Here is a 72,089-nt window from a genome sequence, read left to right on the forward strand (position 1 = left end):
GCCACTATTAGCAAATCACCAGTTACTCTGCACACTGACCATAGCCTTCAAATCCAGTCACGAAAGTACATCTGGAAAACTATGAGATTTTGAAATGGAAAAGGCATAGGAACCCTACAATAATAATAATAAAAATGCCAAAAAGTTGAAGGATTTATTGAAAAGATGATAGTGATTTAGCAGCCTGAGCTGCTCAGGCAGGTTGAGCCAAAGTCTTGGAGCTTTGATGGCAAAGACCTGATTGCCTCATGTTTTTAATCTACATCCTGGAACAGCCAAAATACACAGATGCTGATAATCTTAATGATCATAACCAGGGAGGGACTCTTTTGAACTCTTGTGCATCAGCCAGAGAAATCCAACATGAACCAGCAATATTCAGTTCTGTTTTCAAATAGAAAAGAACCTCCAAATGGCTCGCTTCCCTGCTATAGTGGCTGGTAAAGCATGATCTTATATAGTTTCACTCTAGTTTCTCTATCAATTCACCAGTTCACTGTTTCACCACTAAAATGCCAAATATTGTAATTTCCTGCCGCACCAAACAATGCTAGGGATTACAGCAGCGAGTAGGTGGCAGGATAACCACATCAAGGCTGTACTGAGTCTCTGTCTGGATAAAAAAAAAAAAAAAAAAAATGCTGTTGGCAGGTTTCAATCCTGTAATCGCTTTCCAACACTGATCTGACTGCAGCGGCATGGTGGAATGTCTCTGCAGCACATACTCTGCTTGGAGAAAGCAGGGAGGAAATTGCTGCTCTATGTAGCAGCATATTAAGCTGGAATTTCTGGCTGTTGGTGCTTTCCAGTAGTGTTTGGCCCAGAGGAAACCGGGGCCGGTTTCAAAGCAAAAAAAAAAAAAAAAAAAGCTGCGTTCTCTTCTTTCCGGCTCTGTCTTATTGTCACCGGTCTGAGGCGAGCGACGGGGCCGGTGGAAAGCAGCCGGTCGGATTTCTGCTGTGTTGTTTTGATCCGCAAGGGCTGAGGCAGTGCTGTGAGGAGCGAGTGGGCCTGAGCAGGAGGAAAAGGAAGGGGGGGAGGCTAGTGGAAATGAAATGCGGCCGCCTGGCTGTAATGTAATAAGAGTAGCTGACAACAATTGTTCCCAGAGGTTACTGTAGGTCAGAGCGCTGCACAGGCTTTAAAGAGGGGCAGCACTCCCTTTTTAAAAAGTGATAGATTCACTGTAATCAGTAAGTGTGAGTGTGAGTAACTTCCTTATACAGCCAAAAGACCTGAGAGGGAAGGTTCTAATTGTGCCATTCCACATTCTACATTTGAATGCGTTTGATTTTATAGCAGTGATGTCAGCGCTGATCTACAATATGCATATTCTCCGAAAATCACCCTCAGCCATTTTCCTCTCTCCCAAATCACTCTCTGTGCAGATAGACAGATCGGTGTTGCATTATAAATGAGAGACAGAAGCAAATATGCACCAGCACAACAGGCTGAAGTGTCTCAGGGATCAGGAATAACACGTTTTAATGTTGGCGTTCATGTTGGTAGCATCCCAGGAATTTAAGGTGGCTTCTAATGCAGTAGAGAACACTACACACTGAAAACAAAAGGTTACTAAACAGAAGCCGAAACTTGCTCTTTGGTTCATAATCATAGGGGAGCCGCTTTCAGTGCTTTATGGCACCCATACCTAAAGGTTCTTAATAGCACCGCTGTCAAACTGATTGCTCAAATGATTCAAAACTCCAACTGTATGCCTACTAAGAATGACAAAACCTTCAAAACTCTACAAACAAGACTAGACAAGAAAACATTCATGCATCCCATTTCACAATGTATAACTGCAAAGGCGTGCAATGAAGAATATACACAGTCGCTGTAAAATCTATTTTAAAATGAATATTGCAATTCAAACATGGCAATAAATGTTTCCCTTAAGACACTATTCGAGTCAAAGAATTCAGATGGGCATATAGCAAATGAATACAATTAACATTTATAATAGAACATATATGTAAATGAGCTTATTTTTTACAGTCTACGGGTCTGAGCAGAGGGGCAAACGCCTAGATTCAGATTGATCAGTAAGAAAATCTATTCTCAAGTCTGCAGCCAGTAAACAGCTGGCTTCAAACAAATACATCTACATATGAAAATGTCATTTTTCCTGCAAACTGATTATTATTGTCAGACCATAAAGGTGCAACAGATACGGATAGGGGAAATCCATATAGGTGTCTCCCTCCACTGTGATGAGTCACTCAACCGGCAACTCAATCCAGCACGACTACTCTATAAATAATCAGCCTGTCTTCTCCAACTGCATTACATTATGCTCCGAGGACTGAATCTCTCTCCCTCTTTGGACTAATACTGAACACTTACTGTGCCTGTGCAGTGTTTGTATCTAAATTTTGCATGAATTTATGATGAGGTAATGCGTAAATGAGTAAAAAAAAAATCCTCATATCGTCCTCTGCTTGACTGGTAGTTCTCCAGTCCAGCTGGGGTTTTTTTTTTTTACCTGTTTCCAAGTCTACAGATCCACTCGACCCTCAATGAGGATCCCAGCACCTACATATCCCACATATATATTCATATTTGCATGTTGGCAGCCCCAAATGACAGGTAACTGCTTGAATTTTGCAGATTTCATATATCTCGATATATAAAAAGTGCAGCTGTGAGGACAGTCACATAGTGATGAATTATACAATGGGGCAAAATTTGAATTCTAGTTGGTAAAGACCATCAAACGGTGATGAAAGAAAATCAAAATAGACTAATTCTAATAAACTCAAAGCAGCTACACCCTCCCACTCACACTATGTGGATTAAAGAGATTATGCAAAACTGAAATTCACATTACGGGAATCTGCTTAGATATTTCAAAGGATTTGGCGGTTCTTTCTAGACGATGTAGAGGTTTTCAGCTTCTCTTCCAACACTTCAACACATACCTGTGTGGCTGTGCCCATTACACTTCTTCCTGTAAATCAAGGCATGACAAATCATCTTACAGAAGAGGATTAGGGCCACATGTGAAAACTTGATTTGAGTTCTGAGTTTAAAGTCAGAACTCAGAATTCTGACTTTTTTCCCTCATAATTCTGACTTGAATCATCTCAGAATTCAGACTTTAATCTCAGATTTCTGACTTTAAATTCCCAACTCAAATAAATTCAAAGCAGACAAGAACAAACTAGTATGAAGGTAAATCAGGCTACAAACTGCAGAGGGCTGGAGTGTCTGCTGGAGGAAGGTGGTGTGTGTGACTGCTGTGAGGCATTAGACTGCCACTTGCTGGTCATCTTGAGTATCTCCCTTGAGGGACATTCAATCTGAAAACATCATTTAGGCTTATAAAAAATCCCAACATTCTGTTTTACAGCTGTTATGCAACAATTAAACACAAGTAACCATCAATTAACATTAGACAATTCACTCATGCAAACACCCTTGTACAATTTAAATATATACTGTATATAAAAAAAACCTGTGCTCATTTCTGTAATAGGAGAAAGGGAGAAGATAGACAGGGTACAGGGTTTATTATTGATTATGCATTTATATTAACCTTTATGAAAATCCCAACATTCTGTATAGAGGATACATCAATATCATTCTCCTCAATTTGATGATGCTGACGCACAATCCACCGTAATGCAAAAGCACTATAATGCTCCTAGAGGGACATACAGTGTGTCTGTGGCACTCAATAGAAAGTTTATAGTGACCTTATTGTACTTAATGATATTTTTCATCTGCTGAGGTGTTACAATAATATTCCTATAATATTAATATAGGGACGTATACTGCGTCTGTGGTACTCAATAGCAAGTTTATAGTGACCTTTTCCTACTTTAAGGTATTTTATTCCCATTGGTATTACTGTGATATTGCTCTAGGGGATTTATGGAGTTTTGCTGTGATTTCTGTATGACATCTTTCTAAAAAATAAATAAATAAATAAAATTTAAAAAAAATGCTGCTATAGTTATTGTGCAAGGGGAATAAATGCATATTAAATCCTACTTCTTGCTCAGTTTACCGCAAAGACTTGTATTACATTTGTTTCATTTATTTATATTTTTCCGTACAATTGTACACTTGAGATGGCAAGCTGCTCGGAGACGTTGTAACACCATTAGCCTCGATTAGCCTTTACTTGACAGAGGAGTAAACTGTATGTGGGTTAATGTGTATGTTTATTATTATTTTTATATAGAGAAAATCTATCGCCTGAAGTTACAGCGACAACAACAACAAAACAAACACAACAAAAAACAAACAACTCCAAAAACAAGAGAGGAAGTGATCTCAGCATGGGTTTAATGACACTTTCAAACGCTGTCGCAAACATCGGAATTTTGAGTGACACGCATGAACGACCCAACAAAGTGGTAAATACGAGAGGGAAAGTGGAATTTTCACCACACACGAGTTGCTGAGATGTGACGTTAAGGGAGTGGAGAACATGGAAGCTGCATCAACAAGTGAAATGGTAAATGGTGATTATTATTACTGTGTTTTTCTATTTTCCCTCTTTGTTTAACGTATATTTGCCATATAATTTGTTTTTAATATATGGCTAATGTGCATTTACTCCCTTTCACACTGCAGCACAAGTAGATCTGTGCCACTTTATTTCTCATATAATCCACCATCAACCAAAATACTACTCTTTACATGAACAAAAGCACCTACATGCGAGACAAGTTGCATTTACGACTTTAGCGCTCGTAAGTAGGAGCTTGCGAGGAGCACTTGAAGGCAGCATAATTTCCTGTTCAAACGTTGTATCGTCAGAACAAGCCAAAGACATTTTAATGTATTTTCTGCTCAGATATCAGCTTGACAGTTTGTTTGGAACTTGTTTACTGAGCTATGGCTGACTAGGAAGCTTTACAGCAATGTTTTGGAAATATTTCGACGCGGTTGGACGACTCGAAAATCCAGCGGGCTCTGCGAGCGAGGTAATGTTAGCAGGCAAGCTAACGTTAAGCTAGCTAACTTCTACCTAGCAAAGTGACGTTAGCGGCTTGACTTCTTTGAGTTAACGAGCGTTTGCACACATGCCTAAATCGAAAGTAAGATTTGAGGTCCATCCTGCGAAACACACTTTTAACAGTGTGGGAATGACATCTAGCCGGTGCTGGCGTTATTTGTCACTCATCCAACAAGTGGTCTTTTATGTTGTTATGGGCACCGTGTGGGTGCTTGGGTATCTGACTGTGTAAACCAGCCACTCAAATCAGAGTCATAATATTGCCTAACTATGTCCAATAATTTAACCTACCTAACCGTTATCGCAGTGTTTGCTGTTTGTTCCTGTGTGTCAAATTCTATCCAACCCCCTTTGCCTTACAGTAGATAGTTGTTAATGTCAGACGTTACATAACGCTCATTTGGTAATCTTATTCCTTGGCAGCAGATATCACACTGTCCTATTTTTGCCCCGATTTCGCCCGTTTTTACGGTGACAGATTAGGACAGATTGTGTGTGGGGGTGTGTCTCCAACCCAGCAGGTCTGGATGAGTCAGAGCAGATTTACTCTTCCCCATAAGAAGCTTACATACACACACACATACGCGCGCACACACAGAGAGAGTACACAAATCAGATATTGGACCTGCAGCATGAGGTTGATCACAGTGCACTGCTCAACCTAACATGTATCTGTTAGTCTATGCAGGCTACTAGCAACCATTACAGTTTCTGGATGTACTTGTATAAATACAGGGGGAGGGCAAAATAACAGAAACACCATAAGAAAAAAAGGACTTTTAACTTTGAGGTAATGAAATAACATCTACAATGGCACCTACACAGGCAAGTCATGTAGTTCATATTATTCAGCTGAATCCGAAGCAGTTTTGTCAGCTTCAAACCAGGTGAGACAGTCCTTATAATAATATGTGAGTTTTCAACAGAGTTACAAAGAGGCCAAATAATCGCTGCCTGAATTGAGGGTGTACTAGTCACTGAATCTGCAAAATAATTTTTACATAGTAAGTTGAACAATCTTGAACACTCATGGTATGGGTGGTCATCTAGGTCTGATGATTGTTCCCTCATGATATTCCCATATTCTACGACGATTCTGCCCCCATACACACTGCTAAACAAAGAGTGGTTTCATGAACCCCAGGATGAAGTGAAACCCCTTCCTTTGCCCCAATCAGCAGATCTAGACACTAAACACCACTGCACCTTTATGGGAAGTAGATTTCCACCTCCTCCATCCCTCAAACAACTGGAGGCTTTCCTTCTAGAAGAAAAGGTCCAATATCCATTACAGTTCCACAGTTCAGGATGCAGTATGACAGCAGGACAAGGAGGACTGTAGCTGCTCTAAAGCCAAAGTTTCTACTCCTTATTGCCTACCTGATATGCATATATTGTTAGGTGTTTCTATTTTGTCCCACCCCACTAAGTACGTAAATATTCTTGCCCGTGTCCTCACTTTTGTCCCCACTCTCATTGTCACTCACTGCAGGAGCCCTCCCATCTGTCTCTTGTCTGTGCATAGACAAACCACTTCAGCTGTCTGCAGGAAGCCTTTCCCTGTATTAAAGGAGGAACCTGTCACTTTTCTCTGGAGAACTTATAATTATGCTGCCCCTCATGCAGACATGCACCCAGATGGGGTGACAGGCAAGAAGGCTGGAAATTCGTACAGACATTTAGGTCGAATTGTTTGTGAGACTCAAATAGAAATGCACCAATTACCCGTGCTGGTATTGGGTTTTGGGTGAGTTCCAGGCACAAATAGGGTGTTTGTGTCAGAGAATGTCTGTTTCCATGGGCCACATGTAACATGCCAGAAATCAAAGCAAAGTGACTTAATTTGCTCTTTTTCACACATACAATGATGTTAGGTCCCTCTAATGGGTTTATGAATGCTTTTTATTCCTAATGGACAGATGTTTTCTAATGACCACAAACTAATGGTCTAAGGTCTATATTGGTCAGGAGAGATAATGGATTATGTTGTTGTTTGGTATCAGCCAGTAGCCTACTTAAAGTTTAGCACTCAGAATTAGCACTGACAGTGGAAAGTGTTATTGGTGCATCCCAAGTTTATGCTACATGGTGTGAGACTCAACCACTGAGTGATACCACTTAACAAAGGACCATTTGTGGTTCTCAGATCTCAAATCAGGGGGAAATAGCAAATTAGGGTTTGTGCCCAGGCTTTTAATAGGTGTGTGCATAAGGATATAAATAGTATAGGCTAGTTCAGTTTGTAAAATCCCACTCACAAATGTTTGGGTAAGAACCAAAGAGGCTGAGATGGAGGGGGAAAAGAACAACTTCTCTTTAATGTGTCAGCATCATTGAACAAAAAGTGCCAAAAAACAAAAAAGGTGCAAGGTGAGAAGAAACACAAATAATAGGCTACTGGGTATTTTGACAATTTGTCATTCTGTGGTGTATAGAGGAATTGATAGGGCCTTCAGTTTGCACTATGTGTCGTCCATAGATTTAATGGGACATCTGGCGGTTCACTATGGGGAAATTGCCAGTTTAAGAATGAAAATAATTTATATTTAATTGGCAGCTTTTAACTTTAGGTCCACTGGTCATAATGGCTTCTACAACCTGCAATTCACTAGCAACTTAGACTGTTTTACCATCCAACAAAGTTTTTAGAAGAGAATTGGACCAGCAAATGATGGCTCGTTAAAACAAACTTGCAGGCATAATTTAGCATCATTTGGTCGGTGGAGCTTCCCACCCTGGCTTAAGACAAAGGGACGACAGGCACTGTACACCTGGAGACATGTCTTATAGAGATCCTGGTAGTGCTAGGTGTTAAAACAATATCCATAATTATCTTGATTAGCCTAAATTTTCCTCGATTTCTAAATAAATCTGGCAAAATAACTTTTGGGGGGGTTATCTGGCACTTGACCGCCATGAAAACTAGAATATAAACTAATCACCAAAATTGGATGCAGCTGGACAAGTTTGTATCCCTCCGCTATGTTCTCATCTATCAATAAAAATGCTATTTGGCAACATTATGTTTTGTAAATGCCTATCCTCCCTCCCTGGACTGAATCCTCTACGTCACTCAATGAAGGCCATTTTATTTTCTCATGGCCCCAGTGTTATGCACAAGATGTTTGGCCTTGAGTAGGACTAGTCAGCAGCTACATCTCTGTATATTTTATAGGTGTCTTTACAGGAAAACTCCCTCACCCTAAAACGCTGTTAGAAAACAGATCTTAGCAATGTACTTTACATTTCATGACATGTCGAAATATTTGCAGCTCAGGTACAATGGAGTTTGATTGCAGCAATCTAAAACATCAAAGGTTAATGTCAGGTTTTGGTGTCAGTCCCTCAGAATTAAAGAGCAAGGACTTCTTTCTAGAACTGCCATTTTGTACCGAAGTTCAAAAATTGGGCTATACAGAGAAAAATCCATCATAGAAGATGCAGAGATACAAATTTCTCCAATGACCGTAGCTGGAATAGACCAGAATGCAATGCAGCCACAAGACATGTTGCATTTGGAGTAAGGCCTCTCTGCTGGCAACAACAGCTAGTGCTCCCGATATTGCTTTCTCCACCTACACATAAAAAAACAGAGTGAAGTTAGCTTGATATTGGGTATTCAGTGGATAGTTGTTTTTCCGTCTTCAATAACTTGTATCCAAGGGTGGAATTTTCATTTAAGTTTAGGGTATCCCACATTATTATGCTGTAAACACCATTTTTTATGGCCCACCTAGTCTAATTGATTTCTCTCCTGTCACTTCCACTTTGTTTCGTTCCTCCAGTGAGAGACATGGACAACTCTGTCACCCTGTGGCAGTTCCTCCTCCAGCTCCTATTGGATCCCAGTAACGAGCAGCTGATCTGCTGGACCAATGAGGAAGGGGAGTTCAAACTGCTGCAGGCGGAGGAGGTGGCCAGGCTGTGGGGGGCCCGCAAGAACAAGCCCAACATGAACTACGACAAACTCAGCAGGGCGCTCAGATATTACTACGACAAGGTAACCGCATCATAACTCGCCTCTCCTGCAGGCTAGCAGTGGATTTAATGAGTAGATTGAAACCGACACACTGTGTACTTGATGTCAAAGCTCAATCTTTTGGTGCATAGGTTTCACTTGATACAGGTAGAGTAACAGCTAGGAATCTCACACCCTATCAGAACATAAGGATGGGAGGTTTCTCATGTGAGATACAAGTCCATTTTACTCCAAAGTGCGAAAAAAATGCAAAGTGCAGTGCAAACATTTCAGTTCTGTGACCATCTTCTGTGCATCCAGTGGATTTAATGCCAGAAAGTAGTTCCCAGGATCCTACCCTCTCCATCCCTAGAACCTTAACAGCTATCAATAATAAAGATAATAATAATGATAACAACAATAATAATAATAAAATCTTGATTTTAACTCTTGTAAGTTCCAAATCATTGGGGATTCCATTTTTTTCATTTGATGGAAAGCTGCAAAATGTATTCTGGTGTTGAGCAGTATCCACAGCCAACAAATTAAGTTTCATGTTAGAACATATTTTGTTGTATTCAAACTGAACAAATCAGAATTTAGCATTCCACCCCACACTTTGTTTTCGTGGAGATTATTTTTTCCAAGTCATCCTCTAAAGATTTGTATCTCTGAACACAAGAGTGCAATAAGGATCAGACTTCACCAGTTGCAGCCCCTTTTGCAGCTTTTAACCACCCAGTTTCTTCCTTACAATTTACAGGCATTGAGCATATAGCTGCCTCCTTCAGGAGAGGAGACCGGGATAAAAAGTTGCTACAAAGGGAATCCTTCTTCGATCATTTCTTGTTTACCATACAGATTTATATGGGCCTATGGACTTATGACAGCCAGGTCTGCCATGGGTTTCTATTCTTCAGCATTTAATAGGGGTCCTGTGAGGTTGATATATGTGGATCAAAGTCTACTAAATAGAGTTTGTAAATTGACATTCTGTTGGTGTAAAATATTGAAAATTTGTCGATGAATCCTATACAGATAGATTATTGGATTGGATATTTGTAATGAGAATGGCTTTTACTCCCTGGTTACCATGTGGTGTGTTTGAGTTTCCGTCATTATATCTTGTAAGTCTTGGAAAAAGGTCTGTAGACTGAATAGTTGACCGATACAGATACAATCATCTTCAATTTAAGCCTCCAATCTCTTATTCATGGATTTTTGGGCCCCATGAGGCATGCAGAACTGCCTGTGAAGCGCTGTAACACTTTCATAAGTGCTGAAAAATAAATGTCTGTACATGTATCACAGTTCTTAAAACAGTAGCAAAATGCAGCAGAAAAAGACATATTACTCAATTACCCCCAAGCACAGATCTAATAGCAGATTACTATCAGTTATTCTGTTGTTGTTTGCTACTACCTAGGCCCTCGGAAGGCAAGCCAAAGCATGACGGCTGTGTCTCAGAGCTCTGCCTGTCTCCCACTCTGCTTGTGGTTTGGCCTAAACACAGCCTGACCCTGTGGGCGTTCTGGGCCGGGCTGCTCTGGTATGTTTGGCTGCAGCATGATTGGCTGCTAGTTTGGTATAGACAGGAAGGATGGAGCTGTCCCACGCAGAGGGCTTTTCTGTGGTCTTGTTCTTCTATTTTTTACCCTCTCTGTCACTCTGGCCCCTCATACATGAGTTGCAGTCTTATTTGTGCTCTTACTGTGTTTACTACCTGCTTCGACTGGATGAGGTGAAGATGATAATGATGGATTTGTTTTCTTCTCACTTTATGCACCAAGAAGGTAATCCTGTATCTTGTTTTATAATCCTTTTGGTTTCTCTCTCTTCTCTATAGAACATCATAAAGAAGGTGAACGGCCAGAAGTTTGTCTATCGCTTTGTGTCCTACCCTGATATCCTGAAAGGAGACGCTGCTACACGGACAGAGGGCGGGGATGTGGGTGCAGGGGGTGTCCTGCTGTTGTCAGAGAGGGGGGACAGCACCCTACAAGAGGGCGAGTCTGGGGACCGGGGCAAGGTAGGAGGTAGCGCAGGGCCTCCAGGCTCCAGCATCAAGCAGTCGAACCGCAATGACTACATCCACTCTGGCCTGTACACCTCCTTTACCCTCACATCGCTGCAAAACGGACGCCAGCTCTTCAAGTCCATCAAGATGGAGAACCCAGCAGAGAAGATGGCTGACAGGAGGGGTGCCAGCACTGCAGCCCAGAGCCAGGAGGCGTCGCCTCAACCGCCGCAGCCCACCGCCTCGCCGTCCGTCATCAAGTTCGGTAACACCCCTCCGAAGCCAACGCCACCGCCGCCCCAGGTTGCCATAGAGCTGGCCCTGATGTCCAACCAAACGTTGTATCCTCTCCAAGGTCTGCCCCCGAGGGCCGAAGACATCACCACACACTCCTCGCTGCCGTCCCAGTCCCTCTATTCATTTGAACACATCCGCCCGTCAGAACCACAGTTCAGCCTATCAGAGCTGACCTCGCCGAGCCCCTCCCCCAGCATAGTGCCTGATTCCTCCCAGGAGCTGGTGATCGACAGCGACATCGAGTCCATATCCTCTCAACCCACAGATGCTCAGGCTCAGGACATCAAGGCTAGTAAACATAAAAACTCTCACACATGGGTAGTTGAAGTATGGCCACACCAGAAGTGGAAACCTAACTTCTCAACACTTAATTTTCAAAAAAATCCAAGGTTTTGTTAAGTCTAAACAATTTATGTGGCCCTGTTCAACTTTAATTTGTTTTTTCACATTTATTGAACTTTTTGTCACCTTGTGTGACATTATGGGTTTAGTTAAAAGTTAAAAGTTAAAAGTTAAATAATCTAAAACAGGAAAATTATGTTTTTTCATAAATGTTTAAATATGCAGTGTCTCCTCTGCATTCATTCAGCAGTTGTGTGGCACCACAACCTGAATACTACCAGCACTGCTGGCAAAAACGGGCGATAAAAAAAATCACAATTTAGCTCTATTTAGTGTGTCTAGAAGTGGTGCTTCACTGCAATACTGTGGTGATAGTGAGGATGGCCATGTTATTTTTTGAAGTTCAGAAATATTACATTGGAGTGTGAAACCAGTGGGCAATTATCATATTACAAAAAATGTACCAGATGAAATTAATACGTTTTTGGGGGGAAAAACACACTTTTGATAGCCTGAACGCACAAAATGAGTGGCACATGTACTATCTAAAGTGCACACATACTTTCCTTATTTAATGACACAGCCATATATGACAAGTGTAAAGTGAATGTGAGACACTCTTCACAGTTGTCAATGCATTTGATTGTAATGTTGTTGATAGAGACACCCTTTCAAAATCATCCGTCTCTCTGTCTGTCTGCTAGGTGGAACGTGGCAATGGTTTGTCTGGAGGCGAGGCAGCTGTAGTGGAGGCCGACACCAGTTCATCCTCAGTGAGCAGCAGCACCACAGGCAGCACTCAGAGTTCAGCAAAGACGCGCAAGCCGCCCAAAGTCTTGCAACTCAGCCCGCCAACTCTGCTGGTCACCGCCTCTGACTTCCCAAACATGAACCTCTGCAGCCCCTCGCTGCCTACTGCCTCTCTCACACCAGCAATGCTACAGGTCAGAGCTTAGCCTCATCTTAATTTGGTAGTAAAGTGAATTTTCTTTGAGGTCGCAACGCACGAAAGAAGCCACAGAGGGCAAACAAAAATAAAAGCAAAGGAAAATACAAAGTACAAGACACCAGCAGTCAGCAAGACTTGAAATGCGTATAAAAACAAGGTAGGAACCCAGTAAAAGTACAGCATGAGTAATAAGACAGTTGTAGATAGAAACCAAATTAAATTAATTAAAACTCAGGTTTGGTAGGGTGGAACGACAGCAGTTGGTTCAAAGCAATGGAAAAATAAATTAAAAGAGAGAGAGAGACACACATGCAATACACTGAAGATGAAAGGGTCCATATGGACAGCATCTCTTCAGCAAATCACCAGCACCAGATACTACATTACCACAAACTGTACTGCAAAACGTGTTGGCGATGTACTACGTGTGGCATACTGTGATGCATTGAAATGTACTACTATGTTTTCAGCAAAAAAACTGAGACAATTCTAAAAGGTAACACAATGTCAAAACAATAATAACATATGAATGTTGATCCAGTTACTAGACCAAACTCAAGAATCTTCAGATTTAAGGATTTTTATAGGATTCTTTTCTATTATATTTTGGTCTGCCAGTTAGATAAATTAGGGTTAGAGTGCATAAAATCATCCCCTCTTAGTTTCAGATAGTTTCTGAATACGGATGGATACTACTTACTATTGCTGACCAGCAGGTGGTAGCAGTGACACGTGGCTCCCTGGCCTTGGGTTTTCATGATGTTGAACTGTCATTGGCAGCGTTGTTTGCAGACCACATGCCTGCGTGCACAACTGTCTGTTTAGGACTCTATTAGATCTGCTGCTTCAGACAATGCTGTTATTATTCTGTCCCTCCCCAGCAGGTCAGCTCTGGTCATGAGATCCAGCTTCAGACCACCAGTTGAATCACACACTTGGCTTTTGTCCAGGGCTACTGGATTGTCTTGGTTGAAATCTATTCTTCCTTTCTGGTTTTTCAAGCATTGCTTCTTCTTAAGATAGTAGGGTTCAGCTTATGGGGGTTCTTGATGGTCGATACCAATATTTTTGAATTAAAGTCGTCGATAGCTGAAATTTTGCACTGGTATTTAATATCTTTATATTTGACCATTTTCATGCCAGAAGTATCCAGGGTTTCCCCCAGAATGTTATTCTTTTCAGAGTGGAAAAGCCTCTGAAACAGCAGACCATGAGCTGCTAAAACCCCCCCCCCCCCCCCTCACCATTTGTTTTGGTCTGCCTTCTTCTACAGACTCCCACTCTGTTGCTAACTCCCAGTCCTCTGCTGTCCAACATCCACTTCTGGAGCACGCTCAGTCCGGTCGCTCCGCTCAGCCCGGCCACACGGCGCCAAGGAGCCCACCTATTCCAAGTCAGTACATCTATATCATCTATATCATACCTTCTTCCACCTCCTCCTCATGTCGTGCTTTTTGTAATCTCTTTCAGTCGGTGTATTCCGAGCCTGTCCTAACACACTCTGCTCTGCTCTGTTCCAGTTTCCATCGGTCCTCACCCCCCAGTTCCAGATCCCAGTGCACAGTCTGGACGGGACCAACACGCCCGGCCCGATCTCTCCAGACCCCCAGAAGACATAGGAGTAGCCCCCTATCCCCCCACCACATCACCGCACTTGGGCCCAGACAGCCAGGCCCCTCCCCCGCCTCCGACTTCTGCTCCCAGATATATGACACTGATTTGGGAGTATAGCCATTGCCATTCCCCGCCACTCTGGTGCTTCTAGTTTTGGATGAAATTAATAGTTCTCTGCCATAGAATTCACACTACAATCAGACATGCGGAGGGAGGGTCTGGAGAGATGCTGGCAGTCCAGGTTAACGGATGGGGGTAACGCATTGAGTTTGTTTCATACCATTCTGAGCAAGTGTTCGCGCCCTGAGGATGCTATTCTAAACACACACATATATACACTGATGCCATAATTCCTTACATACTTTTGTATTCATTTTGTCTGGCTCCATGGGCTCCTCAGTCACAGCTATTGGAAAGGGGGAGGAATTTCCATGGCAACTGTCGCTGCATGTGGATTGGACACTGAGCAGCCAGAAATGTGCTTCATATTTGAACAGACACACCAGTGGGATTGCAGATATCTGAATCTGCCCTTTTTGTAGAATTTCCTTCTCATCTTGTGTAACTGTGTTACCGCCAAAAAACAACAAATATTTTATGTTATCAATTCCTACCCTTTTTTTCTGCTCTGCTGATTATGTTGTTGCTTTGTGCGCTTTTAAATGTTTTAACCAGCTGTCCTTAACTTCTCCTTCTGCTCGTGTTGAAGGGCAGTACCTGATACCTTGCATGTTTACCTGAAACTCTTATCTTTTACCCAGCTCTCAACCTGAAGTTAAATGTCAAGCCTTGTCTGTACTGCCTGAGCGCACAGTGCTAGATACTCTGGAAACGAATGAGTTGGCTCACTATAGCCATAGCCATATCCAATAGGACCCTTACCGTAACTGTCTTACCGTGACATGCGGCCATATCAGAACTGAACCTTGAACCATACCTCCTCTATAGGTCGCTGTATGTAAATGTCCCCAGCACCTACTGTATGTACAGTAGAAAAGTCCTGAAAGCCAGTGTGGCCTGGTCTGTCTCCAGCCAGTAGGTTCTCAGGTATGAACGAGAGACAGTGAAGCCATAACCCTTATCGTGCGTTCACACTGGGAGCAACTTGGTTGATGGGTGGCTTTATTCTGATAGACTGTGGGTGGGGCCAGAGGCTCTGATTGCATCTATGTAGTGGTCTGCAGCTACAAAGTCCTGAACAGGCAAATCATGTATTTTTAACGTTACATCGTTTTGATGACTGTGGATTGGGCCGGTTTCCAGTTTAACCGGCTGGTTGATCATGTCGCTCGCAGTGTGAACGCACCGTTACCTTAACCCAAACCATACCTCCACCCTCCAGTGGCTAGATCTTAAAACAGTCTAGCTTTAACCTTGACCTAGCCTTAGCCATCTGTAATACATGAACCTTTAACCCTAACTGAGGACTGTAGACAAAGGTTCTGGAGCGTTTCAGCACCTTCCTCGCCATATAAACCCCTTTGGTGAGGTTTCAGCCATGAAAGATTTACACCCATTCTTTTCTAAATGACTCTGAAGCCATAAGTCTGAGACACAGACTCAAGTGCAAGATCCCACATCTCTATGCTATCGAACGCGTGGAAGTAGTAAATCAAACTTGTTTACATGTGATACTTGGATTGACGACACCACAGTGTTTGTTTTACCTAAGTGTCGCGCTCTAACCCAGGGATGTACAACCAGCGAATCTTCTAGGGGAAAAGCTATGCTCATTTTTACTCAACTAACACTCGCCCCCTTAGCCTACAATCAGTCATATTGATATGGTGCCTTACCACAGCCGAGCCCAAGTTTATCTCACAAGTGGATAAAGTTCTAGAATTTGATAGGTAATATAGGTTAAACAATATATAGCTCCTGTTAAGGTCTGACGTTGTTTTCTATGCCATATCTTTGCTTAGACCAAACCAGAGCCCCAGAAGTTGTGAATAGAGCTTCAGAGGGATTTTGTGTGTGTGTGTGTGACTACAGTGCAGCTCATATGGTTTGCTATAGCTTATGTTGTCCAGTACCTTCGAGGTGCTGCAGTTTTCTTCGGGATGCATTACTGTACATATAGACAACAACATAGGTCATATGCAGCGTATGGACATTTTGCAAGGCCATATTTTATTGGTGTCGAGGTGTAGGCCTGCAGCACATGAGTATGATGGAGCAATGTTCTACCACTTCTAGGCCCTGTCTCTCTCTTACCCGCTTAAATGTTTGATAACAAACCTTCTCAGAAAGTATATATAACTTGTTTATCGTTCTTTTGTTTGTTTAATCTCTCTTTTTATTTTTCCTGTAACACCAATAGAATTGTAAGATTAATTTCTATTTTTGTAACGGCCGGATAGTGAGAAGTCTGCTATTTTGGAGTTTTTCTGTTGTTAGCCAACATTTGATTTAATGTTATGTTTGCGCATGTGTTTCTTTATGTCGTTTTCTTCTTCTGTATTTTGGGAAGTGGCTGTCCCGCGGTGGCATCGGCTGTTTTGGGAATCGAAGCCTTATGGGGAGAAAGCTAAATCCATGTTTTATATGTAAAGTGTTTTGATAGTGTCGCTATTGTAAATGCAGATGTTGTGGTGAAACGTTTGCACTTAAAATTTTGGGGTTCCTGTAGTATTGGATTCTGTCACTTTTCTACGACTCAGATTTCCTGTCCTCTTTGAAGAGATCGTATTGATGTTTGCATATTAATGAGTAATGTACATTTTCCCAATCAAAGGGAGGATAAAATGATGCACTAAGTACTTTATACTGCAAAACAAAGACTTAAATCAAATCTTTTATATATCAAATGACATAGATTTACATGATTTTTAATTAGGCCTTACAACAGAAGATTATTTTATCTAAATATTTGAATTTATTGTAGTCCAATAGAATTGGTAGGTATTGTATTTTTGCAGTAGCTTTCATAAAGACTATGAAATAGCTGGATAACGATTATGAAACCTACTTAAAAGTTTTCTCCATCAAGTCTCGGACTTGGCATCAGTTGCATATTTCTTAATTTGTATCTTCTGATGATGTATTTCCTCAACCTTTCCTTGCAATGTAAAATTTTGTGTTTTACACTGAATGACACATCGACTTTGCTTCTACAGTTCTTGCTTTGTTCTGTCCAGTTCTATATTTGTTTGATGCTTTTCAAATGTTTACAAGCTGCTTGTCTTAAGTGGCGTATTGATGTGTGAGAGGCGTAGAGGAAGTGTTTGATGAGACCAATAAACAAAAGTTCTCTCTCTAACCAACTGCCTCCATACTCTATATTGTCTCTATCCCACGCTGTTCAGCACCTACAGAGGCTGACACGATTCATACTGAAACATCACAGCCAGATATGCTGCAGAGGTTTTGACATAAACAGAGCAGACATCCTCTTCCCAACTCCTGTTCCAACTTTATGAATACAACAGTCACAGACCACAACAGTTCATTCTGGAAAGGCAATACACATTCATCATTATCAACCTGCATACTGCAAGTGATGAAGTGGAAATTGAGATTCTGCCAACATTGATTGTCCACTGAGCTGGCTTTTGATCAGAAGGCTTGTTCAGGTTGAGGAAAGCTCTCTAGAGGCTAAGAAGCAGGCAGTTCGACCAGCTTTGTGCTAAATTGACTCCCTTGGGATTAGAATCCAGGATCTGTGGCGTGGCAAACCTATGCTTTACCAAACGAGCTAAATTGAAAAGTGCACAGTGAAGTTTTTTTGAAAATGTTTGGGACTGACCAACAGAGTGACTGGTCACAGCTAAAAAGCTCTCTAGAGGTTCCGCTTGTTCATTTTCATTATGAGAGGGAGGAGGCCGGGATGAAGGATTGCCATTGGAATCCATTGCTGGCAACAAAGTCTTAACCCCCAACAATGGGGTAAAATCTAGTTGAGCAGTAACTAGAGTAATGTCCGTGTCCCCTGAGATGTTCCCTTTATGTTGTCCTCAGTAGAAACAGTCGTCTCTTTGTCCTCCGGTCTCCCTCCCACTCTCTCAGGTGTCCTTGGACCACGACTCTCCTTACTTCGGCTTCTCTGTCATGACAATGTCTTTAGACGCATCTGAGAGGTAAACACAATGTTAACAATTCATCTTATTCAGAACACAGAGGTAGAGCCAAGAGAAAGCCAGTGTAGCTTAATATCGTAACGTATCAACGGCTGTTCCTGCTGCCCGTGTGCACACCTACTGGAAAATGAGGCAGTACTCGAACGAGAAGCCCTTGAGGGAAGCTGCTAATCTTTCTGCACTATTATTAGAGTTGATCATTTTGAAAACTGCTCAGTCCTAAGTGAAGATTCCTGTGAAGCGCTGTGAAGGAGAGATGTTGCACAGTTGATTGCTTGAGCATCTCAGTATGCCAAACTGTCTATTCTCTACGGTGGCCCTGAGGGGCAAAACACAACAACATTTCACAAAACACAACATTTCACGTTTTCTGAAATGTTTTTGTGTTTTGTGAAATGTCGTTGTGTTTTGTGAAATGTTGTGTTTTGTGAAATGTTGTGTTTTGTGAAATGTTGTGTTTTCTGAAATGTTGCGTTTTGTGAAATGTTGTCTTTTGTGAAATGTCGTGTTTTCTGATATGTGTTTTCTGAAATGTTGTGTTTTGTGAAATGTCATTGTGTTTTGTGAAATGTTGCCCCTCAGGGCCACCGTAATTCTCCCCTCTCTCACTTTATATTCTTTTGAGATACTATGCCAATTTTGAAACATCAATATATCATTGTCAAATTAACTAATTACCATAATCAAATGGGTCCATGGTGGAGATGATTGGTTGCCTCTGTCTCACACCAGTGGTATTGTTAGTGCTAGTGTTTCTCAATATTAAGGCCCCATTTCCCATAAACCCTGTTGCTTTCTGTCCCCCTTTCCCGCTTGCATGTCAACATGTTGGAAGTGATTTTTCCATCTTCTTTTCACTCCTTCCACCATCTGCTGCCAGAAACTCTGAAAGCTTTAGCTCAGTTTGCTCTGGAAGAACAGAACCTCTTCCTGTTTTGTGCCGTAAAGCAATCCAGCAGATTTCCCTCCAAATCCACCAGGTGTAGAAACAATGTAAAACGCAGAGTAGAGGCTGCCAATCTTCTCAGTGATGCCCTCGTTGCTTTGCGGTAATTATACTAATGTCTCAAAATGAATGTGGTAATGATTTATTGATGTTAAAATGCTGCATGTAGCACCTTTAAATCATCGGTTGACGAAATAATGATCATTTTAAAGCCTTCTTCCTTTCAGCTGTACTGCATGATAAAACCCAGGTAATGGGTTTATTTCCCAAATATCTATAGAGTATAGCGTTTTGGAAATGCACTCCTGTTCTTCATGTGTCTACCTGGTGTGTGTGTACCTGTCTGGCAGTTTCTGTGGATGCGCTGGACCAAGAGGAGGAGCAGAAACAGGGAGAAGCCGATCCAAGATGCTATCATACCACACAGCGGGAAGGAATAGCTGCCCCGACTGTGGATCACCTGCAGGTAGACACACACACACACACACACACACTGTGGATTCCTGCTTTCCTTCCTTTCCTTCCACACTTATATATATACAAGTTCACCCATCTGTACACACACACATTTTGATTTGATTTTTCATGTTGATCAAAATTTTAATCAAATTCGTTAAACGCAAGAACACATCCATATGCACGTACAGTATGTATTCATGTAGCACAAGTATATACGCACACACACACACACACACACACACAGCCTTACTCGGGACATTTTAAATGCTTTGTTTAGCTGTGAGTGTGACTGTAAAACACTGCATCAAGTGGTTTATTGCTTTTATAAAATGCCAGTAATAAACCATTGTATTAATGCAAATGTTCAATAAATCTTTTTTTAATTGATAAAAACTGAGTAATGATAATAAATCAATCTTATTCTTCTGGTAAGCAGTACAGTTCTGGATCAGCAGATTATCGGTTAGCACATGAATATGTAATCTTCAGATTAACTGTTCTGTGGTTTGTTGTGTCACACAACTGCAGTGCTATATATTATAATATTTTAACATATAATATTTTGGATTCACTGTTAGTCACAGGTGTTAATCAGGTATTTTACAACAGCTTCAAGCTGCTACATGTAGCATTTTAACATCAATAAATCATCACCACATTCATTTTGGGACATTAATATAATTACTGTAAACAAATGAGACACTGAGAAGACTGTCAGCCTCTACACTGCATTTTACATTGTGAGCCACCGGGTCGGATTTGGAGGGAAATCTGCTTTATGGCACAAAACATTTTTACACACACTCACACACACACACATTTCACACACACAGATTTCTTACCGATCCCACAAGCACCTGCAGCACCATCTCTCCTGTGCTGGCACTGGTCACCAGGACAGCTGTGGCACAACCTTTGGACACAGACAGAGAAAAAGGTGTGTGGCAAAGGCTTTTTCCAACAGGTGTGTGTGTGTGTGTGTGCCTATACCCACACCTTTATAGTCTAGCATGTCCTCTGTAAAGGCCAGCACGCAGGGGAACACACTGCTAATGCACAGTCCTAACACACAAGTGCCGATGAAGAGAAATACGCCGCTGTAGTAGAGGATCAGCATCATACACTGCACCAGTATCACCCCCACCTGAGAGACACAGAGAGAGGGAGAGAGAGAGAGAGAGAGAGAGAGAGAGGTAGGTGAACAAACCCCAGCGCTCCAGTCGGATACAGATTCTGTATTGTGCTCCGAGTGTACAGTGTGGATGAGCAATTATTTAGTTTGGCATGAAGATCCCGGCGTTTGTGTGCCTAACCTGCCGATAAGCCTCTTCTCACCGATGCCTCCTGCCCATCTCCTTTCACTTCCCACCCAGTTCAAATATTTGTTTTCTTCCTTCTTATTATGACCGTAGCAGAGACTTGCATCAGCTGAGTTCCTTTCACTAGACGCTGTTACCCGATTCGACACACACGTCAAACCGGGAGAAACACAAGCTTGAATGGATTCGACACTGGATTGGAAGTTCCCTCTTAGCGTGTCTGCAGTGGTGTCACAAGCGTCTCGTGAGCGCTTGTTAGCGATGCCAGTGCAAGTTAATACAGAAAATCCCTTTCAAACTGTTGTACAAGTTATTCATACTATTACAGAGAAATGGTTTCCATCCCTGTTGCCTTGAATTAGCATTCCTAATAAATGCTAATGGAAAATGCAAGTGGCAATTTATCAAAAACACAAGAGAAAACCCGATTGTCCTAAGAGTTTGCTTGCTCTGTGATCATTAGGCACTCCTGAAACTTCCCTTTCACACATGCCCTTTAATACCAAATATGCTTTTTAGTTTTTAAACAATGTGCATTTTCATTGTAGGCCTCTGTAGGAATCTGTGGTGTTTCCAGTCAATCAATCATGTTCATAACCTCATGTGGGCGAAATGGGGATGTTTAAAGGAATACATAGTTATTGGGAGATTGGTTAAGTGATGAGAACATAGACACCAAAATCATCCATGTGTCCCTGGTAGATCATTTGTTTCAGAGCTCCATGTTAACACTTTAGGATGCACTATATTGAGTGATAGTAGGGATAATCTCCAAAGAACTTGGTGTATTCCGTTAAATGTGAATGTGTGTTCATACCAGACTGAAAGTGAGCAGCCTGGCTGCTGTGTATCTGTAGGACAGGTAGATGAAAGCCAGCCTGCCTGCTGTGATGGAGGCCCAGAACACACTGTCCAGACAGCCTGCTGTCTTATGGCCCATAGACAGAGGAGGGGTAACCGCATAGGTGTAGACAAAGCCTGCATAGGAGCCCTGGAGGCAAAGACACACAGCAGGATTTTAGTCAGAATAGTGTATGGATGCCTGTACGTATGTATGTGAGCTCTAAACATGGGTGGGTGGGAACAGCACATCTCACTATAATTCCATCAGTTATGAAGAGGATGGCTCCGCCCAGAATATGGAGGAAGAAGAAAGAGGGAGGGCGACCCCGAAGCTTGGCAGGATTAAAGCAGCCAAACACACTTCCATGACCTGGGGAGACAGGAATATTTAGAGTTTCTTCATTTCCATGGAATAGAATGGTCAAATCAAGCACACACACACACACACATACACACACACACACACACACACACACACACACACACACACACACACACCCAGCCTTACCCTGGTCGTCGACCCCTGACTCAGTGGGGTTTCTGGAGGACAGAGAGTCTCTGTCTAGCAGACGAGGACTGGGGTTGAAGCAAGGCAGCAGTCTTTCATGATACATCAATGCAAACACTGCTGCTGGGACAGGGAGCTGACGGGACACACACACACACACAGTCTGTTGTTACCACGTGTCATCATATTGACATATGAAACCGGTGGTTACTGGTTGACCTTTCACCTCAGCTGGTTCAAACTGCGACTGGCTACAAAAGGTGAATACACGTTGTCTTATCTGGTCCACCACTCCATTTCAAATGGAGCATTTCAAGTTGGGGGTGAATTTATCCAATATGCAACATCAAAGCTTATAACCAGTTCAAGCCCGAGCATAAACCAACCAATTCAACCAGTTCAGGAAATACATTTTGTAGCTGAAGCACCAGAGCAGAAACAAAACGTACACACACTTATCACACGCATGCACGGACACATTTGCATGCACCCACACAACTACAAACATTATGTCAAGATATTGCGTCATCAGTTATCTGTACTCCTAGTCAAATCACACAACTCTACCTGCCTTCATATCTACAGGTGCAAGAGTCGTTCTCTCTTTTTCCTCATCATGTCCTACACCCTAACAAAAGAAACAAGAGGGGCTTGAGCTGCCTAATGTCCTGCCATTTTCACAAACATAACCAGTTATGCTAATGAATCCATTAATTAAGCTAATATTTGCAATAATTAGCAAGTATTTCTATGTCAACATACTTGTCTTTACATAACACATGGGCGGTATTAATATGAGCTCCGTATCGTAAAGCATTAAGGAGTTATAGTAGTTTCAAGATTGTTTTTCCTCCTCATTAATATGCAAATTTATGCTCCAAAATTGAATCAGATCGTCTACTCCAGTGATTCTCAACCTTTTTCATATCAAGGACCCCTAATTTAGTCCACATTTGGGCCTCAGACCCCCATTTGATGAGATTTTGTGTCTCGGACCCAAATATGCAAATATTTTTATTGTTAGATATGATTTTGTCCAGAATTCCATGACTTTCTGTATTGTAGGTAGAGAGATAACAGAGAAACTATATATGATCAAAACAGTCATTCTTCTACATTCTCTAATTGTGTTCACTTCTTGTAAATGATAATAATGGTGAAGTTTAACAATTCATCAATTTGCCCGGGGACCCCCTGGAACCCCCTCAAGGACCCCTGGTGGCCCCCTGGACCCCACGTTGAGAAACACCGGTCTATTCTACAAGGGGAACCTGTGGCGTCAGTATGAAGTTTCTATCATGCATCGGTCTGTGGAGTGATTGTGTTCAGAAGAATGTCTCGACCAAAACACAGAAGGAAACACTCACGTTGATCAAAGCCATGATCCAGAAAGCGTAGGAGACCCTGGTGACGCTGACGCCCTCGGTGTGGAGCGGGTACTGGGAGATGTTGTGCAGCACCGTCCCCTTCCCGGCCAGGGTGCTGCGGAGGTGCTGCAGGTCGGAGGAGGAGGAGGAGGAGGAGGAGGAGTTGGCGGTCCAGTTGGCACCCTGGACACAGCTGTCGTCAGCCAGGAAAGGGTCGGCGACCAGCGGGCTGACCAGCGCCCCCAGGCCTATGAAGAAATGCAAAACCTGGACAGAGGCGTGTGTGGGGGTGGGGGGGGTGGGGGGGTTTACTTTGGAAATGTGATCCCGTAAAGATGATGGATCACCGGCTTGAAAGTGGAATCAGTAACATAATCTGCAAGTTGAGACATGCTTACTTCAGTAAAATGGAGAATTTATTCTAATCCACATGCTGCTATTTGAATATCCTCATTATCATCAGCTATAATCATAATCAACCATTCAAAGGTGTTTCAAATAATATTTATACATGAAGAGAACTTTTCCAAACTAAAAAAAACATATCTGAACTTTTCATTTTCATTCAATATCTCAAATGAATTCATCCCATAGGGATCCATAGAAATAGAGGATCCAGTCTGTGAAAGTGTTGTGGTTTTAACAACCAAGGTATTATGTAATATGCAGTATATATCATTTTGGAATTAATCTCTTCATATATTTATGTGTGATCTTGCATGTTTCCTTGTTTGCCCTGTTTCAAAAAGCCAAATTTAAGACTTTTGAAGACCTTTTTAATGCTACCTGGAGTAGAATTTAAGACCCACACACACACACACACACACACACTATTCCTATTCACTATTCCTCATCCCTCTCCTCTCTGACCTGCAGGAAGACGGCGGAGTCTTTCTGGTACAGCTTCACCAGCTGTAGGTTGGCGATGGTGTCAATCACCCCCATCGCCAGGCCAGCGATCGCCATGGCGACGGACAGCATCGTCACGTGGTGACATAGCGGGATGATGGCAAACACCAGCGAGATGATGAGGGTGCAGGAGCAGAGGGCTGACAGGGAGCACAGGAGTCTGGGGAAGATATAAAAGTACCTCCAATTAAAATGATTCAGAGCACTGTACTGTATTCACCATATTCTGATACATGCTGTAATTATCTAATAATAAAATTCATTCATGTTCTATATGATAAGTAGGAAAATAACCTCCATTTCTGTTCCTTTATTTGGCTTGGATGCTTATGCTTAGCATTGTATTCAACATATTCAGATACATGCTGTAATTATCTAATAATAAAATTCATTCATGTTCTATATGATGAGTTCTTTGAATTGAGTACATTTGAGTTATATGATTATGAAAAACTTGAGATATGGCATTCAAAATACGCAGATATATGCTATTTGATAATGAAATGCCTTTGTGTTCTATCATCTTTTATATGATGAGTTGAGAAGCATATAAGCATGTATTTAAATAACACATGACTTTGCATCGATGATACCTGCTGTGTTTAGGAATATATCTGTTATACATGATACACACTGAAGTAGTGATAAATAAAAAGGAGGGTATGACCTCCAGCTGATGATCATCATACAGCAAACAACCACCAGTATAAAGAAAAATCCGTTTTAGAAAAGCATTCATTTATGTCCCCCCCCCCCCCCCCCCCCCCCCCCCCCTTGAAAGGCCCTTATTTATGCTTTAGGATTTATTTATAACTAAAAAGGTGTAGGACTAAAAAGATGGATAAACAGTAGGATACTTATAATCTCCTATCAATGAGTAATCTGACCAATTGCAGATCAGTCCATGCCAGCTTTAGAAGAAGGGGTTTCCAGACTGTTGTTCCAGTAAAGTCACCTTGATGACTTCTATTTACCCAGTCAGTTTATCAAAGCCCTCGAGCACCAGTTAACTTCCTCATTATCTTCACCTTGCATTCTCCATCTGTGCTGCCAACTTTCCACTTTGCTTGTTGTGTCCTAGATACCTTTCATTCAGTTAAAGGGACATTTCGCCCCATAGCCAGTGCGGTAGTGGTAAATGAAAAGAAGGGTAAACTATGACCTTCAGTTGGTGATCATCATCATCATAAGGCAAACAGCCACCAATAGAAACACAAATCACTTATATTTTCAGAAAAAACAAACAAACATACATTTATTTTCCCAGTAGTAACCCAAATTCAAACCCCTTAAAATACACTGTCAAACCATTCGAATTTGCAATGCAAGACTTTCTTTATTTTTGGGGAAATGCCCCTTTAAAGCTTAAGTTTGTTGATTGTGGGATGTTTAAGACAAACTAGCAGAGTCAGTCCAGCAGTATGAAGATCCAAAAAAAAAAGCACAAGGCACTGTGCCAACATCATATGACTCTGAGGTCATCATGCTAATCAGCCAGCCTAATTAAAACTCCTTGGAAAATGACTGAAGTGTGGTTGTGAGAGTGTGTGAGTGTGTGTGTGTGTGTGTGTGTGTTGGCCATAAGATCTTCAGCCACGACACTATCAAAGCGACACGATAATGAGATGATATGTGTTCTTTGGGCGTAAAATGATTCTGTCTAATGCAGTTTGTAGCTGTTAGCGATGCCCATTGGGCGGATCAATATTCATTCAGCAGAAAACGGCCTGATGTGTGACAAGGGAGAGATGCTGTGTGTTGTTGTGGTGAGTCGGAGTGAAATATGTGCACTATGCTTTTCTGCTTCTGGTTGACAGTAAGAGTTGCTTCTTAGTGGACCATGGCTGTGAAAAAAGGGTGTTAAAGTACCAAGAAACATCACAGACAAGCATAAATGGGTGCTTGTATGCGTCCACCAACACCCACACCCACACACACACACACACACACACACAGTGCCAAGCGAGGAACTGAAACTACCTTGTGTCATTTGAATTTTGCAGATAAGCCTGTCAAGTATTTACCTTTGTCTAACACTTAGACAAAGGTAAAAGCCTGAATGCTGTATTAAAAATGCTTCCAATCCACATATTCAATCAATGAGCTAATGTCTCAACCCTATAGGCTTTCTTCAGGATGTACACAAATAGAGGCTGCATGTGGCTTCAAGTCAGGCATACCCTTATCATACCAATGCAGTTTAGCCTGGACTGTCCAGTGCAGGTTGGAGGTCAGTTTATAGGCTGCATGCTATGATTTGTCATTCTAGTCAGTCTGCAGTTTTGCCAGTTAGGATACTACACAATTATCACAGCAAAGCTTCCTATAGAAGTATTTTAGGACTATTATATTGAGATGAAAAGCATAAAGTAGCCTACTGTTTCCTACTAGAAACTCACTATTGAATACCACAGACACTATACGTCCCTATAGGAATATTATAGGAATATTATAGTGATACCATAAGACATAAAAATACCATAAGGTATGATAAGCACTATAAACTCACTATTGAGTGCCACAGAAAACACAGTATGAACTACTGTCCCTGTAGGAATGTTATAGAGTTAAAACTACAGTCAGTATAAACTCACAATTGAGCACCACAGACACTTTCAGCCCCTATAAGGATATTATAGTGATGTTCCAGTACGGGGTGCTTTATTGTAAGTCATCACACCTATTTCATGTGCAGCATGCAAGTGACCATCGCAGCAGACTCACGTTCTCTTGAAGAGTCCTCCCAGGCTGCTGCCCAGAAGCAGGAAGAACTGCTGGGAGAAGAAGACCCAGGTGATCTGCTGCAGGGTGGACTGGGTCTGGCAGCGCAGGTCCAGGATGGTGGGGCCCAGGAAGGCGATGCACAGCCCGAAGCTGAAAAACACACTCCAGTAGGTCAGCGTCTGCGGCCAGTGGCGCTTAAACAGAGTCCAGAGCCGCTCGTCTACCAGCTTCATCTCGGCCGCTGACAGTGGAAAACCCGAGAGGTGGAAGTGGCCCCAAAGCCACCAACTTTTTATTCAGTGTGTGACGCTCTGGCACTCCAACAAACAATCAGGGAAAAAAAGCCACACGCGTAGGTAAACAGAGGTTTCGTTAAGGAGCCGCCGCCGTTCCGCCAGAGGAGACGCTAATTAACTTTTTAGACGGACGTGACGCTGATTGGCTGATGTCCCCCAGGGCCCGCCCCTCTTTCAGACTTGAGTGGCAGGGCCAGTGGTTCCTGGGGGGCCGTTGAGTTTGAGGGGTCCCCCAGCAAAATGACAAAGACATTAAATTTACTATAATTTAATTCACTGGAATTATCCCAGTTTGAGATAGGAATGGCACTCTCACCACTATTATCTCTCCATGTACAGTGTAGACAGTCAACAACAAAATAGCAGACATTATGCAATATGGTCCCTGGGAAAAAATCTTATCACATGGGCTTTGGTTATCGTAGAGGTCACATCAGGTCAATCTAGACAGTGAAGTAAACCTGAAAAACTTCTGTTGGCTGCTATGACCAACATGCATGCAAATTTCCAGGGTTCCAGGTTTCCAGCCGTGGTCTGTGATGATGCAGTTTTGTTTGTACATTAAACAGAATTTAAATATAAATAACATTTGAATTGTTATTATGCAGACATATTCATCTAATGCAAATTTAATGGCACGAAAAGTCTCCTGATGTCATGTCTACAATGTATCTATAAAAAATATCAAAACATAAATAAGCTAAACATAGATGCACATGTGGGATAAAAACACATTAAGTCCAAAATGCTATAGGGTAGAAAACTAACTAACTAACTGATTAAAATAGATTAATGATGATGATGATGTATGATTGATGATGTAATACTGTACGTCAGGATACAACTGTTATGTTATTCCCACTTAGGTCCTATGTGAAGGAATAGTCTCTACCATTTTGTTACAATAAAAGCCAAATCCTTACACCAAAGACACTTACTATGAGTCTTATATTGAAGGCAAAAATCTCCAACAAAACAGTGAATGAATCAGACTAAAAGAAAGAATAAGATTTATTTGGGTTTAAATGGATATTAAATCCATTTAAATGACCTCCATTCGGTAGGCAATGTGCTCACTCCAAAATAACTCTGTATTATAATGTAAGTGGTGCTTGACATTTCGTATTTCCGCCTTCATCAATAGCTCTGCATTAATGGAAAAAAATGAAGGTCTCCTATTATGGTAATGAATTCTAAAAAATTGTGAATCATTCTAATCAGAAGAAACCTTAAAGAATAGTTTTATTTATCTTATTCAGGTCACCATAATAAGTGGTGGGATTAAATGGATTCAATCCTGTGAATTGTGAGACTTTGACAGTGTTTGGACCATGTGGGCTTGAAATAATAAGCTACAGTAAACCTACACATAGTCCAATAGCGCCATCTTCTGTTAGTGTGGGTTTTTGCAAGCTTCCCCTTGCTGTGCTACTGCAGTTCCTCTCCATGCCTCTAAGGACTACATTATGTGAGTTAATTATGGTACAGTCAGCCCTCCAAGTAGACACTGAACAAGTGTGATCCAGAACTTCAATAGTTTATTTATTCATTAGTTCATTATTCAATCAATTTTGGCTTCTTGGCAGTCACAATACATTCAATTTCTCATTTTAATAACAGCGTAGACAAATCACACAAAATATTGAATATCACATCTTATACAAAATCTAGACTTTTCATCTTTTATAAAACATTTAGACATCATCTACAGTTTTTTTTTATATTTTAAATACAGTCTTCTATTGTTTTTTTTCTGGCATAAAATTCACTGAGAAAGATGAAAACATCTGTTAAAATACGTATATATTATTTCTTTTCATTACAGTATTTAAAATAGCTTCATTTACCACAACAAAACACATACAGTAATACTTCTGCCACTGAGGAGGGGAGGGGGAGGTTGGAAGTGTAACGTCCACAGCTACATCCCTCCGGAGTCCCAGCGGTTTTGCCCTGAATTTCCTCTCCTCGCTGCCTTCGCCTTCGCTTGCTTTCACAGACAGGTGGAAAGAGGGCAGGGATCTACACGCCATAATGCTTCCATCAGCTTCGTTCCGTTTTAGAGGAAGAAGATTGCTTCAGCGGCCATTTTACTCCATCTAATTGGAATTTGCCTTTTTGCTCTTAGATACAAAAAAACACATCGCCCCCTTCACATGGGCGTTTCTTCACATCGGCCAGCATGCAAGGTCAGCCACAGTGCAGCAGGTGCTGGAGTGGTTAGTGGTTCAGTGCTTTGCTTAAGGGCACTTCAGCAGTCATGGTGGGCACCATGGACACCAGCCACCCTCAGATGTCTAGCTGTCTAGCTGGAATACACCCTCCTGCAGTGTCGGTACAAACCAACAACCTCCCGATTACTGGTGGGGTTCTCTACCTCTCGGCTTCCTAAACAGCCTCACGATGTCGCTGTCGTTCATTTGCCTTTACTTATATCTCGAGTCCAAACGCGACCCATTCAAAACCTTGGAGGAAATCTTGACTAGATCTTGCCATTGTCCAAAGCAAGTTCTGATAGGATACCTTCTGCCTTGAGTATATACGAGACATGTACGGATGCTCAAAAGTTTGATTTTGTCGTGAAATTCAACTTACTACATCTCAGCAACGGACAATTCCATGTCCAAGTCCACCATTTATCTCATCGCAAGTGCCATTCTCCAGGACCGTGTTGCCAGACCAAATTTCAAAACAAGTGTAATACATGGACTCAACATGTAAATCCCAATAAATACCCTTGTATGTTACAGACAGCATTATGGCATATATTAGCATTTGCATGTTTGGTCCACATATCACTTGATCTTAAGATGCAAGTAAATGTAAATGAATGAATGCGACATCTGGAGGCCATTCAGGCTACCTTTAGGCAAACCGGCCACCCCTGGCCCAAGCAGTCAACAAGTCTTTCACAAAGCAAGCTCTTTACTCATATCTCACTGGGCTCATATCCATGACTCCTCATCTACGTCTGTCTTGATCTGAGAGAACAGCGAATTTTAGAGACTGGAAGAAGGAGATGAGAATAGGAAGCCATTGTGAATATCCACGCACGCACTCTCCTTGCGTCTCTTGCCATAGTGCAACGTAAATTTAACAGTCGACCTCGATTTCACCGCACAAGTCATTACACAGCCTCAACCCCCCGGTGAGCACCTTACGTGAGCATTGCTCAGGTTGTCTTCCCGCTGGATCTCAGCAGCACTGGAACAGCATGGGACAGGGCGGAGAGGGAGTCAGGGCAGAGGAAGGAGAGTGCAGCTATGCCACAAGCCCCATCCCTTATGTGTCTGCAGATATGAAACACTCTACTTTCATCCTCGAAGGTATAAGCGTGACTCCTGAAGTCAGTTCCAAACAGCCAGGTGGGTGCTATGAAGGACACCGAGCTTCTGCAACCTTTAAAGTAGCAGATACTAAGTGTACTTTCTCAGGTTATATGCGATTCCACACACTGACTTTTATGGTCCCAAAGCCAAAAGCTGCTCCCTGGCTGAGCTTTGCAGGCAGATATAGCTGTGCAAGATGTAAGGGATAGTGGTGATTCGTATTGATTGGAATTTGCTACTAAAAAGTAACTGTCGGACATAATTTCCAGTTTATTGGTCTGCAAACACTGGGGGTGAAAGGGCTTTAGTAAGGTATGGGGATTGTGGAACTAGGTAAGAGGCAAAGGGAAGGGAGCAGGCTTCAGAGGACACTTCTGGTTTGTGCAAATAGGAGACTAAGAAGTACGTACACTCATAGTGAGTTATTTACAGACACAAAGTAAATGCCTCCTAACACATAGGCTACACTAGATCAGATATCATAGATTGTTAACAAGCCAAAATATCATGCACATTTTACTAAGGCAACTTCAAAACTCGAGAATGAAAATTAGTCGTAACACTGTATGGAACGAAACCCCACGCTGAGTTCAAACACTGGGTCACTGTAGCAAGGCAAGTTTGTCACATGAATCCATATTTCCACGGCGGTTTAGATTCATTTTTGAGTCCGATTTTTGGTTGGTTCAAGGTTTGTTACTTGGGCATGTGTGAGTAGAGGTATATGAACAATGTGCTGCTACTATTTTAATGTCTGTTGTACTCCTTCTACATCCATATGTAGGCCTACAGATAGAGGACTTTCAGGTGACAACACACCCGCTGGTGGCCATATTGGAGGTCCTCATTTCTCTTGGGCAACACAGGTTACGTTTGTTAACTTATAACTTGGCCGTCTCAACAGAATTCAATAGACACCTGTGCTGTTTTTGCCTGGGAACGTATTATTTCATCACTGATATCTGATCGATTTTGTATTTAATGTCAGCTTGTTAGCTAGCTTACAAGTAGGACCTAACTACTACTAGCTAACCATTACCGTCTTGTTGTAAACACATCTGATTTGCACACTAGCGTAACGTATCTAGAAGCTAGCGTTAACATTGATGGGTAACGTTAGTGGCTTGTAGTCTTATGTTAACGTCAGTTGGCAACAACCAACTGTTTGTTCAGGTTAACTGAGTTGACTCTTCTCAAACTACAACCCATTCACTTATAGGCTTACCTATAACATTACCCATATGACTTCTATCTTCTTCAGATATCTCTGTTTTTGTAGACTAGTTGTTAACAAGTAGCAGACATTTCTCCAATGGACCTCTAAGATGGTGCCAGCAGTGGTTGTGAGATTTGTGACGAGTGTTTTGGAGTAATCTAGGGCTAAACAAAAGACAGATTACTGTGTCACAGTAACTTTAATTTGGAAACAAATCTACCTTAATTATCAGATCATTTCACTTTTACTAGGACAGACTGGACCTACACCCACACCACAACAATCTTTTTCAGGTATGTCTCTTGTTCTAGCCTGGTTCTTTCTGTTAAGCCATTGTTTGCACACACCCAATTCTCCAGTGGACCTCCATGATGGCAGCAGACACATTCGCTAGTAGATTTGTAGCGCAACTGCAAAGCCTCTATAGAAGGTAGATATGGCCAGGCTGCTCATGGGTCTGGTGGTATACTATGTGAAGCAGGCTGTATGCGACGTGTACAGACAGTTGCAGGGCAATTTTAGTCAGTATTTTTGTCTATAGTAGCAAGGAGGCAGTGCAAGGTATCCAGTGTGTGACTGTATGTGTGTGTGAGTGTCAGGATAGTACGTCTCCAGTGTGTACGACTACAGTTCGGCAGCATGTTTAGTGTTGGTGACTGTGCAAATGTGTGTGTGTGTGTGTGTGTATGTGTGTGTGTCGGAGAGGGGGGTATATCTCAGCTCAGAATCATTTCAGGTGCAGTGCAAGTTCATTTTCAGAAACCCTGTATGTCACCATGCTCAGTTGCCATGGAAACGAGTGTGTGTGTGTGTGTGTGTGTGCACGTGTGTTTGTGTGTACATGCATGTGTGTGCACTTAGGCGAGCATGCTAGTGAATGTGCTGAGCTGTGTTGGCCTCCGCACTGTGGTCTGCACAGACAATTCCTCCTCTGCGTTTATCTCTGTTCTCCCTCTCTCCGGCCTCTAGAAGATGCTTTGCCTTCGGTTCTTTCCTCGACCTAAATGACAGAGAAATTGGGGTTAATACTTTACTTAAAATATACGCCTATTAAGTATTATAAGCAGTGATGTGGTGGTAAATAAAAAGGTTGGTAAACTATAACATCCAATTGGTGATCATATGGCAAACAACCATCAATATCAACAAAAATGAATTCAGAAAAGCATTAATTTATGCTTTTTCCCTTAAATGAATATATGCTTATTGATAATATATCAACACATGGACTAAATCACAGCCACAAAAAGCCAATTTCTAATTTGCTTCATGTCGAGAAATTAGATGTTATAAGCCTCTTAGAATAATAGCTCCTACACTATCATAACACATAATAATCCATTATGGCTGCTCGCCTTCAATGAAGTGTTAGCGAGATTTATTTACATGAGCATATTTCGTGGCTGACAGTAATCTGTATTGAATGGGTAGACAGCTCCTTATTTGCATTCATTTTCTGTTCAATTCCACTGAGACTCTTCTCGGTGGTATTATGACTTGTGTCATCAGAGTAAACAAACTCAGCATGACGGCTCCTCGCAAAGCTCTGCTGGTTGACAAAGTATTTTTGCAATCACTGTATCGTATATTGCAATTGTAGCAAGGATTAAAGCATGGTAGGGTTTATTTCTGTTTCATTTCAGCCACTTCAGGAAGTGGATTTTCTTCAAAATCCCCAAATTGAAAAATCTAATAATAATGAAATAACTGAAAACGAATGCTGTATACAGATTTCAGCGCATATTGTATATCTGGACACATTTCTGTACATATGTTCATAATAATACCCGATAATGTAAACAGCTTACGATACACACATGCACATTTGCTTCTGAGCCTTGTCTTTATTTATCTGTTGTAGTATTCTCAATACATTCTCTTGTTGTAATTGCTTGCTGTATTATCTTAAGGCTTGTATTTGTTCTATTCTCATCTACAGTATAGCCTCTTGATTATGGATTACAGCCTTCTGTCCCATGGGGATCGTTACATTTTCATGGGCTGTTGCAGCAGCAAATAGTAACAGGACACAGCAAGGAAAAAATAAGAATATAAGGATATAGCAAATAGGGGGTTAATATAACTCACCAAACATTTTAAACACAAAAACAAGTACAAACGTATGAATGAAAAGCATGAAAAAACCATAGCATGACAATGTGCAAATAGCAGTAGGACACACTTAGACAATAGAAAAATGAATGAAAAATATGTACAATATGAAAATATGGCAAACATGAGATATATCCAGTATGAAATACAAATAATGTATATGCAATATCAGTGCATTTCTAACTGCCCACCTTATGGAAAACTCCAGATGGAGGTACTATGTGTGGAGAAAAGTGCTTTCACTATATATTTTTCAACCTTTATTTAAGAAGACACACTTTACTTTATAGCTGAGTGAGTTGATTGAAATGAAAGTGAATTGACCTCCACCTTGTTACTATTACATTGTGAGACTGTGTGAAGTGTACAGTACCTGGAGGCTGAAACACTGAGCTGCGGTGGCCTGGGTCCTTCTGGAGTTGGACCTCTCTGAGAGAAAACACCGAGGCAGCTAAAACAGGGGAAAAGAACATGATAACCTTGGAGCAAGAACACACCAGGACAGTTGCTCTGCCTTCAACTTATAGGCTACATTCAGACTGAAGGCAAAAGTGGCCCAAATCTGATTTTTTTTGCTCAGATGTGACTCAGATCTGTTTTTTTTCATAACAGTGTGCAATGCGACCTCAGTCTGAACAGTCAAATCGGAATTCATGCGACTTTTACGTCACTCGAGATCGACATTCGTCACAATTCTGCACTGGCGGGAGTCACTCGGTGAATACAAACATGGAAGACAGCTGCGATGGAGGTAGTCAGTGGAGGGACAGTGAGGTTTTAGACCTCATAAGTATTTGGGGTGAAATTCTGGATGAAATCTGTTTCAGTGAAGCCATTCACGTCACAATCCCACCACTCCTGGCTCCGACTCCGCATCCACACACACCTCCGCACAGAAGTAGCAGCCATTGCTCCACAAAAAGCCATAATTAACTTATAAATGAAACCGTAAACGCTGACTTCAGTGGCCTCCATGTTTTCTTCCGTACGACAGCGTGCTGTGTGTGACGTCTTTGTTATTGTTCTTTTGCGCATGTGGGTCAGTTCAGGACTGTGACCAGTTCACACTGGAATCTGATATTGGCCACATTTAAAAAATAATGTGAACAGCCAAACAAAAAAATCAGATCTGAGCAATAAATCCGAATTGAGCACTAAGGCTTGCAGTGTGAACGTAGCCATGTTCGCATTTGTGTCAGAAATCTCCTCGCAACCACTGCTGGCGCCATCTTAGAGGTCCATTGGAGAACTGGCTGTTTGCTTAAATTTAACAACAGGTCTACAAAAGGAGAGATACATGAAAAAGAAGAAGAAGGTAAAAGTGAATGGTCTGACAAGGTAGATTTGTTTCCAAATGTCTTTTCTTCAGCCTGTCTCTACTCCAAAACACTCTAAGTTGAATTGGGTTCCTGGTTTTCCGAGCTTCCTTACTAGCCACTAAGCTACCTTAGCAAAGCCATTAATATTATTGTTAAAATTAATTACAAGGCACTACTAGCTACTAGCCCCACAATTCTAGTGTGCAAATCACATGTATTTACAACAAGACAGTGATGGTTAGCTGACCAGATACTATGGTTAGCTAGCTATTAGCTAACAAGCTGATTCTAGCTCTAAACACAAAATTGATCAGATGAATTGATCAGCTCCCAGCCAAACACAAGAGCTGTGGACCTCCAATATGACTGCCAGAGGGTGTGTTAAGTTACGTCAAAGGCCTCTATAGTGTGTGCGTGTTTGTGTGTGTATGTGTGTGTGTGTGTGTCTTACTGTCTGCCAAACTGTGTATGTTCTCCCCCAGGGTCAGGAAGTAGGGGTGTCGTAAAGAGGCTTCAGAGGACATTCTGCTCCGGGTGTCGTACTGCAATCACAATACAACAGCAGCTGATTCTGTAAAACCACAGGTCAGTAGCTACTATCTTAATACTAGTCAGGTGGAGGCTGTTTTGTGTGATGTTTTGTCTCTTACCAGCAGTAGAGCAGACAGCAGATCAATCCCCTCAGTGTCCAACCTGATGGAGACAAGGTAGGAAGTTCAGGGAAGGATAACACACCGATGTCCATACTGATAGCAGATATTGGGTCCTGTGAATTTTCTCACTACTTTGATACCAAAATCCAGGAGCCACATGTAACAAATGTAACTAAAATGAACAGATTTTCTGCTTGTTATTTCCTTAGAGAAGGATGGTGGATCTCTAATGAAGAGGGATGTATTTTGTCTCTGGCATTTTCATCCAGTGACCCCAAACTAATGGTCTGGATTTTTCATTCAAAGTAATGAATCGGATTGGCGCTTGGTGTCATCTAATACTTAACGTTTCATAGTTGGAATTGAGATTAAAAGTTGACAGTAGAGAGAGACAGGAAAGATTAGGAGAGAGAGTCGGGACATGTGACAAATGTCATCGGATTCGTTCGGATTTTCACGTTTTCTAATGCAATCAGCGACGAAAAAGTAGTATTGGTGCATTCCTATTGGAAAGTGTTTGTGTTGCGGTTGTACTATGGTCCTGTTACCTGGGCACATGGTTGATGAGTGCTTGAGATCTGTACTGAGGAAACAGGTAGGACCTAAACTCATCGTTACTGCTGATACCTGGCCAAGTGTCCTCTGTCGGAGTCCCTGGAAGAAGAAAGAACGAAAGAAACAAAGAAAGGAATAAAGAAAGCTGTGATAGGTCTTTCTCGTTTATATATCATACAATAGATTCTGGACTGGTACGTGTGGTATTTTTTCAGACATGGGTGCTTAGTGTCTTACCCATGAGTCTGAAGACCAGGTGTAGCTCCTCCTTCACAGTGGCACCAGGAAACATGGGACGCCCTGTCGCCATCTCATACAGGATGCAGCCCACGCCCCTTTAGGAGGGAGGGAGGCAATGATAACGCAGGGAGGAGGAAGAAGGAAAGAGTCCTCCAATATTATGTAGGCGCTATTTAATATACACTCACGCACTCTCTCTCTCTCTCTCTCTCTCTCTCTCACACACACTTCAAAGAGCGCTGATCACAACCATGTATGGTCTGAGTGGGCACACTGCAGCCTTTTGTTCTATCCGACAGGGGGGGGGGGGGTTATTGAACAGATGTCCTGTGGTCTGATGAGAGGATATGTAGCTAGGTGAGCTGATGAAAAGGCAGTCATTGTGTTGCTGGATGGGAATAGCCATATTTAGCCCGTTGTGGTTCATCAGTGCTATACGGTTTTTCCTCACCATGGGAACTGCTAATGAGCAATATGAAAACCTGTTGCATCTGTTGTATGCATAGTGAGTCATATCACTGAGAATAACCTGGGAGATTATAAATAGATATGCATGTGTGATTGATGGAAATCCTAATAAACTAATTCATAATATTAACAGTGACACTCATTACAACCTTTTAGGCGGCAGTAACAGTGTCCTAGGATTTTCTTCTGCATTTGAATGATGCTTTACCACTTATTGTTTTCAAGAACATTTTTAGTAGATTTTTGAGCTTGTGTCCCACTTTGCTTTGTCTGTTGCACATCTACCTTTTCCTTTTCTTCTTTTTGGATGAAAAGAGCAGAATCTCTGTCTGTGAGTATACTATCTTGTAGGGATGGGGCGATATCCTTATCCCATGATACCATTCAGTATGCAGTATGGGGTTCATGATTCAATACAACCACCATACAATTTAATATATAAGTGTTCAATGACAACAAAGTCTGACTGTGCAGAATTCTGTTTATTTCTGAGCCACAAATCTTTCTAGCGATGCCATTGGCTTGTAGAACGTAAACAATTTAAAAATGTCATTATAAAATGTAAATAATATAATGTGGATGGAGAGCTTGTGAAATTGTGATGGTCAAGCGTCTCATTTGTGATTACTACAGCAGAATAAAATGGAGCTAATATCACCATTCATTTTTTCTGCCCCACGATATGTATTGTCACATTTCTGCATTGCGATATATTGAATTTCGATATATCGTCCCGTCCCTACTGTCTTGCAATTGTACCGATGAAGAAATATCCATATTGTGCTACTCACCACATGTCGATGGGTGTGGAGTACTCTGTGGAGCCCAGCAGCACGTCAGGGGGGCGGTACCACAGAGTCACCACCTCGTTGGAGTAGGTCTTAGTGGGGACGGACTTGGCCCTCGCCAGACCTGGACAACACAAGAGTCAGGGTTTGATTGACATGGGTTTTTCAAGCCCAAAACTGATAATTTTGGACTGAATCTGCCAATAGCTGGTACTTAGTGCCAATATTCAATATCTTTAAATATGACCATTTTCGTGCCAAAAAAAGCCACAAAATTACAAGTATTGAGTGTTTCCCCCAAAATTTTATGTTTGGCTGGGTGAAGAAGCCTCTGATACAGCATCTATAATAATATTAATATTAATAATAGTAGTAGTAGTAGTGTATTCACACATACATGCATGGAATCTGATCAAAATGTCATATTAGAATCAATTCAGGTTAAGGTCTTCCCATAGACCACCAGTGTAATATTGATCAATAATACAATAAATGTATAATCAACCAAACTGCATCATACCCATCATATCAGAGGTGGATGACACTGACTGATCTTAATTCAAAAACAAATGGCTATATTGGTGTAACCCTAGTTGGTGTAATAATATTGTTATCATGCCAGTATCATCTCATCTGCTCTGTTTAAAACTATCCATAAATAGGAAAATACTGGTGGGGTTATCTACCCACATCCAGCGCAAAAAAATGAGAAAATTCAGAGAAAGGGGCACAGTTGCTAGGTTACAGTAAGTAAGGTGCTAAAGCGATCGGGACAGATCTCCAAGTGGCAGTAAAATATAATTGGAAAGCAACCTTGGCAGGAGACATGCTATTGTATTCCTTCACATTTGTGTCTTTATCACCACATTTGCTTTCCTGTGTGTGTGTGTGTGTGTGTGTGTGTGTGTGTGTGTTCCCCTTCCTACCAAAGTCAGCCAGTTTGAGCTCTCCCTTGTCATTGATGAGCAGGTTCTGGGGCTTCAGGTCTCTGTGGAGGATTTTCCTCTTGTGGCAGTAGGACAGACCACGCAGCAGCTGGAACATGAAGATCTGTGGTGGACGGAGATGAAAGAGTTAGCATTGTGCGATGTGGTGATGATAACGGTACTGATGATGATGATGATGATGATGACTGATGATAATGTCAATATTGGATATATTTTTGAAGAGTTTCCTTTCAAAAAATGAGATAGTAGTAAGTAACACCTAGAAAATTACTATGAAATATGGGTTTTTAAATGTAACTAAAAGTAATCTATGACCTTCATCAACCTCTACTGACAAATCAGCAGAACTTGCCTCCGCCTACACAAGTCTCCCCCTGTCACCCCCTTGAAAATATCACTATGCAAAACACTGGAATAATAAAACTGCTTTGTCATTTGCAATTGGCTTGAGAAGGAAGCAGCTGAAAATGCTTTTTGTTCCAAAACAATTGTGGGGCCTGAAAGTGAGTTTTGAAAGCCAGAACCTTCAGCAAGCAATCAACGAATCATTGGTATTGATCAACAATGTTATTAACCCCTGTAGATACATTATGGTCATTTATGCTATGGGGCAGTAAAAGCCTTATTTATTTCCCCTTTAAGTTACTGGTTGGCAAAATTATGACACTTTTTGTCTGAATCATTTATATTTAAAAAAAATGGTGAACTTGATGAACTTAAGATATAGTAGTGTGTAGTGTTTTTAAATGACCCCCTACATTCATAGAGTGATATGCATAATCTATAGCCTCATATCTTTCCCTGGCACAGGCATGAACCAAGAGTTTCTGTCCATGTGTTTGCACATGGTGAATAATGCCTCTGACCTCTGACCTCTGACGACCGTGAATAATCCTCACCTTGACGTTGTGCATGCTCATGAGGTTGCCGCAGTTGTCCAAGTACTGTTTGAGGTCACTGTCCTGGGAGACACAATCAGGCAGGTGTTGACCGTCAGATCTGTCCATACGCCATAACACACTCATGTGTTATGCAGTTTCATTCGGAGCGGATCTACTCACCAGATACTCAAACACCAGCGTGAGGCAGCGGTCGGTGTGGATGATGTCATGCAGCGTGACGATGTTGGCGTGCTTCAGGTTCTTCAGCAGAGACACTGGGCAAGACAGGAGGACACAAGATGCATGATGGGAAGTTGAGTTGGGCTGTACCAATACCCCCCCCGTGTATCATTTCCACCTGTCTCCATAGCGACCGATGGGCAATATTTAAGTGTAAGAGGTAAGGAAAGTGCTGTGCGGGGATGGATGGCCCTTAAATATAGAATTATTTTCCACTGGAGGGCAGCACTGTTACACTCCCCAGAGCTGGAGGACTTCCACAGGTGTGTGTGTGTGTGTGTGTGTGTGTGTGTGTGTGTGTGTGTGTGTGCGCGTGTACCCTCTCTGATAGCGGTGCAGGGGGCTCCCTCCTCGTGCTCCAGCCGAATCTCCTTGAGCGCCACCAGGTTCTCTGTTAGTTTGCTCCGTCCTTTGAACACCGTGGCGTACGTCCCCTAATCACACACACACACACACACACACACACACACACGGCTACTCAACTCCAGGGTCACATTCTGATAATCCAACGCTGAACATTGTAAAAGGAGATGAATTGGTTCCTATGCCACCAAGTGTGTCTCTTCTACATAGCATATTGAAGATAATTTGAAGCAATCGGTTTATTTTCAATGTCTTTTACTGTGTCATTAGAATCCATAGAACATAAAGCTAAACAGAGAATTCATTCCAACGGTTACTGTTATCATTCTCAAGCATTATCAAACCATTACATCAAGATGATGCAAGTGTCTGTAATCACAACGTCTAAATGCTGCTTCCCTTTCAAACAGGCATGAGCAAGCCAACTAGGCATATTATCTGATTATTGTGTTTCTGACATTACTGCAAGTGAACATCCTCCTCCCTCATCGATCCGAAAATATCGGTATTAGCCTTCAAGCACCCATATTGATCGAAGCCATTGTAGAATCCTTCTTAATCCACTTACCCTGCATATATACTGCATTAGTACTGCAGACATTCTTTCTTGATCATTATATTACAGTTGAATCAAATAAGTATATTGTAAGATAAGTACATACTAAGTACTCAAACCAACATTTCCCTGTAACATTTCCCTGTAACTGAAAAAAAGAGCAACACTTTATATCCATTGTGGGTGAATGGAGCGTTAAGTGCAGCAGGACTTCAACAAGCATACAGGGAAAAGTGGAGCTTCGATAATGAGCACATCCATACCATTTCTCTGCAATCAAATTGCTGCAGTCCCATTGAATATAATCCATTACCCCCCAGACCAGGGAGAGGGGGAGCTTGGCTAGCTACAGTTCATATTAATTGACTATAAAAGCAGCTCTTTTATAACCATCACCACCACTGCTATCTCTACTGACCGCTGCTGAGCCTTGTGACTGAGACTAATGCCGCCAACCCCTAAGGGCAATAAATGGTCTCAGATAAGTGGTGTGGGCCATAAGTGCATTACTGACATTTGCCCGTGTCACGCTCTCTTAAAGCCCCCTTCATTCAGAGCACTCTGCCACATTGTGATCCTACGTGTCCAAGCACATGGCGTGAAAGCTCACTTTTTTTTTTTTTCTCGTTAAGCTGCGTAGAACCGATTCAAGAGAACGGGCCGTGTACGACGCATGGGTATATGTTGTCTCATTTTGGCATAAACAGAGCCTAAAGCCGTGCTGCGTGTGGCTGTGCTTGTTTTGACAGGTTCCCGTGTCTCCGGAGGGGGGGGTTGACTGACTCACAGTACTCCCTGCTAAGTCAAATGAAGACTCGGCGCGGTTAACATATACACCAGAGAGAAGCTTTTCATATAAAGTTCACTCTAGCCTTATTGCAGGGGGGGCAGCGGCGGTGGGTGTAGTCGTCGTATGCTCATCCCTCACTGGACTTTTGTCAGCCAGCTATCCACCATCTGAAAACGGACATGGTAAAAGATGAAGGTCTGTGTAATGGGTTGACACGTACTTCACCCAGTTTGCCCAGCTTCACGTATGTCTCCAGCTTCCCAAAGCCTATATCAGACTGGAGGCCAAAAGAAAAGAGACACATTAAGCATCAAGACAAAAAAATAATCATAATCCACATAGCAATCAATATATTGGGACTTCCAAGAAACAAATGAGCTAGTTATCAATATTAAACGATCTAAAAATGATCTTTCAGTTCAAATGAGAATATAGACCAATCGGATTTCCTCAAGCAGGCTGTACCACAGTTTCAGATTCTCCATCACCTTCTGTCTTTAAACTGCACATTGGAACAGTAAAAAGAGCTTCACTACACTTAGGGGGTTAGATGTTTTATTTCATTTAACCTTCATTTAACCAGGAAAGTCAGTTAATAAGTATTTCTTATATACAATGACAGCCTGGCAAGAGGAAAAACGCTGCCTAATGGGCAATTCGGGGAGGAAAAAAAGAAGATAAAGTAATAATCACAATAGTAATAGTAAGAGAAGGAAACAAGGGAAAAAAATAATAACAGGGACGCAGGATAAGAAGGCTAGCATTTTGCAGGAGACAATGCTTCTGTGACATACGTATACTGTATATGCAATAAGATGCTCTGTATAAATATATATCTATATAAACCAAGCTATTAATTGGTTTAAAAGTAATCAATAAAATGGGTTCTAAAATGAACAGAATCTAATAATGTAGCTTAGAGTTATATAAGAGTTATGTGAATACAAAGACTTACAGTGGTCAATATGAGATGAAATATGGAGTCTCTAACAGCTTTGTAATAGCTTATTATAGATATGAGGTTGTGATATATATATTAGGGGTTAGACTGATATATCAGCCGGCCAAAGCCTACAATAATACATGTATATAAGCACTGTCGTTAATCTAGGCCACTGACCAGCGAGGCACGTCGAGACATGCGGCTGAGAGGCTTGCAGGGCGGCGAGTTCTCACTCTCCTGCTGCAGCTTCCGGAGAAACTCCGGAGGCAGGCGGATGTCCATGGGCAGGGACATGCGCTTACTGACGTCCTGCAGGCAGCCAACACACACCGATCAATACATGGACACAACAGATACACTCCTGTCTAGGGATGCAGTGGAAACCCACCTAACTCAGTTTACCTGCCTCTATATTTGCAGTGTAGCCGCCTTTTTGTCATAAATTAATGCTTATAATTGATTTTTGTTCATACTGTTTGCCTTATGATGATAAGGAGGTCATAGTTTAATCTCCATGTATTTACCACCACATCACTGCCCCTGTCACATCACCTCAGAACATATTAGGATGACTTCATTGCTTGATAAGACATTGGATTTAAATTGGTTAAAAAAACTTGAGTGTCTCTGGTCTTCAACTGGATTTCCACATTGCATGGTGCTTCAGCGGATGTACAGTATGTACAGTGACATGCACATACTCTACATACTGTCCTTGAGCAGATTGGACATGTAGCTATACAAACATTCCTCAGAGGAAGAGCTGCTCTGGAGGCAGAAATAATCTCATTGGTTGAGTCAAACCCCCAATGGGCGGAGCCAAAGAGGTTGAAGTTCCACCTCATGCCTAAACATAAACAACACCTAACTACAGTGTATTGAGAGCATCTTTAACACTGCCAAAAATATTAAATCACATATTCATAGTAAAGCCAAAAGATCCATCATACCCCAAAGAAAAATATAAAAATGACAAATACAAATACATTAAGATCTTATATTGTTTAAGTATACAAGAAACCTTCATTTATTCATTTCTGCATCATTATAATTGCCTGGATCTACAGAAATGGAGTTAGACTAAATTATTGTTATTATTATTATTATTTTCATCCCATCAGGAAACAAAGTATTGAGTGTTGAACTTTATCAATTACCAGCTTTATGAATGCATTTGAGTCAAACTGGTGAATTTAGATCTCACCTTCTAACATTAGCTACTCCTATGATCACCCAGATGTATTTTCACTTTCCTTGAAGCCTTACCCATGAAATATTTATTAGATGGACATACAGTATATGCAAATACATAAGACAGGTGGAATTACAGGTAATGCATGATCTCATGTCGTACCTCTTTCCAGTATGAGAACAGACAAATATTTTTGTGCATATGACATAATTACAGGATGTATCTATATCAGTTTTTATCATCTTGCCTTTGATGCTTTTGGCACGTTCATGTGTGAACATAGTCGGCTGCTCCAAGACATTGTTCACAGGCTGCACCATTCATTCCTGCACATTTATTATGCATGTTGAATTAAGCGATTCTGATTGTAATTCTCTCTTAAGCTCCCAGCGCTCTCAGAGTCTTGCCATTATTTCTGTCTTCACAGCACCAAGTTTTTCCTTGAGTGACTCGATAACACTTCCTTCTGTCATAGATCCACTTGACTGTCTGGTGTATGAGCTGTGCGGAGTATGAGAAAGAGTCAGAGTGATTCACACGCTTTCCACAGGGACTTTTTTTTTTTTTTTTTTTTTTGAAAAGGTGGAACTGTGAACTCTCTCACATTGCCAATAAAAAAAAAGTCTGGTGCTGGAGGGAGGGAAGAAAATGGAGGGAAGCAACGGAAAAGCTTCCGAGGTGACTCATCTCATCTCATTGAGCTGGCGGAGGTGGAAATGGAGAGATGACTCTTGGGGAAGAGTTTCGAGAAGAGAGCAAACTACTTGTGCCATTGCTGATGTGCATGTCACGCTGTCTTTTAATGTATTTAATGCACACTTGCACTTAGACAATTTCCTAACAGCACTGCACTAAAATGGCAATGCACCTTTTACTTCATAAAAAAGTTAAATGACAAAGTCTGACTGTGCAGAATTATGTTTATTTCTGAGCCACAAATCTTTCTAGTTCTCCTGTTAAGCTCCCCTCTCTACCACTCCTCTTTACCTCCATGGAGAAGCGTCTGTGCTGGGCCTTGCTGTGGTAGTGGAGCTGGGAGGGCGACTGGGCTCCCGGCGTGGCTGGCTCAGGACTCACCGGACTGGCATCGTGAGACGGAGGGCCTAGGCTGTCTGGAGCCAGGCCTGGAGAACACACACACACACACACACAGAGGAATCGAAATCAGTCAGTATACCGTACATGCATAATGCATTCGACGGCTAGAGAGACTGTCCTTTAATTGGACAACCGGGATTCAAGTTCAAGTTGCATTATTATTATGAACTCTATCTCTCTCCATAGCTCTTATTCCATGTCTTTTTGCAGCACTTCACTCTTACATGATCATTCTATGTCCACACTCTGGATAAGAGAGTCAGCTACATGCTGAAAATGTCAAATTAAATGCAACGCACAAACGTGTGTCACGTCTACATACGCATGCACTCACCACTTTATTAGGTACACCTGCTCGTTAATGCAAATAGCCTGCTCCTCCAAAGTGAATCATGTGGCTGACTCAGTATATACAGCATGCAGACATGGTGAAGCGGTTTAGTTTGTTGTTCGACCAAACATTAGAATGGGCGAGATGCGTGATCTAAGTGACTTTGACTGTGGTCTGATTGTTGGTTCAGCATTTTCATGCTCTACCGTCTCTGGAGTTTACAGAGAACGGTGCGATAAACAAAAAACATCCAGTGAGCGAAAACAGCAGGGCAGAGGAGAATGGGCAGACTTGTGCAAGCTACCAGAAAGGCCACAAATGCTCCAATAACAGTGGTGTGCAGAAGGGCATCTCACAACACACAAGTTGACCTTATGATAAATGAAGCTAGTTCAGGTAGACAACTCAAGTCGCGCTGCAAGACATGTGATACACACGCTATTCATGCACTCTTATCAAGCGCCCCCCTTTCATTAAGGCGGTCTATTTAAGCTCCAGATGCACCTGCTCACTCTCTTTCGCATTGCCTTGCTGCTGCTACGCTGCTCAGACTGCCGATCACTGCTGGTCAGTTATTGCTGCTGCACATCATGCAGCGTTTCATCATCCCCCACCTCCACCCCAACATCCACCTGTAGGCTCTGACCTGTAGGCACTGTCATTTGTCTAGCTGAGGTGCCAAATGAAATTTCCTCCCTCCAGCACCAGACTTTTATGCTCGCAGGGAGCGACAGGATCCGAGCCTAGACGCCATACTAAACTCTGTATCTATATTGCATTCATTCTCATAATCTCTTACGTGAGCTGGCTGACTGAAATGCGCTATAGCAACAGGTACTAGATAGATGTGCCTGATAAAGTGGCTGGTGAGTGTATATACACACTTGAACAGCAGTCTGCACACGTAACCAGAAAATGGCTCTCAGCTTCTTGTTTTCTGAGCCTTGGCTCATCAAGGCTACTGAGGAGATTAGTTAAGGCAGCTGAAGTGGAAGTGTGGACAATTGAACTATGAGCACAACGGCATCAGGCCTGTGTGGTCGGAAGAATGGACTTTAATCCCCTTTGAACAAGACTGTATGCTGAGTGCTTTTGAGCGCTACCTGGCGTAAGGTTTCAGCTGCGATTTGATCTCCCGTTTGAATGGAGAGTGTTATCTGCCTCGCTGGTATGGCGATTTGTGGGGTTTGAAGTGGACATGCATCTCCATTTTATTGGCAGCCTCCAGGCGTGTGGGTTAGTGTGTGTGTGGGTGTGTGTGTGTGTGTGTGTTACAACCATTCCCTCCTGGGGTGAAGCACGAAGCGCTTTAACTCCTTGTTTCCATGGGGACTATGGCTAACAAGGGAAGCTATCGTCAAGTCTCAGTGTTAAGTTGGTGTCATATACCTCTTTTTCACATACCACCCCCCCCCCCACACACACACACACCACCACCACCACCACACACACACACACACAGTCATTAATATTCACCGCACAACCTATAGCCCTCCTTTTGTTATAGGAAATTCAATAGTGTTGTGCCTATTAAATACACACACACAAACACACACACACCCTAGATGTAATAAACTGCAGGTGTATCAATGACAACAGACATAGAGGAAGACAGATAGAGGCGGAGGTGGCGCAGACCCCTCTGATTTTAAAATGGCTGGATGCGTTTAACAGGGCGTTTTAACAGAGCTACAGAGAGGCGGATAACAGCCCACTTTGTGTGAGATTGATTGACAGAGTAAACGAGGGACATGGGTTGGGGTGGGGGGGTGGGGGGTGAAATGGCGACCTGTTTGGCTGGTCATTTGAATATCACAGCTACAGCACTCCTTTGATCTCCTGATGTTAATTAGGGCCAGCGACACATACACACACAAACACAGACACACACACACACACACACACACAGAGCTCTCATGTGCATCCAGTTACACATAAATACGTAACACGGATATACACACATACACACACACACACACACACACACACAGTGTCTGATTGCTGTGAGATATGGATAGATGCCCGCTAGACATTTTGTTTGGAAAAGGACAATCCAATAAAGAAAACCACATGATGTTTTTGCAGCATTTCTATCAAAGACTGTGGGTAGAGCGAGATGGGAAAAGAGAGGTGGGCGGAAAGACAGAACTAAAGAAAGAAACAACAAATAAGAAACCTATAAAGGCAAACACAGCTGGCGCCATTCCACGTCCATTAGAGAATTATCTGACCACAAATAATGGCAAAATGTAGAACAACTAAGCTAGAAAAATCTGAAAAGATGTGATGTGATGTGGGTGTAAAAGTGAATAGTTTGATAAGGTAGATTTGCTTCCAAATGTAGGTTACTGTGACACAGTAAACATGCTAAAGCAATAAAGTCTTGTCTTTAGCCCTAGTCTCTACCCCAAAACACTTAAAGGTGCATTAAATACAATTTTTACAGCCATAGCACAATACCAAAGACTCAACATTTATTTCACCAGGTGCTGAGATTTCTGTCTTTCAACGCCCCCCCCCTCACATTTTCAACTGCTCAATGGAGGACGGCGCTCCGAGCGAGCGGTCTCAACACATTTCATTCTCAAGCCAAAAGCCAATGACAAAGCATGCATTATTAATATTACAGTATTTTTCATTGTGATACATTACCTCATGGATCTCTGCTCTAATTAGCTAGCCTGCTCGTTCTATCGTGAAAATGTGACTTTTTCTGTCAATTACAGGCTACCATAAGACTCCTGTCGATGTCTAAGTCCTTGGTAGCTGATACAGGTCAATAAAGGTCCTAAATGTAATGCCTGTTAATACCTCTTTAACATAAAATATGCTTTTTGGCTTTGTTATCTATCTAACTAGCCAGTAAGCTAATCAAAATAAGGTGGATGTTAACATACTAGCTACTGGTTAGCCGCTACTAGATACGTTAGCTGTGTTTACAAGACAGCAGTTAGCTAGCTAACACAATATGTATCATTGTTGGCAAAATTGTCTGCTCACAGTCAAAAAAAAGCACAGAAATGAACAATGTCTAACTCAATTCTGTTGAGATGGACATGGTGTACTAGGTTTAGAAATGCGATGTTCTGAGCCGTTGTTGTCCTGTGTTCTGTCACCTCAAAGCACTCTATTCACACAGGACAGACATCTGCTATGGGGTTAATGTAGATACTGTGTGACTGTGGAGAGCAATCACTCTTCCCCATCACCTATTTGTCTTGCATCTCGCTTTCACCGATACTCTCCTCCACTGTGAAGATGAAAGACTAGATGGAGGCTAATGAAAAGGAGCGAGCAGAGGAGGAAATTGAGGGCTGGATGAAGGATTGAGAAGGGCAAGGAGAGGGCAGACAACATAGAGCAGTAGTTTCATTTCACTTTAGGCCACTAGGGGATAATTCTGTAGAAATTATTATGTAGAGTTAGAGAGTTATAGAATTCAGTGCTAAGTCAACAACAACAAAAATCTTCCCATATGGGTTCCTCGGACAAAGAAGCAGCATGTTATCAAATGGGAGTTGGTGGCCTAAGTGTCTTTTTGGGGGTCAGTGACATGAGAATGTTTGAGAACCCCTGTTGCAGAGCTTGACATTTATGCTTTAATGCAGCAAGACCAGAGTGGACTCAACCGGATCTGTAAAAAACAGCTGGATTTTCCCATCTCCTATTTATCCAAGCAAAATCAACTGAACACCATGCTCTTTTCCAGCAACACCACTCTGCTTCACTTTCATACAGTTACTCACATTCCAACTGAGGAGCTGAGGAGGAGTACAACCACAGTTTTCTATTGTTGGCCATAAAGGTTCAGTGCCTTGCTCAAGGACAACTCTGCGGCAGAATCTGAATCAGACTCAAGTCACAATTTTAATTGCTTGAGCCTTGACTTGATGCATGAACACTAAAGACTTGACTTGGACGTGGACTTTGATGACTTGAAAAGGTTCTAAAGTCAAAGACAAAGATCTTTTGTCTGAAGGCAAAATATCTTGTGTTTGTGTAAATGACTTAGATTGAAATTTATGAGATTTGTAACATTTTCTGAATTTGTACATGATTGAATTTATTGAAGTTGAAACTGATTATAGAAATCCAACTCATGATGCACTTACAAAGTTTTTATCCTTTTAAAACCATATTGCATCGAAAAATCCTATATTTAGTTTTCTTTGAGATATTACATTGATACTGATACTTCCGACCTGACTTGGCGTGCTACTTTTAGACTTGAGACTTGACATTAATGACATGCACTTGACTTGGACTTGACTTGGTAATCTACATTTAGACTTGGGACTTGACGTGAGACTTGTACATCAAGACTTGAGACTGACTTGGGACTCGAGCAAAGTTGACTTGGCAACACCTCTGCTCTGCTGTAAATATTGAGGGAAGGGAGAGCGGTATTCTCACCCACATTCCCCACCGCATTTTCCTAGTCGGTCCGGGGATTCAAACAGGTGACCAAAACAATTGCTTAGTTTTGAGTCATCCTCAGGTTCAAAAACCTTGGCGAAGAATAGTGCTATTATAAAACGACTGTTACCTTTTATTTGGGTTTGGGGCTCATACAAATCGAGGCTACGCTTCCCGGACTTGGTTCAGGTTGAGACAGAAAACTTTCAGGTTCAGGTGGGGCCAGGCAAAAAGCTTTCAGGCCCAGGTCAAGCAGGTTAGAGATGGGAGGGTGATGGGAACTGTGGCTAATGGTGCTTTTCCTTTAAAGGGACATAGCAGAGTTAGGAAAGCAGCCAGCTGGCATGATCAAGATAAGAGAATCACATCCACTAGTAATAAAGGACTTGTGACTGTGCGTGTGTGTGTGTGGATGATATTAGGACATATCTGATGGGGTTAATAATTGAGTGAAGGACTAAATACCCTCTGTCACATGGCCAGGTAAGAATTTTAATCACTGACTTTTGGGGAGAGTAGAATCATTTGCTATTTGTCGTTCATTCCTGTGCAAGTTTCCCTTATACAGTGCATCTTATGTCAGGATTATTTTTCATGGCTGAACGATGACATTCTCATCAGAGAGTGGACGCGTCATGGCGGCTTATGTGATTACTCAAGACATTGCATTAGCATGCTCGTTTGGGAGCTGAGCAAAACGGGTTTTAATTGACTAATATGTAGGAGGTAAACAGGGAGGGGGGTTGCTTAATATGGTATATTAGCGATTAGGCAAGCAGGAAGTTTTGGCTGCCTCTCAGGTCACGTGCACACACACACACACACACACACACGCACAGCTAATTTTGTAGCTGTGGAACTATATTTGTGTTTGGCATGTGCGAATCTAAACTGATTTAGGATGTCTCACTAGATTAGCCATATTGAAGTAGATCAGTGTGTGTGTGTGTGTGTGTGTGTGTGTGTCAGTGTGTGTGTGTGCATGCGCGTTGTTATGCTCATTGTATATGTGTGCGCGTGCATCCCGAGGGAATGCTAATGAATTCCTCCCGCTCAGTGATCTGAGACTGATTGACTTTCTTTGTCTTTAACAATTTGATCCAGCTGCTCAGATGTTTAAATAGACACAACAACACTGGGGAATCCAATCTGATACCGCTGAAGGGGCTCGCCAGAGGATGAATTCTATATTTAATAAGGTCTACATGTATATATATAAATATATATCTATAACTCTCTCTCAGTCTTTCTCTTATTTTTTCCTCTTGGTAATCATCTGCAGATCCAACATCCTGGTGCACTATGATTGGTGCTGGGGAGTGACATAACAAATCATAATAAGGTTACAGTAATAAAGTACAATTTACACCTTTTGAAATGATGATTGACAATGGCTGTAGATGATGATTAGGAAATGAACTGACAACTGATTTTGCAGGCCAAATAATCCCAAAGTAACTGAAAGCAATTAGATTACATTACTAGGTTAATGGGATCTCATGGATTATACAGTGTGAAGCTGGTAATGAGTAATTCAGTAATACATTTTGTAAGTAACATACCCATCGCTACTCTGCAAGCAGAAGATCACTATGGAGAGTTATGATACATGAATCTGCTGTGTGTGGAACATTTTGCAGCTAAGGGAATGTTTTGGGCATGTGAGTAAATCCTTGGAAAAATGTCAGATGATGTTTTCCATCAAAACAGCAGTTATGCGCTGTGGATGAAAACGCAGGAGCAGGACATAATCCCTGCTGTAGGGGGCGGGGGGGGGGGGGGGGGGGGGAGTGACATACAAGACTGAACAGAGAGATGAGCAGGGAAGAAGGTCTGTAAACGTCAGACGACTGCCGGGTTTGGGTCAAACGCTGCGTCGCTCTCTCTTTCTTCCTCGTGCCATTGTCTCTCTCCTTTTCTTTGTCCTCTGTCTCTCTCTCTCTCTCACTCTCTCTCTGTCTCGCTGCCTCCTTCCTGACCTTCAGAAACAGACAGTGAGGCAGACAGAGGGACTCTGGGGGGGGGGGGTTAAACCACATATCCAGCTGCTTCATTCACACATTCACACATTCTCGCACAATGTCACCGGGGCAATTGTTCGCCGTACCGTTCTTGAAAAATAAAAACGGTGAAATTGGTGTGATGTCATGGCAAACAGGTTGGATGACATCACTTAACACAACAGAAAGCTGCCTTATGATTAGTGGTTTTGGTTCACATCTTTCTTGATTTCTTTTTTCAACTTTGAAGAACGATGAGACAATGTGGATTACATGAAACTATGCTTCAGAATTAGATTTCTTTTTAAATTTTTTATCATACTTGCATTTTAATCCTGCTGCGCCAGCCTTGGCATTCAGCATGACCAACGTCTTCTTTGGGGAATCTAACTTTTCTAAAGGTTTTGTCCAAATGTCAGTCAATTTCACTGCTCACACACCCGAACACCCGATGGGCATTTTCCTTGCTGTAAATACTAGATGGGGGACCTGGCTTTCACTTTATTGCGTCAGAGACAAATTTCAACACACGCCGCCTGGAGCCAAGTTGCATCCCTCTCGCTCCATTTACCTCACTCCATTGACTTTGCATGCATTCACACCGCCTCTGATTTATTTTTGTGTTTGGAAACTTCATGGAAACTGCTTCATATCCCCACATTCACCCAGTCCCATATAGCCATAAAGCTCAAACGACAATGCACACTGATCAATAAGGTCCAGGGTAAAGGTATTAACCATCCTGGTGTCCCCACCCCACAATCCATCATTCCATCTCTTTCTGATATCTTGACAGTCTGGCTCCAAACAAAGCAGAGACGCTGTTCAAAATCAATTTTGACTGCATTGCAGCTCCTTTGCGTTATCTTGCCCTACTTCTCCCTCCATAACCCCGTCTCGTTTCCCTTTGAAGCCGGCTTACCCCCTGTGCCTCAGCACCGGCGGCGGTACCAGCTCCAGCCGGAAAAGCCCGGCTAATCCGTGAGGGTCCGCTACAGACACGGAAGGAAGGAAGGCTTTGGCATTTACAATTAAAGCCCAGAATCAGGTTGCGTTTTGGGATCTATTAATAGAAATGGGCTGATCATTCACCCAGAGACCAAAGGAAAAAGGGAAGTGGAATAGCTCGGGGTTCAAGACTTTTTGCATTAACCCGTGACCTTTTGGTTATGGGATGGTTTCCCTAACCACTAGGCCACCCTGCCAGCCACTAAAATCCATTATAAGAGGTTATAATAACAGATTAATCTTTCTCTGATGACCAACAGAACCAATAGACCTGAAAAACGGATCAGTAGAGAGACTTGGCATTGGCTGCACGGTTAACGGTTACAGTTCTTGCAAATGAACCTTTGACCAACAGACATGGATCCTCATTTATGAAAATTACCCTTGATTTCATTGTATGATAATTTAAAAAAACAATGTTGTATAATGTGATAAATACAAAACAAATGATTCCCATGGCATTCAGTAATGATGATTGTTCTGTTTAGCTTTTCATGTCACAGAAAAGTGGAGAAAATCAACCAGAACCACAGATTTTGACACCCGGATAACCTGTTTTATAAATCACAACTTTGGCTAGTGCAAACATGGTCATTGGTTGTAGGTTTTGAATGGGTTCTCCATTGCTGAACCAGTCTTTAACCAGTGTGCAGGGACGGAGGACGGCTCTTACCTTGAGTGTGTCGGATGTTGAGCTGGTTGATCTGCTCGGTGAACTCGTTCTCCTCAATGGTCTCGGTGCGAGGAACAGAAAGAGAGAAACGCCTCTTAAAGTTCTTCATCTTGTTCATGGTGCTGAGGAGCAGAGTCTGGGAGGAGAGAGAGAGAGAGAGAGAGCAAGAGAGAGAGAGAGAGAGTGACCATCACAACTAGATATACAGTCTCTACTGTAGAAGGCTTACAGTTGATAGGTGGAGATGCAAAAAACACAAGAATGTATCCGTGTCCATCGTCCCTCCATCCATCCATGCATTGATTGATCCATCCATCCATCCCTCTGTCTATCTGCCTGTCCATCCATCCCTCCATCCATCCATCCAATCCACTGAACTAAAACAAACACAACCAGTCACAGATAAAACCTTTTCTTGAAGGAAGAATATCTCCTTATCCATCTATATCGTCCCTTCAGCTATCCATGCAGCCACATAACTATGCATTCATGATATGATTCATCCATCCATCCATATAAGCATGCATACATGGATCCACCCACTCATCCATGCAATTACGAAAACCACGACCGGTCCCAGACGAAACCTTTTCTTGAAGAAAAAAAACGGAAGATTTCCTTTTAAAAAGCGTAATCTGTAACTGCTTTTTTTGCTCCATATGGCCATGTGACAAAAACAGACAGTAAAAGGGAAAGTTTTGCCCAATGCAGAACATGAGAGAAAAAAAAAAGGATCAGAGCTAACTGCAATCGTAAGAGTAAACATGCCCTGGCACTCTGCCTACACAACACATGCTACAGAGCGGTCTTGTGTAACTGCGATGTGTCTTTCTGTGCAGGTTCACCAGAGACAGTCTTCTCTGTCATCTGATAATGAGGCGGAGATCAGCAGGACAGCAGCTGATCAATACGCTCACTCATCTGCTCGCTCAATAGGTTACATAACCACAGCCGACCCTACTGGTTTTGACTTCAATCATTCTCCCGCTCTCTGTCTCTCACTTGTCTTTTTGCTCTCTCTTCCTTCTCTCTGGTGGCGGGTGGTACGGCCTCTCTGTTCTTGATTTCTTTACTATCATGGATTTGTGTGTGTGTGTGTGTGTGAGTGTGCGTGTGTGTGTGTGCTCATTATTTTGAAAACCTGAGAGCTTCGACTCTCTGCTGGTGGGCTCGGTTTCTACGAGGCTCCGGATTCCCTCTTGTTATTTTTATGACTTAATAGCCCATCAGGATATTACTTTGTCTCTGAGCAATCACCGCGCTTTGGCAGATTCTTCTGCCTGCTGCAGCACCTGCACTGCCTCCAATGGGTGAGTATATACACATATGCATGAATGCATGCACTCGAACACACACATGAATACATGCAAACAACTCACAATGGAAATTGCCTGTGTCCAGATCTTATGATTGATTCAGTAGCATCTTCAATGTCACATATGTCTTCTTCTAACCCGTTCAAAACAATCCATCTCAAGTATCTTAGCATACATAATAACATTCAGCTATTGACCCTTTGACCCACATCATAAGACAACTACAGAGCAGACCAATGTGATCAGACCGTCAGCAGCCCATCAAAGAGAAGAACTCATTGGACCCCCATGTATTTTTCTCCCTCACATTATTTTTCCATTTCTGTTACATCCTTTTACATGTCCCGGCCTCCCCTCTCTTTGCCCACAGCTCAGACAAGCCTGGTGAAGGAAGGAGCTTGGGCTGGAGTCATGGAGGGCAAATGAGTCAAACGCACGCCTTGACCGACCCCGGCTGACAATGGAACAGCACTCTACAGCTTACTAACCCACGTGTGGTTTTTCATGGCCTTGGGCAGTCTGAAAGCAGAAATCAGAAAGCACTTTAGTTTGCGATGACATCAGCACCGCCTGGAGATAAAGGGGACACTGATTTTGTGGACATATAGTTTGTGTTTAAGTTTTTACACCTAAACAAGTTGTATTTCATGATAGCGCTTTGAGTAATAAACAACGAAATGTACTATTTTAGAAAACGCTACGTGAGTTTAAAAGGTTGTTGTGCATTAGTGTGACTTCTTAGATTAGGTTATCTACACTAACTATGCACTCTCATTTGTGGATGTGAAAGATATCTATAAAGGTATAAGGCATACGCATAAAGGTCTGGAGATAGGAAAGAAGAAAGAAAGCAGTCTCAGATCCAAAGAAGTGTGGGTGGCAGCCATAAATTGAACTGCTAGTGCAGGAGAGGAAGCGGCTCAAAAGGCAATGGTGGAAGGTGTCAGATGAGAAATCTGTTTTTTTCAAATGAATCTGAATCACTTTATAGTACTGAGGAGGGCCTTAGGAAAAAAAAAAAGAAAGAAAGAAAGAACAAGTTAGACCAGTGTTTGACACAGATCCCTTTAGATTTGTCGAGTGGTAGTATGTAAAGCAAGTGCTAGAAAATCACCAAGAAACCTTATACAGATAGTGGAAATTATAAGAGGGTGCCCTCCTGGAAATATACCAAACACCAAATAGATGTTACCCCACCGAAATAGAAAGAGCTTCAAAATTCAAGCTGTGCAAGAGTGTTTCAGCCTGGGGGCTAATGAAGAATCCTATCAGGTAGACGTGCACCAGATGTCTTGCGATTTTTATGTAAGCTTAGTTGCATGGGAGCCGCAAATAATCCCCAGATCATGGCAGAGAGCAGGAGGAATTCTAATTCCAAAAAGAGAAAGAGCCTTTAGAAATGAATCAATTTCAGCTCAAATGCCTCCTGAATGTAGAAGGAAAGATGTTCTTTGGCATGATAGCACAGAGGTAGAGAGGAGCAACCTAATCAGCACAACCATGCAAAAGCAAGAATGCCAGCCTTCTGAGGGTGGTTAAAACATACAATCATGTATATCTCAACCTCGAAAAAGCAAGACTCAATCTTCAGTGGGTAGCATTCGATTTTATTAGAATACCAACATCATCAAAAATATGGTTGAGGTCTATGTAATTGGTATTATGGCAGGGTGCACATCTCCCCTCTTGCATTCACTACTGCAATAGAGGAAATTATTAGAGCATCAAAATGGGTTGTGGGTAGGAGGCAGGGAGTTTTCCTCCTCCCCACCTGGGCTCATATGGATGATTTGACAGTTATCACTCTATGACAAAAAAAGATGCTTACCAAGTTGAATGGTAACCTACACCAGGCTAGAATGAAGGTAAAACCATGAAAATGAAGAATCATCTTTACGAAACCGAATTAAATTCCAACAACACTGGAGAAGCCTGAGTTTAAGAAGATGGCATAACGCAATGGAAACAGATGAAGAGCAGATTAAGGGGTGAAGACAGGAGACGATAAGATCCTTAGAGTACATAGAGAAATCAATATTACCAGGCGAGCTAAAGCGGTGGTGTCTACCATTCTGACTAATGCCTGGGCTGAACGTGGCCATTGACAACTTGTATAGAGAAGATAGAGAAGGTAGACTCCCCAATGTCTTAGCAGTGTAGTGCTACGCAGCAAGGGAGTCACTGAGTTGCCTCTAGCACGTTAACACAGGAGGTCAAATGCGGAAAAGCAAGACTGGAGGCCAACATAGTCTAAAAACTGTCAAAAGTCTCATCCACTCGAGCAAGCTGGTGTCAGCAGCATAGAAAACAACAGTATAAAGACCTCTTTGTTAGGTGCTTTTTCCGGTCGAGTTTTGTTGTGTTTTGTTTTGGTGTATCTCTTGCAAGGGAAGTGTGTTGTTTATCATTGTGCTGTAGATGAAAAATGTCCTTCTACTATCTCCTATTTGATGCTGTATCTTCTATTCAGTGTTCAGTCAAATAAATGATAGAAGGTCATGGCATGTAGTCAATATAATTGCTGTGTGTCAATGGGAGAACACGTGTGGCTTGGGGATATGGGCGGTCTCACCCTGGAAAACATTAGAGAAATGCATCATTGGATCATCTTTCAGTTCCCTCAGTTGCCTCGCGTCCTTCTCCACTAACTCCAGGAATCCTGCTGTAACATCTCTCTTTCCTCCCTCTCTGTGGATGACGTTTGGAAAAGCTAGGTTTTGACATCTCAAGTCACAAACCTACAGACCAGTGTCACTTTTTCCCCCAACTCTCTCCACAACTCTTGAACTTGCTGCTTCTAAACGGACTTTCTCGACATTTCTCACAGCCAGACTCCAACCAGCCTGGCTTCCAGACAGCCCACTCTAGTAAAACTACAGTCCTTGCTGTCACCAAGGCACTCCACACCTCTACTGCTGCTGCTGCTCTCTCTTCAGTCCTGATCCTATTACTGTCTGCCACCTTTGAAAGCGTCAGCCAGCAACTCATACTTGCCAACCTTTAGAGTCCAGAAATAGGGAGACTCTCCAAACCAAAACAAGCAGTGTGGTGGTCCTCCCCCAGGAAATTTGAAGATTCAGAGACTTTATTCGCTGCATTCTGGTGATTTTCTATGTATACACTAACAATGAAAATATACAGATGCAGATCTTCTTTTTTCTAGCCTGCCCACGATGCTAGGCTGCTTCTGATGCATTGCCAGCGCCTACTCGTGCTTATCTGTTTCTTTGTGGTGACAGGCATCATTTCCGCCTCCATACGCCACACCGAAATCAACGAGACAAACTTTGCATAAGACAAAGCCCTTTCCCTTTAAAACTTCAGGGAGAAAAGAAAAAACCTGTTTCACTGTTCTAAACAGCCGGTGTCTGGAAGGACTATCCTGGGAAAAATCCCCTGGCACACGGGAAGTGATGCGATTCACGTTTCCCGCTGGTTTGTTTGGAATAAACAGAAGAAGAACTGGGTAGTTCTTAGAAACTCAAACTGCATCAGCAGAAAATCCAAGGAAAAAGACGTCAGTACTGGACACAATGTTTTGGGGTTTTTTTTAGACCAAAATCATTAAAAATCGTAAAATTCGCCCACACTGATATCAAATCTCTGACGCCTTTCTCATTGGGGAGAGACTTTGTCTTGTGTTCTTTTTCCATTATTGTTTCGTCCATCTGTTCTCTGTAAATCATGGTTGAAAATCAGTAACATTGCTTTGGCCGAAACAGCAGCGTGTGTGTGTGTGTGTGTGTGTGTGTGTGTGTGTGCAGGAGAGGACACAGGCAGCCAGAGGGTGCGGATGCAACATGTGCAGTGTTTGCGATGTCTCACTGCACACAGTCCACTCCGAATCTCATTTTACCCCGAGTTCAGCTTCTCCGTGATGATCTATTCCCTTTCCTCCAGTCTTCTCTTGTTTTCTCTTCTCTTCTCTTCTGCCCCTCTGTTTGCAGTTGCATCTAAAGTGTCTCCTCTCTAAATAGGACAGGGAAGAATGCGATGGCTCCGAGCGGCCTTTGATTGGGGAGCCTCTCTTTATTCACTCAGCTCTCTCATTTGCCCTCTAGAACAGCTTAATTGCATGTGTCGCCGGGGAGAAAATTCCTGATTGGGATTGCCTGTGTGTGTGTGTGTGTGTGTGTGTGTGTGTTCCTACTGGCGGTGCGCTCCATTTATCTTGCTTATAGACAACAGACTCCTCTGTTTGGAGAAGGGTACATTCTAGGGTCCGGACAGTCGCAGCCAATCAGGAGTGTTTGGCGTCACTTTCTCCGCCTCTCTGTCAAAGGCAGGAAGTTGGCCTTAGATTGTGTGGCACTGACTACACACACACACACACACACACACACACACAGTACACTCAATCTCACAAGTGCATCTGCTCCAAGCGAGGTGCCAACGCATCGAAGTTTTCCTGTAGCTGCGATCGTCCCTGGACGCAAACACGCTTCATGCTGCGACAGCACCCGCTCTCTTCTTTCTCTTTATTCCTCTTCCACTTTGATCTGTTCTTTTCTTTCTCTGTTACAACCCCTCCTCCTTTCCCTTGCATCTTTATTAGGGATTAGTATCTTTTCTAAACGGCATGAGCGGACGTATTTTCACGAACACCGCTGAGATAGAACACAAGCGTATGACGTGATTCCGTTTCCTGCAAAAACTGGACAACAACCCTCCGCAGTATCTAATCAAGTTTACCAATGCATATGCACATTTTTGTGAGTACAAACTTGTGTATTTCTGTTTTCCTGGCTCTTAAAGGATAAGGCTGGTGTTTTTTAATGCATTGCTTACCATCAACAAATCCTATGAAAATTCCCACGTGCCGTTTTAGCCATCAACCCGGAAGTCATTGACTCCAATTGTAAGCTAAAAACCTTGAAATACAGCTCACAAAGACATAGTTTACATTTTAAAAATGGCTAACTGTTACCACGAAAAGTCAGGCTGTTGTAGTTATTACCAAATCAAATTCAAATGGGAACAAATTCTTCATTACGCCGGGGACTATTTTCGGTGCTACGGAACTACTTTCCTGAGATCGCAAATGTGTTTACAGCCAGCTTATTAAGTTGTTTGAGGAAAAAGTCGGCTGGCCCGGTGCATCGCGATGATGAAATATGCTGCAGAGCAGCAGCATGGCTCTTTGACGTGTTTTGAATTGTTTTTTTAATACAATGGAGTTCTATGGCTGCTGGGACATGGCTGCATTGGGCTCCGGCTACATGGACGAGACTTGCAAAACAAAATCATTGCTGGGGTTAGGGTTAGGGTCATTGCTGATTTTGTTATTTTCATAGGATTTGTTGACGGTAAGCAATGCATTAAAAAAACACCGGCCTTATCCTTTAAGCCTTCGGTCACTGGGCTACAACCCAGATTTCCATCTTGTCAACAAATAGTCCCAGAAGAAAGGGGAAAAAGATGCCAGGAAAAAAGGCAAAACAAGCATTAGCCATGATCGAGCTTGTTTGCACGTCCTTCGGGTTTGACTTAAGTTTTATGCGCCGCATCGCTTTCACGAAACACACACACATATGGCTTGTTTGCCGAAAATCGATGGGCTCATCGTAGAGAGGCTGAAATCTACCCCGAGCTCGTAAAGTTGTGTCAGATATTGGATCTCGTGACATTACGCTCATTTAATCACATCCCACCACACTTTCATTGAGTCATATGGTGAGTGAGTCAATTGAATTAAGGGAAGCTGACTCAGAGCACAGTCTTATTTACAGCAGTGGCGGCGCTGGGGGAGGAAGGAGGACACACACACACACACACTGCCTAGTGCAAACACAATATTGCCCTGTTGGCTGTTGACCAACTCCTGGAGCAGTTGGGTGTTTAAGTGCCTTGCTCAAAGGCATCTCAGTGGTAGCTGCCTCTGGGGCGGGGGGAGAGGGGTGTGTGTGTGTTTGGCTCGGCAAAAAGCCATATGTTTTATTTAATCAGTCGTCCAGTGACCCATGACAGCTCCGGCAAAATGAGTGTCCCCAACGCCCCTCATGTGTACTCACTCATAATGGGGCCAACTGATGGAAAAGATGTAGGGCTTGTTAGCTGGGCTTCATGGTTTTATACAGGTCAGTGGGCACGGTCATCAGAAATATAACACGCATATTCAACAATCCATCTACATACGCACGATGATGCATGCTCATATTCGAATCCTTAGGCAAGTATTTCTCTCTCTCTCTCTCTCTCTCTGTCTCTCTCTCTCTCTTCTGTCCTATGAATGAGTGAGTGACCCTGAGAGGCCGGTGGAAAGTGGCTGTGGGCAGAGTGGCGGGACGAGCCATTAGCCCACTAACAGCGAGACCGCGGCTTCGCCCGTCCGCTGCGTCCGTCTCAGTGAAACCTGACATGGCTGCCCCTGTCCCTGACAGCGGGACAGGGCTGCCAGCACAAGCTGTGATCACTGGGAGGGTCAAGGAGGAGAGGGCGATGACAGGAGAGGCGGACAACAGCGATATGAAAAAGAAAAGAGAGAAAAGAAAAAAAGCAAGGCCGGCTGCAGAGCACAGACGTCCCGGTTAATGATTTGCAGCAGGAGTATAAAAGAGGAAATGAAAGGCAGAGGAAGGACAGAGGCGGAGAGATACTCGGGCTTTGTTTGTGTAATTATGAAAACGGTTTCTTATCTTCTGAGCCTCTTGAAGCGGTCAGCCAAATTCATAGCTTGTGTCTTACTCTCAACCTCTCATGAGCTGTGCATGGAAATAGCTCAAAAACTGGTTTTAAAAGGGGCATTAAGTAATCTACTGATCTTACTGACCTCTATTAGCAACCAGTAGGAACTGCAACAACATCGCTAGAGCTAATCCCTCACCCCACTCGTCTCCTTTACAGAAGCCTGTAACTGACAGAAACAAAGTCATATTTTTAGAGAGGAGTAAGCTAATTAGAGCAGAGAGCAGAAACTAGTGTAATGAAGAGGTAATGTATCACCATGCTAAACTCTAGGATAATAATACTGCTTTGACGTTTGCTTTTTTGGCTTGAGAATGAGGCTTTTTAGCCTTCGTAGCTGATGTCTCACTCAGCTGGAGATGTCTTTAAAGTCCAATGGGTGGGGAATTTTTCAGCTAAGAATTAACTATATGCACATCAGCAGTGGGTGCTGGGTTAAAGTGTCAAACATCAGTTGAAAAGTAGACCCCGCACCGCTAAGTATTATTTAACTCCTAATTGCATGACAATGTTTCAATCGTGTTTCTAATTTAATTTTTTACCTGAAACGTTGTCATGCAATAAACAGTTAAAGTTTTTGTACATGCTGTCAGGTTTTTGCACAAACACCATTGAGCACAAACAGTGCTTTGCTCACAACATTGCATTAGAAATAAATTCAACCCTGAAGTAATGAATGGACGCAAGAGGAAATCAGTCTGTCCTGCATTTTTCTCCTTTCTGTTCTGTATTCTTTCACTCTCCTCCATGCCCTATTTGTTTTGCTATGCTGTCAGATAGAAAGTTTGTGTGTGTCTATGTGTGCAAGAGAGAGAGAAACAGAGAAGCACACAGGAACACACACACACACACACACACACACACACACACACACATCTGTGCTTACTGTGTATGTGTATGTGAATACATATGTGTGTGTGTGTGTGTGTGTGTGTGTGTGTGTGTGTGTGTGTGTGATAGGTCATATGCTCTAAAACCGACTCTGGCCCTGTGGTTACATTGCTGTTCGCTCCAGTGGCTCACATACACCGAAAAATAGCTCATTCAAGCACTATCTGCAACTGTGCATGCACACACACACACACACACACACACACATTTTCCCTTACAGAGATGAATGGCTTTGGAGAAACCAGAATGGGTGATAACTGTTAAACAGCTGGTGTGTTTAGTCTTTAATGCAGCTAATCCAACTTCAGCCGCCATTATCCAGCCAGGTTCCAACAACACACACGTATACACAGATCCACACATCCATTTGAATCAATGAAGTGTTTGGTTGATTCATCCATTTACCCAGAAGAGACAGAAGGAGGGTCAAATCCACTATAAACAGGGCCTGAATTCATATTTTCTCATTATGCCAGCAGCACTGGTGCAGTCTAGCTGATACGCAGGCGTATGGCGTATGCCCACTAGAATCTGCCGTATGCTCATATTTGCAATTATGCTCGAATTCTGCGGCCCTTTGGAATTTGGCTGTTTTCCACATGCAGCAGCCCTATACATAAGAATCCACTAATAAACATTTGTTGTCTGTTAGTTGGTTTCAGTTTGCAGTAGCCCTACATGTGTGTGTGCATTTATAATAAAAAAATATAATTTCTAGATAGAGTCGGAGTTGAATATTGTGGAGGAGGAAGCTAATGGTGTGGTCAGATGGTGGCAGAAAAAATACTGAGGTGTGCATCAAGCTAGAGTAGTTTTCATTTATCTTGTTTGTTTTGAAATGAAAGCAGCTGTTTGACTGACATTTCTATAGAGGACTTAAATGGTCAGCCAACTGAAACAAACAACTAGACTTAAAAGAATACTTGTGTGCCAGATATGGTTTTGTCTATTAGTTTACCTCCCAGTGGCCTACATAGTGTGTGAGCTCTCCCATGCTGCTGACTTTATTCAAATGTTGCTTAAGTCGGCCAGTAATAAATTGGTATTATGACTTACCTAGATTCAGTAATGTTAAAAGGTTTTGCAGTATGCCCACCTCCTTAGACTACACTAACACTGTTCAGCAGGATAGTAGCAAGAGCTCCCATTCAGCTGTAGCTACATAGCTTTGGTCTAGAAACCAGAGACTGGACTGAACAATGTTCTCCACTCAGAACACTCTCAACCTTTGTGTTAACTCTATATTGGTTGCCAGATTTGTCACTCAAACAAGGCCAGGCAGCGTTAGAATTTACCTGATGCACGACAACATGGCAAGCGTTAAATGTTGATGCCCATGGTTCGGATGAAGCAGCGGACACAGCCGTAAGCCAGCTTGGCCCTGCTTTGAAAGCCGAGCAGTTCGCCTATGTTACTTTTAAAAACATTTTTTTACATATTGTAAAGAGACATTTATTTTCAAGTTGAGAATCAGCTGTAACATTCGCGCCTGTTGACTTTTTCTCTCTCGAAAATGACAAGATGAACCAGAAAGAAAACAACAACACTTGCCTCCTCTACAGTGACGCTATTGCTGTAGGTGACATCAAAGAAAGTCGGCAGACTCTTTGGGCCAAAGAGTCAAATTGTGTGGCTAGGACCGGGTAAGCTGCATGGACATAAAGATTTTGGTTACCTTCATCTATGTTTGGTCTCAGAATTTCGGGGTCTGAAAGAACTTTCTTCCAGGGTAAATCAACATGGAGCCTCAGCATTAGCTGGGTTTGTGGATCATACTTGTGTTCAGCCCATAATGCACCTTGCTCCTGTAGTTGGGTCAGAACACGGTTAGATTTAGACTTTAGACTTTCTCACTCTGAACAGAACTCTAGTGTTGGATTGGATACGTACCGAGAACCTTCCCTCTCTACAAGGTCTCAGTCCAATTGTTCCCAATTGCCTTAACCAATTCAACTAAGGGGTAAAACCGAGCCAGGGTATAAATTAACTATTCGAAATGAGCCAGGTGTGAAAACGCCTAAAACAGGGCAGGGTGGCCATGAACCAGAGGTACCCTAACTAATCAAAAGCAATCTTCATCTTCCAAAGAGGGAAAAGGATAAAGGGAACTGAATCTCACTATCAGCATAAGGAAATATCCGGCATGACATACTCTTGACATCTCCATGACTCCATGACACAGGCGATGGAGTTAGAAACATGATGTCACGTTCCCGTCTTCCTCCCTCTGTCTCCGGGCTGAAGCCATAATAAAGATGACCTTTTGTTTGCTCCCGGCCCCTCGTTCCTTGCCAGTGGAGGAGGCATGCTTCTCGAGACAACAATCGCCGCCTTATGCGCTCCGATACATGGCCGTACATCAGACACCCGCTCCTTCTCTGTCTTTCCTTCTCTCTGTTCTCCCTCTCTCCCTCTCTTGACTCCTCTTCCGACCGGTTTTATATACAGAATTTCCTTCTAGTGAAGTGGTGAGAATCAAGGTGACACTTCTCTTCTTAACACTTGACAGCAGCGATCTTGACAACAGTGTCGACAGCAACAATAAATCCCTCTGTCTCTTCTCTTCTCTGCCTTCCTCTCATCCTCCGACAGCCCCCCTCCATTCAAGTGTGTGAACAGTAGGCCTACTGTACACCATGGGCCATGAGCGAATAACAAATATCTCACACTGTTGGGTCAACAGCAGACTGGCCTATTGTATCCCAGGCCACATTGGTTTATGCAATAGGCCACTCATGTCACGGCGGTTGTCTCTTTTTCCATAATAACTTTCTCCCAAGATGCGTTTCCAGCCTCTTTCATGTAAATACATGTCTGTTTTGATACTCTCTATCTCCGGTACACTAGGCATATTCAGTTCATGCGAGCTTTTGCATTTGTTGCTCTAAAGCTGTGGTTCTCAAAGTGGGGTCCGGGGATCACCAATGGTTCTTGGGAAGTCCCAGGAGGTCCCCAGCAAAAAGAGGAATAGTTTAATTTCACTGTTACCTAATTTACTAGAAATTATCTTATTTAGAGAATGTATAATAATGTCTATTCTAATCATAGATATCAGCAACAACAAGAATCGTCCCATACAGGGTTGCTGGGACAAAATCTCGGGGCTCTGGGGCCCTACTGTGTGTCCGTTTGGGGGTTTGTGAAGTGAACATTTTTTGAGAACCAATGTTCTAAACGCCCAGTGTCTGGTAGGTCTTTCCTGGGAAAACTCCTACTTCTTACTAGAGAAACTCCAACTCCATCAACAGAAAATCCAAGGAAAAAGACAAAGTCACAGTACTGGACCCACTGTTTGATTGACAGGTGATCTCTGGGAAGAGCAGTGCAGAAACACCACAGCGATGAGCGCTGAGCACCAAAAATGAAGACGCGAATAAAAATTAAAAATATTATTTGGATCACGTGGATTACCACATTAAGTTAGTATTTGCACACACGTGTATTTGCAAGTCCATGTGTGTGGCTGCGTTGCCTTCCAAGTTCTTGCAGGACTTTGATATAAGCTTATCTGTATTTACCGTCAGCAGCAGCACAGTGGAGAACCTGACTGAGATTCTGACCACAGATTCTCGCTGTCTGAGTTTTGACATCAAGTTGACTGGTGACCTTTGAGAGGCAGAGTGATAGACAGTAAAGCACCTGGATAGGTCACAGGATAAAGCCTTCACTGACGGATTGATGTCAGATCAGTGATGTCTTCTAATAAAGGAGAAGGTAATGAGGAAAGCCTGCTTGGTTTCAGCTGATGGGGTGTTGCCTGTGTGCTTTGGCTATCCTGAACTGGGCTGATCCCTACACACACACACACACACACACACACACACTCACTCACATATTAAAAGGATAACCAGGCTAATCCACTTAATGAATACACACACCATTCACCCGGTTGCTAGGTCAGTCTCACTCACTCTGGCATTCTCTCTCTATTGGCCCTCAACACCTAAACCTACCCACTCATCCATGCCACACACACACACACACACACACACACACACACACACACACAAACCAGTGGTCAGATTGCTGGTTGGTGTGACATTAGAGCATCGGAGGAGTCAGGATGCAGACAGTGGGATATGAGAGGCACGACTCAAATTTAAAATGTCACCGCTGATGATTCAGCCGGCAAGAAAGACTAAATTGCTGCTCTGGGGGTGAGGAGAGTGAGAAAGGTACGGGGGAAAAAGTTTCAGAGGAAAAGAAAAGAAGAAGAAGAAAGATAGATAGATAGATAGATAGATAGAGAGAGAATATTTGACCTAACCTTCTGCTTTGACAATGTATAGAATGTCTATGCCATGCCAATAAAGCACCCAGTGGATTGAATTAAATTGGAGAGAATCAGAGAGGGAGAGCCTGGAGAAACGGAAAGAGAAAGGTATTTTCGGAGGAGAAAGCGGCAACAAAGACATTATCGGCCTCAGACAGGCTCCGTCTGATGCCTGCCCGTTTACTGTGACTGAAAACATGAAATTACCCGAGCGAGACAAAGGGCACACTGTGAAATTAGAGCGGGGAGCATCCTGCTGACAGGAGACAACAGACACTGAGACAACAACATTTCTCTGTGCAAACATCCGCCGGATGCTGGATGCTGGATGCTGGATGCTGGATGCTGGAGGCTGGATGCTGGATGCTGGAGGCTGGAGGCTGGCTCACCAACTCTTATTATGTCATCCATAAAGAAGGACAGGAGCTAGTGTAGTATTCAAATAGTCCTGTCTTGGATTTGAATGGCTGAGGAAGCAGCTGCTCAAAAGCATTGGACATATCATTGCTTTGAATTGTATGTAGAATAGCATGTAATGCGAATACAAGCACATTCTGTATATCTGTATATAGTGTCTTTTCTCATACCCTCATAGCCCTTATTGTTCTATATTGCATAGGCTATATGTTGATATTATGATCATTTTTAATCATCCTCCACCTTTTCATTGTCTTTCTGCTTACTGCTGTTGCTATTTTGCATTTCATTCATACATTCTTTAATATATGTATATATAAGTGTTGGAATTATCAATTGAGTTTGTTTATAATCCCTATTTTTTCTACTCCTATTTAAATCCTATTCTTCTTTAATGGATCCTATTACTACTTGCTCCTGCAATGACCCAATTTCCCCCATGGGGATTATTAAAGCTTCATGGAATCCAATTCAGTCCAAATGAATTGAATCAAATCCAAAGAATATAAGATCTCCAGGATACGTCTAGAGCCAAATACTGTACTATTGTGGAGTTTGAAGATTAGGAGCGCTACTTGGTACCAGAAATGTCCATGGCAGAGAACGGTCAGCAGGTGCTCTTTGCAGTGGGTGCTACAATAATGTATTAAAACCCAAAGACTAAAGTTAAAATAAAAGTTAAACCCTTTATCTCACAGTTGCAGTCTGAATGAAATAAAGCCTTTTAATTAAAGCCTCTTAAAATGTAATTGCCTGGTCTGGCCCCATTCCTTATCAGGTTTACTATTGTTTGCAGGTTGGGAGACTAATGGCTAACAATCAGCTCTGCTCTGTATGTGTGTGTGTGTGTGTGTGTGTGTGTGTGTGTGTGTGTGTGTGTGTGTGCATGTGAAATACACCACAGAATCAACTGGTGTACATAGATCAGTATAGTGACATTGTCCTTATGCTTGTCCACTTTTAATGACATCACCTTCTAAACTCACTGCTCCCATACGCACCCAACCAGTAGTACTGCTGGTGAACTGTATCCATGTGTGTGTTCAATGCATGCACGCTTACATATGCACACACACACACATCCATACACTCTGACTGGGTTTCTTATCACGTCTGGATCACTATGGGACTTCAAAGCACAGCTATTTAGTTAGTTAAACATCACTTAACAGTCTATTTCAGTCTCATGTCAGAACCACGCATGAGTGTGTCGGACCTTTACGTCTGTCAGAACACTTTGCGTCATAGTATGTATACGCCATTATTATTTTGATGTGCGTGTTGAGTGTTGGTAGTTTCCCCCCCCCGGGGCTTTAAGCCTGTCGCCGCGCTTCCGACAGGAGCAACTGGGTGACTCACGGCTTACCTCACAACACACACACACACACACACTATTTCCCAAGGTGGCCTCTGCCTGTGTCAGTGTGGGAGCCAGCCTCTAATAAGCCATCACGGCAGCAGCGCTATAGTCTGACGTCTCGGGGGGGGAAGGAGCCCGCAATTATCTGAAGCGCCTCAACACACCAGTGAGCAGCGCAGTTAGATGTGAACACGCTGGCATCCCTCCTGCCCAGAGAGGCCGACCCCGGATGACCTCAGCCACCACCCACCCACCGCCCACCACCCACCACGCCTCACCGCCAGACAGACCTGTCACAGCGTTTGTGTTTGTCCAGCGTTCCCTGAAACCAAGATAATTGTTTAGAAAGCGCTGGAGGTGTTAGATAGGGTGGATCGTTTGCACATGCCGCCCACCTGTGAGGAGCTTTTGAAGCGGACTGTGTGTGGAAATAGCACATGTGGCAACACCTTACACTGGCTTTACTCCGGTATTGACCTATGGAGAATTACTGACCTACTGTATGGAAAAGTGCATTGATACTGTACAACACAGCTGTGCACAATAAACACTGTAAATACCTCCTAGAATCTTCCTTATCTACTTCCCAGGGAGCAATAGCACATTCAAAGTGAATTTAGCAAGTAATATAATCACATGTATTATTATATCTATCAACTTAAAAAACACATTTTTTGTGTTGAAGGTTATAGGTTTGATTCCCGCAACTATTACAATGGAATGAGACCATTGCAAAGTAAAATGGACTTTAAACTTTAACTTTAAAAACTGAATATCGAAGATGTTTTTGCTCTTCTGTTTTTTGCTCAAAAACTGGAAGCACACTCTGAGGCGTCAAAGTAGCTTCTCACTCTTTACATTTATTTAAAGCCGGCACACAAACAGCCTCCCACCCACCGCACACTGGCTTTAAATGGCCTAAATGTGAAGAAAAAGAGTCAGAATCTACTTTGAAGCATTATCGTGTGCTTACAATATTTGGAGAACCCAATACTGATCGTTGGTTGCACTCCTGGAGGATCATGGACGCTGTTAGTGTTTTTTTCAGTAGCCTGGAATTTTGGTTGCTTCATGATAAACGGCGGAACATGCAAATAGGGCGAATCTATGGCATCTCAATTAGCAGGGAATGGGACGCTCTTCTCTGTGGGAGTTTATGATTTCGGGTGTATTTCTAGATCAAAATCTCACTGGGTGCAGCTTTAAAGACGTTTCATCATGGAAGTCTATGAGGAGACATTTCACTCAAGCCCGCTGAAGCCTGAACTGAAGTTGACCAAGAGGCATCTCACTGAACTCGCACCCACTCTAAGCAGAACCTGACGACCTGACCTGGCCTGACGCCTTATGTAATGAAACATCTGCTTAGGGCTTGTCTTCTACCTGACTGACTAGGAGCTGGCTGGATTCACCTTAGCGGTTGTTCACATTTAGAATCACTGTATTATGAATGCAAGGCTGATTTCTTTCACACACATGTATTTACATTTACATTTGAGGCTTTCAGTAAGTTCACCTACACACAAACGCACTGGAGCCGGAGCCGGTGGATTGGCTCGGTGCGGTCTGTGAAATGCAAACTGCTTTCCATTCGCTGTGTTCGTGACCAAATGTTTGTATGAATGTGTGTGTGTGTGTGTGTGTGTGTGTGTCTGGGTGGTGTTTAGTGCTGGTGCCAGGGCTTTTGTTGCTGAATATGGTAGGGTCTATCTTCACATTACCATGGCTGAGTGGGTTCGGGGCTGTTAGATGAATCAGGGGGCCCAATAATAAGCTGCTTATGTAAACAGTGTTATTGTGCCAGAGTTGCAGCATGGCAAAACAAGAGCTGATTGCTACTATAGAGTGAAAATTACAGTAACCACCATTCTCAGTGGCATCAAAAGCACTCTTTCGAACTTGCATTTGACGTCTTTTGGTGACTAACTGTATTATCATCACATCAGTCAGGGTATATGCAGGTTTCAGAAAAAAATTAACACCTTTTTGATGTTACCTAGAGTTGAATGTAAGACCAAAATAAAGAGATCTGTCAAAACCAGCCTACTTCTGATTAAACGAAAGTTCTGAAACTGTAAATGGGCAGATAAGAAAATGGGGAACAGGAAATGAATTGTTAAGGAACATGATGTCCAACATGTGTGTCATATTGTATTAACCCCGTCCTGTATTCACGTAAGAGTTAGCAGGCATGTGGGTCAAACTTAATGTGACCGACTGGAAGTGCAAGTAGTGCAAGCCAAACGCTGCTGCTGGTCCCGTTCACATCTTTTGGTGAAACGACACAATTCATAGTCTTCATCTTAATCCGTTTGTCCAATTTTGCCTCAACTACATATCACAGAATGTAAAGAATCTGTCTCTACCATTCACCAAATTTTATGGCTGCATCAAGATGAAATTTTATTAAAAATGAGCGAACTGTATTACTGTATTTCAGACATTTTAATACTTTTCAAGGCCTTCAATTTAGATCATTTCATTCAAGACTTTTTCAGATTTCTTAAGGACCCGTTGGTACACGTTTTCCAAAATTGGAAGGACTAGAAAGTAGTAGACTTGCAATAGCGTACTTCAAAGTAAGGGCGTTGAGGTAGATGAGCGTAAACATTTCATGCCTCATACAAGAATATTTCTACCGTAAGTTAAGTTTTCATTTTAAGTTTTTCTTTCCTAACCTTAACCAAGTTTTAGCTGCCTAAACTTAACAGTTCAACTTCTTATTATGTTACACTCAGTTACTTGCTGAAGGCTGAAGCAAGGCCAAAAACGTACAAAAACACATGACAAGGATCTGGAAAAGGTAACCATCTTTTATGCACATAGAGTGCACACACACACACACACACACACACACACACACACACACACAGAAACACACACACACACACAGCAGCGGGCAGATATGACGCGTAAATGAGCCCAGCCTTGCAAAACACGCTACAGTGAACACGTCAGTTGACTCACTAAAGGGTAGATAATACATATGCTGCTGAACAGGCATGGGTGCACACACACACACACACACACACACACACGCTTCATTACACACAGGTCCAGATAGGTAAACAGTGCTGTATGGAGAGTGGCAGCGGACAGACTCCTGTATATTGGAGTGGCCCTTCCTACCTTACTACTGTTCCGGTGTCAGTTTACACTGACAGTACTAATGCATGACACTCATCACATAGAGAGAGGAGAGGCTGGGGGGGGTTCAGATTATCTTTACCCCACTGTTGGACACAATACCAAACAACAGGCATGAAAAAACTACATATAAAACGTCAAACTTTCAAACAAAGAAGAGAATAAACGAACAAGTAATGCAAACAAACCATTAATATAAACAAAAATCACTTGTACGATTTGTGCATTTCCCCCTTAAAAAGCCATCATCACTTTGACACTACTTACTATGATGTATCCTCTAAACCTCA

At 42.4% G+C, this 72,089-nt stretch overlaps 3 protein-coding genes across 4 annotated transcripts; 1 reads left to right on the forward strand and 2 right to left on the reverse strand.

The window, feature by feature from the left end:
- Positions 1 to 4,771: 4,771 nt before the first annotated feature.
- elk4 (ETS transcription factor ELK4) lies at positions 4,772 to 17,382 on the forward strand. Its single transcript, XM_071538646.1, has 7 exons — positions 4,772 to 4,937; positions 8,755 to 8,969; positions 10,774 to 11,533; positions 12,167 to 12,186; positions 12,288 to 12,527; positions 13,806 to 13,925; positions 14,053 to 17,382. Exons 2-7 carry the CDS (start codon positions 8,763 to 8,765, stop codon positions 14,149 to 14,151), a joined length of 1,446 nt encoding a protein of 481 aa, XP_071394747.1. The 5' UTR covers positions 4,772 to 4,937; positions 8,755 to 8,762; the 3' UTR covers positions 14,152 to 17,382.
- Positions 17,383 to 17,714: 332 nt separating this feature from the next.
- On the reverse strand, positions 17,715 to 27,530 carry LOC139660491 (major facilitator superfamily domain-containing protein 4A-like). The gene is made up of 10 exons (XM_071538650.1): positions 27,298 to 27,530; positions 24,535 to 24,733; positions 23,665 to 23,931; positions 22,298 to 22,433; positions 22,044 to 22,159; positions 21,764 to 21,937; positions 20,624 to 20,771; positions 20,470 to 20,540; positions 19,508 to 19,628; positions 17,715 to 18,215 (listed from the first exon to the last, which is right to left on the reverse strand). Exons 1-10 carry the CDS (start codon positions 27,528 to 27,530, stop codon positions 18,175 to 18,177), a joined length of 1,506 nt encoding a protein of 501 aa, XP_071394751.1. The 3' UTR covers positions 17,715 to 18,174.
- A 5,514-nt stretch (positions 27,531 to 33,044) lies between these two features.
- cdk18 (cyclin dependent kinase 18) lies at positions 33,045 to 53,829 on the reverse strand. 2 transcript variants are annotated; one of them, XM_071538645.1, is made up of 16 exons: positions 53,712 to 53,829; positions 52,970 to 52,984; positions 45,173 to 45,309; positions 43,171 to 43,302; positions 42,271 to 42,327; positions 40,661 to 40,775; positions 40,282 to 40,376; positions 40,120 to 40,182; positions 39,200 to 39,323; positions 38,277 to 38,397; positions 37,015 to 37,112; positions 36,771 to 36,876; positions 36,220 to 36,262; positions 36,021 to 36,111; positions 34,624 to 34,701; positions 33,045 to 33,138 (listed from the first exon to the last, which is right to left on the reverse strand). In XM_071538645.1, exons 1-16 carry the CDS (start codon positions 53,827 to 53,829, stop codon positions 33,104 to 33,106), a joined length of 1,428 nt encoding a protein of 475 aa, XP_071394746.1. In that variant the 3' UTR covers positions 33,045 to 33,103. The 2 variants fall into 2 exon arrangements, with proteins under 2 accessions (XP_071394746.1, XP_071394745.1); XM_071538644.1 differs by lacking the exon at positions 52,970 to 52,984.
- Between the last annotated feature and the right edge of the window lie 18,260 nt (positions 53,830 to 72,089).

The sequence above is a fragment of the Centroberyx affinis genome, unplaced genomic scaffold (genome assembly GCF_046629955.1).
Source record: "Centroberyx affinis isolate AG114_WGS23_722 - 3 ecotype Tasmania unplaced genomic scaffold, CSIRO-AGI_Caff_v1 ptg003322l_1, whole genome shotgun sequence".
Taxonomy (NCBI): domain Eukaryota; kingdom Metazoa; phylum Chordata; class Actinopteri; order Beryciformes; family Berycidae; genus Centroberyx; species Centroberyx affinis.

What these genes read in the sequence shown, in the direction of transcription:
- elk4 (XM_071538646.1), top strand. Translation starts at nt 8,763, where the DNA reads ATGGACAACTCTGTCACCCTGTGGCAGTTCCTCCTCCAGCTCCTATTG. An exon ending in GGCTCAGGACATCAAGGCTA is followed by an intron (nt 11,534 to 12,166) that starts GTAAACATAAAA and finishes TTAATGACACAG; the next exon opens with CCATATATGACAAGTGTAAA. An exon ending in AAGGAGCCCACCTATTCCAA is followed by an intron (nt 13,926 to 14,052) that starts GTCAGTACATCT and finishes GCTCTGTTCCAG; the next exon opens with TTTCCATCGGTCCTCACCCC.
- LOC139660491 (XM_071538650.1), bottom strand. Translation starts at nt 27,530, where the DNA reads ATGAAGCTGGTAGACGAGCGGCTCTGGACTCTGTTTAAGCGCCACTGG. An exon ending in GGACATGCTAGACTATAAAG is followed by an intron (nt 20,541 to 20,623) that starts GTGTGGGTATAG and finishes CTGTGTCCAAAG; the next exon opens with GTTGTGCCACAGCTGTCCTG. An exon ending in CCACAGAAACTGCCAGACAG is followed by an intron (nt 18,216 to 19,507) that starts GTACACACACAC and finishes TTTACCTCTCAG; the next exon opens with ATGCGTCTAAAGACATTGTC.
- cdk18 (XM_071538645.1), bottom strand. Translation starts at nt 53,829, where the DNA reads ATGAACAAGATGAAGAACTTTAAGAGGCGTTTCTCTCTTTCTGTTCCT. An exon ending in CTCATCAACCATGTGCCCAG is followed by an intron (nt 36,263 to 36,770) that starts GTAACAGGACCA and finishes TGTCTCCATCAG; the next exon opens with GTTGGACACTGAGGGGATTG. An exon ending in TGCTGTCTGCTCTACTGCTG is followed by an intron (nt 36,112 to 36,219) that starts GTAAGAGACAAA and finishes TTGTGATTGCAG; the next exon opens with TACGACACCCGGAGCAGAAT.